Genomic DNA, 72,089 nt, shown 5'->3' on the forward strand with positions numbered 1-72,089 from the left:
TAAACCATTTTTTCATATACATATGTACATGTATTTCTGTACCTACAAAACCCAAATCCAAAACCATTAACCACCACATAACTGTATGGAACAGTCATTTCATCAATTTATTTACCAAATATTCCCTTTGTCGGCAGAAAATCTATTCTAAACACTCGTTCATAATATCGCCACAATCTTAAAAAACAGAAAAAAAAAATAAAAATAAACGAAAACCACAAATATATAATCGAAAGAAACTTTTATATTTGGCACCGGCATTTTATTTATAGCCCACTACTGAACTACTAAAGAAGAATTGTTCGGAAATAAAAACGACAACAACTATGCCAACAATTGGATTTGTTGGCGGTAGTGCTTTTGTACAGCTGCTGAACTGCTTTCACGACAGCAAATACACAGCATACGTATGCATGTGCGTGTGCATTCGTTCTCGATGGTAGCTATGTTGATCGCTATTCGTGTGCCATTCGTTCGTATACGCTCGTTTGTGTACTACATAGAATGTTGAAGTGTTGCTGTAGCTTCTGCTATGTTAGGCCTTTTCATATTCTCATGGCAGCGATTGAGTTGTGTAATTTGACGGCAAATTGTGCAAGCGGCGCCGTGGCTTAGTTGGTTAAAGCGCCTGTCTAGTAAACAGGAGATCGTGAGTTCGAATCTCGCCGGGGCCTATGTGTCTGTAAAAGGATGCAGTTAATTTTTTATATTTTCTGTTTCTGGAATATTTTCCTTAAATAAATATTTAAATGCATTTTAATTTGGGAGAGTAATTTAGTGATAGATATTTGAATTTAGGGTGCATTATAGATATTATTGAGTCTAACTACTGATGTCAGCATTTCTATAAAAAAAACATTGGTATGTCTTAATAAATATTTTGAAGCAAAAATTTGTTTTTGTTACTTCTAAATTTTTGTTTGAAAAATGGCTAAATTAATTTTATTTTAATTTCGTTGATGCATATATATGTATACATATCTTTTTTTTTTTGGTTTTTATTTTTTGTAATAAAAATTTGATTTTTTAATACCGAGACAGCACTTCGTTGATTATTCATTCCTAGTATTGAGATTGACTACTGACTGATTAACGGCAAATTCAAAGTCCAGAAATCATATTTTTAAGCACAATAAAAAACTAATTTAACCCTTAAATTTCCTTCGACTTTACTCTCAATGGATGCTGGAATAGAAGTTTATTCTTTTAAAAAGTATTGAGTGTGAGATATATGCGCATGCACATATGTATACATACATATGCATACATTTATAACATACTTTTGCTAAAATGAAAAATGCTTGTAAATTGTAAATGCAAATAGACGAAAAGTAGCATAAGGACAAATCCACAATTTATGTATAAAAATAAACGAAAATCGTGCTTGATTTTGCGGCATATTAAAATATTTTACGAGCGCACTTGTCAGCATGACAATACAATAATAAAATTTCGTGTATCAATATTTACATTTTTTTAGTCGACGCCATATGTGCAAATATGAGTTATAAAATAAATGTACACTTATCCATACATACCTACATACACATGAACAGCTCATGTTTCGAGCGAGTCCCTGCAGGCTGCCGATAGAACTAGTCACATTTAGAGGGGTCGTATAGGGTCGTGATACACTTTTGCCTATTCATACATACATATTTATGAGTGTATGCACTTATCTACATACATATTTAGATAAAAAAATACTTAATATTATGCGTAAAGGCATACTTTTTTCAACTATAGCACCAACAACCTGCATATTCAAGTTCATAAAATGCCGCTTTTGTTTAACAAATTCCAAATGCTATAAATAAAATTATTCATGTTTATGAGCGGATAAAAGTATGCTCTATAAACTTCTATAAACTTCATAAAAGCCAAGTGTATACAATGTTTTTCCAGTCATAGTACTCCAAATTAAAAATAAAGACATGCCCACTGATGCGTTTCATGTACAATACATTAACTTGCATAGCATAGCATAGCATAGCATGTAAGTGCCGATGTTCCACATACCTCTTCTGCGCATAATTCTGTGATAAACATTTTGTTTTATTTCTTATAAACAATAAAGGTGCATACTTGCCTAGGTTATTCCCCCATCCCGGTCGCTGTCGGGAGCTGCGTATGAGCTGTCGTGCGTGTACTCTTCACATACTTTTGCATGTATGCGTTCGGGCACATGAAACATTCGAGTTTATGTTTTTAGTGCTGAATTCATGCGTAGGAGAAACAAATTGTGGTTTTTTATTTAAACAAAAAACTTGTTGTAAAGTTATACAAATCCAAAACTACTAGCGCATTTATAGTAGCTGCGATTATGCACTTCTAAAAGGCACTTGGACATAAATGACTATATTTACTTATACATATTTATATATGTATGTATGTATATTCTCATGAAAAGATACTAAGAAATATCTGAATCTTATAAGCATAATAATAAAAAAAACTATTTTTAGCTAATGAAATTTTCTAGAGGAATAATGTGCAATACAGGGTCCGGCACTCGAAGTGTAAGCAATTAGAAAGGCCATAAACTTAGTTTGGAAAATTACTTTTATTCAATTCAAAGTAAAAATTTGTGAAAATAATACAAAATTAAGAATAAATTTACTTTTGCTCGATATGATCACCTTTTGCCTTGACTATGGCCTTGAGACGGTCCAGAAATGAATCGCAAGCTGCCCGAATGTGACTTGCAGGTATTTTGGCCCACTCGCAGACAATGGCTTTTTTCAGCGCCTCGAGACTGGCTAGTCTTTTTGTTCGGATCTTGCTGCCAAAACGGCCCAAAGAGAATAATCCATCGCATTCGTGTCTGGTGAGTTTCAAAGCCATTGTGTGGATCGCATGAAGTTCGAAACGTTGTTGTTTAGCCATTCTTGGTTCATTCGAGCTTTGTGAGACGGGTCTGCCACCGAAATGTTTGTCTGCCCACAGCTTCAAAGCAACCTCCAGAATATTTTCCCGATAATATTTCGCATTTATCTTGAAAAGGCTCTATGAAAAGGATTGGAGAGCGCCCATCCGTGGTTACAGCGGACCAAACCATTACCTGTGGCGGGTGCTGCTTCTTGGTGGCCAATCGATGACTATAATTCTCGTATGAACGGTCGGTCAAATAACCCCTAATCCCTTTTGTGAGTTTACGAATTGGTCAATTTGAAAAATTTTTTCGTCAGAAAACACAATTTTCGGCAGTTGACTGCTGTCGGCCAAGCGAAGCAATTCGTTCTCTCAAGTCTGACTTGTTGCTGCTTTGGTGTGAAATCATGCGCCTTTTGGATTTTGTACGGCTTGACTCTGAGATCATTTTTCAGTATGAGGCGAATTCTACAGTCAGATATTTTCAGTTCTTTCGCCATTTGATTCGTCGCGGATTTGGCTCAAGTCACTTCTTCACTTTTTTTACCATTTCACGTGGCGTTGCAGTCTTTTGATGACCACCTCGATGCCTGTGCACCAGCTGCGCGAGCGGTTAGAAGTTGGTAACACTTTATTAAATAATTTAATTTTACAGCAAAAACCTTATAAATCAATGTTTCCAACTTTGTATAGAATTCATACAAATTTTAAAAATTTCAAAAAATTGTTAGTAAAATTTTCTACACTTTAATAATAATCTTTAGAAAAATTTCAGGTACGTAGTTATACAGCTCTTTAAATTTGAGTACAACAAAATGTCAGTTTCAAGTCGCTCAAAAATCACGTTGATTTTTGAATTGATAAATTTATTTGCTTATGTTTTTGACCAACTTCTTTCATAAAAAGCTCCTGCTCGGAAGTCGAAGCCTGATATGCCATTTATAACTCGTATGATTTTGTTCTTTACCTCTAAGGGCATCTTGAGCTCATTGGTGTAGAACAGGGGTCGGCAACCTGCATGGCGTGCGTCTTAATGTTGTACCACAAAATGGAGAGACCTAAAGTCTTAAGCCGACTGCTAACGGGAAATAGTTTTTATGAAGAGCTCTTTCATGGCAGAAACTTTGGATGAATACTCTAGACATATTGTACTATTCAATAGATTGATAATAAAAAATGTTTTTTTTTTGAAAATTTCCTATCCATGTAAAACATTAAGCCCATATCAAAATTTCCTCTCAATCTCAGAAATTTCACTCTTTGGGTTTCCATTTTGGGTCAAAGTCAGAACACATTTTTTATATAAAAATAAATATGTATACCAAAAATAAGTACGTTTAATGCTGCTCACACTCACCAACGTAAACTTACGCCCGTATCAGCTGACGCGATGAAACTAAAGAGAGCCCCATGTAAATGATGAATGAATTCTCACCACCGTTCCGTTCCGTAGTATCGTAGATCGTTGTTTCATCATGTCAGCTGATACGGGCGGACGTTTACGTTGGTGAGTGTGAGCACCATAATGTTGTCTACGCTAAGGTATGATACTTAGAAAAATATTTCCTTAGGTAACAATAACAAACATTCCTTTGGACAAATTCACTGCCATTTTCGAGCAGACGCATATATTTTCATTTTTTCATTGATTTGCCGTAGTAAAAGTAATACCAATGCGATCAGTGAATTGTAAGTTATACATTCACATTTTTGAAATAGTTGGACCTAGCAGGGATGCGCATACATACCCACAAACTGTCACTCGAACAAAAATTCACTTCGCCGAAGTAACGACCATTCTCAATGGTTCATCGAAAGGTGGGAATACTTTGATTCGGGGAATTGCAACAATATGAAATTTGAGTTCAAGCGCTTGCAGTTTTCTTGTTTACATTCTTCTATCTTTTCAATCATAATACGAAAACTTAAGTCGAATCGCCACAAATCTGTATAGTAAAGTCCGCGTTTTTCTTAAGTATTTCTTACCACAAATTGACACAAGAACAGCATAGCATAGCATACTCAAAGGCGTTAGATCCAAATATCTTACTTGCTTACTGCCTGCTGTCCTGATTTCCTCATGGAGCATAGGGGATGAACCAAATATCTACAAGTTTTAGCTCGTAATATAAAAAAAAATTGCTTAAGCAGCATAGCCACGTCTGCTGAGTTTTTATTGATAAATAAATATAAAATAAAATAAAAAATTGCTATCGTTTTTCAAGCTTATTTTCTTATGAAAATATGTGCTTGTTTGGGGTTTCACCAACGTCAGAATATGAGAATAATAGCCTTAAATGTATGACTTCAATTTTGTACAACTGCAGCCCACTTTTATTTTCTTCACTGGTCTCATTTGCATTTCATAATAAATTTCGTATTGCCTTTTATTGCACTTAAAGTTTAACTACATCAAAAAACGGTAGTATCATTTTGATTAAGTGATCATAAAAATCGCATGCGCTTATTTTATGTCAGCGGTTCATTGGCGCATGGAGTTTACAGCTTTGGTCTCCAGCTGAGCCAAAATGACATTTATTGGCTGCAAATCTTCAATAAACTATTCGCAACAGCTACTGTTTGCGCTACAAATTCTCTTAAATGGATGCAAATACATGCAAATCGTGTATATATGCATGGATATGTGTTTGCAAAAAGAGGCGGACAATAATAATATGAATATAAAGTAATGTATAGTACACTTGCGTACACAATAATAGCAGCGCGAAGTATTAGAAACTACTTGACGACTACTTATTTACAATACTTTTATTTTTGTTTTTTAATATAGCTTAAACCACAATAAAAAGCAAGTGACTGAATATTTAAAAATGTGTACAAAATTTAAAACAATTAAAAAATTGCTCATCAAAATTTTATGACAATATTAAAATTTTTTATCAAAGTTTTATAAAAGTTTTTTTATCAAAATTACATAAAAATATTCGATGTTTTTTTCAAAATTGTATATACATAAATATACAAAACAATTTTTATTATCAAAATTTTATAAAGTTTTTTTATCCAAATTACATAAAAATATTCGATTTTTTTTTTCAAAATTTTATATACATAAATATACAAAACAATTTCTTTTATCAAAGTGTTATAAAAATATAAACAAACTTTTATGCGAATTTCCAAATTTTTCTAAAATTTCTGGGTATGCAGTTTCATTGCTCATTCAATTTGGGTAAATATAAAATATATACAGAGAACTCTATGGTTTAAACATTTTTTTAATTATATTTGATTTATTTTTGGCTTGTTTTTTTATTTTGCATTCAACAACAGAAACATATAACTCAAAGCTCGCAACTTCGTCAAAAGTTCAGAAAAATTTAACAGTTTTAAAAAATTGTCATACAAATTTTTCGACCTTTTGATTAAAATCTTTAAAAAACTTGCAGGCATGCAGTTTTGGAGCCCATTAAATTTTAATATAGTAAACTCAAGGCGAATTCATTAGAGGTGGTGGCGCTAGACCAACAACAATGCTTTGTACGTTTGATTGTCAGGGCAAAGTATTGGCCAATCAGAAAACAAAGAATGAATTCGTCTTGTTTCATTCTGTGCTGACAGTCACATGGACATAGCGAAATAAAAACAAAAACAAATCAGCTGATTTACCGATACCGCCTTTAATGTATTCGCCTTGAGTAAACTGTAAATTTGACTATTTATTTTGCATGCGATATTGAGAATTTTCTTCCATGAAAGCAAGTACATATTTGTTGTGGAACAAAATGCTGAACAGCTCAACGAAAAATAAATTTTCAAAAATCAACGAGGAGACACTTGAAGCTTACACTTTGTGAGACTAATATTGAATGAGCTATAAAACTGCACATGCAGAATTTTGCTGAAAGTAGAATTTTTATTACTTTTACTTTGTTTTTATTATTTTTAAATTGTTAAATTTTTGTGAATTTGGAACAAAGTGTGTAGCTTTGAGTTATATGCTTTTTGTTGTAGAGTGCATTACTCCATTAGAAAAAAAAATTTAAGAAATATATACATAAAATAAATTCATACCTCATCGCACTGCCAATATTATGAACACAACTGTGCACGCATCTGCATATTTGAGTGTAAATTGAAAGTCCTAAGCCAATATTTTTTTAACAAAAAACCAAAAAAAAACAGCAAATTCATGTAACAGTAATTCACTCGCTTAATTAAAATATGAGTTTTCACAGCTGCAGAGTAAGAAATGATCACCACCCGAATATGTAAATATTTTGCTGTTTTCCCCCCATTATCCACAAATTCATTAAAAGTTGACTTCATGTGCATACTCGACTCCTTAGCGCGTTAACGCCTACACAAAAACACGTATTTTTTTAATTTTTATTTTTTTATTTATTTTCTATTTTTTTCCATTCCTTTTTTCACACTGCGCTATGGAAAGTGTGCTGTTGTGTGGCATTTGTTTCGCTGCAATCAGCTTGGCGAGCCAACGGCAGCAACAACAAAAGCAATCACTTTCCGACAGATCAACCCACCGACCACCTCCTGCCTTTGGTAAAAAAGAAATTTATGACACTCAAAATCGCAAAGTGATGCTATAAAAATTCCTAGACGTGCAATTGCTGTCATAGCTCAAATTAGCTAAAAAGTCTAAAAAGATAAATGCATGCGATAGGAAAAACGAGAAAATAAATAGATTCTTTAGCTGTCAGCTGCTGAAAGTTGCATTTTCGTTTCGAACGGTTTTTGGTTTTACAATATTTTAAGGTCAGCAAGCGCGGAAGAGTTGTCTTGTTGTGAGCAAATTAAGTTATGCCTGCTGAGCATACGGAAATATTTCTTAATTGCGCTAATTTTTCTTTCTATTTTAATGCTGATAAATTTGAAATTTTCAGGTGATTATTGGGGATAAATATATATTATACTTATATAATACCTATACTTAGCAGGGCTTTAAAAATGTGAAATCATTTACAGTTTGAGTTCACTAATTATGCACTACTAAGATTTCACACTATTCCCTCGTTTGAGAATGGGGTTTATATACATATTAATATTTTTTGTTTTTGTACTGCGCCCACTTAGGGGAAATTTTAAAATCAATAAATAGCATTAAATGAGAGCTTTTAAATCAACTGTAGCTTATTTCAAATGGAATGAAACAAAGAACTCTGGAGTTCATAGTAAGATGAATTCACAAAATGTGACTTCGCGAGAGTAACAGCAATAATTTAAATGCATTTAGTCTCTGCAATTTGTTAGTTCGATTGTCAAAATTTCAATGAGCGTGTAGAGAAAAAAGTGGCGCAAAATTAATTATCCAATTTTGGTTTTGAACCACTTTTTTACTAAATAAAGACAAAAGATGATTTTGAGTGATGTAAATCTTTACTTTGGCCAATTAAAAATACAATTTTTTGTAATTTGAGGGTTCGTTTGTCAAAATTTCACTGAGCGTGTTGACAAACTTGCTAGAAGGCCCAAAATTAATCATCCTATTTTGGTTTTGAATAACTTTTTTACTAAAAAAAATGAGCGTGTGGATAAACTTTCAAGGTGGGCAAAATTAATGGTCCAATTTGGTTTTCAATAATTTTTTAATAACTCTTTTCATAAGTAAAAAAAAGGTGAGTTTTAGTGATGGACACTAGTCTTTACTTACACTAATTACAATTACAATTTTTTAATTGGAAAAGAAAATATCCATCAAGTGGCTGCCGCCAGAGTTGATACACATTTGTGCCCGTTTTATCACATTTTCCATTACTTTCAGCAATATTTTCGTTGACAACTATTCGCATTCCTGTCGAATATTCTTTTTCAAATGAAATTTGAAAAAGGCGAGCCAAGAAGCCGCGAGAGATTAGTAACTCCTAAAACACTCAGGCTAAAAATAAAAAGCTCATTGTATTCAAAGCTCTGGAAAGTAACAGCGTAGTTGGTCAAGGAGGGAGAAGTGAAGAAGAGAAAGAGATAGAATATAATGGAGGCAGAGACAGAGATAGCTGGTCCTGTGAGATTTTTCCAAATTCTTTGCCAAATTCGAAAACATCCTCCAGTTTGGAAGAACGAATATTACTCATTCTCATGACATCGGAACCCAAACAAAATATCTAGCTTTGCTATGGCAAATGCAGGACATTCATAGAGAAAAGTACTTAGTGCTATCCGCCTCCTTTAAGCAGGACAGTCAAATCGAGTCCTCCATGATTACAATGGCGTTCATATGCTGACCCCATGGGTTGCGTCCTGTAATAATATCGAACGTCTTTTCTTCCAAGTTTTAGAAGAAAGTTCGAGAGTTTTCTATTCGGGCATGTTACAAAACACTTTGCAGTTCTGATGGGTTCTAGACTGGACCATCGGTCTTGATGTGAATTTCATACATAATGCTGAACTAATGCATGATTCTTGCAGAACTGATTTCGATTATTGGCTCTGGTCCCTGTGTGGTAATCGCTAATCCGCAGTTGGCCTATTCATCGGCAATTTCATTTCCTTGAACATCGCGGTGTCTTGAAACCCATGCAAATATGTACAAGTTTACTCCGTCTTGCAACAGAATTAAGCTCCTTCTTACATTCTTGAACTATCTTCGAGGCTTGCTTTGCATTCTCCAAGGCCTTCAGTGCAGCTTGACTGACACTAAACACTTCAGTCTGTTTTCCGCCCCATGTGCTCTCAATTATCCATTCTGCTCCGTTTAAAAAACAGTTGCCATTCCTCCCGTAGTGTAATGATACTTATTATTATCGTTCAAGTACCATCCGGGTCCAGAACTTATTTCATTCTTCTACTCATCGGTAGAGAAAATATCCATCAAATTTCTTTGAATGCACTCTGGATTACTCCATTTGACATCAAACTTCCTTGCAAATGAAACTATGTATGGGCATAAGACGGGTTTGTTTGCAGTTTTGCGCGGCAAAGTAGAGCCGTTACGCTGCAGGTTTATCTGCGTGAATATAAATTCAGTCATCAGTCTGACTTATCCTGAGGTCAAAAGTTAATTCACACCAGATGAAAGTGAGGACGTACTTCGACTTAAGTGACCCAAGATCGATGCCCAGCAGCAAGTGGTAGCGGATTATTGCCTATTGCATGAGTATACTCTCGAGAGAGTCGTGTCGAGATCCTTGTTCTGAGCACGGATGCGTATGAGATGTTCTGCTTAATTGCGGGAAAGACCTGGAATCCAGACACTCACGGGTACTGGCCTTTCGTTGCTACTCTCAACTGAAATGGAATTGGTGTTTTCGCAGGCTGGAGCAGTGAACTTATTTTTATTTTCTATCGCACGTCCCAACGTATGGCACAGAAGCTTGGACGATCACAATATCCGATAAAGCGACACTTGGAGTGTTTGAGGGAAAGATTCTGTGGAAGATATTTTGGACCTTTGCACATTGGTGACGGCGAGTATCGCAAGCGATTGAACAATGAGCAGTATGAGCTTTACGACAACTTAGACATAGCGCAGCGAATAAAGATCCAGCAGATTAGGTTGGCGGGGTCATATCGTCTGAATGAAAAAAAAAAACGTTCTGAGAAGTATTTAGTTTCATTTGGTATGCCCAACTGGCGTCGGTTAACACGAGAAATAAATGACTGGCGCACTTTGTTAAACTCGACCGAAATCGCATACGAAGTCAAGAAGAGAAGAAGAATCATTCCTGAATTCAGACTCTTGAAAACACCCGACAATTCATATTTTTTATGAGGAAGTATTCAAATTCTGCTTGCCTTTGTTGTTCTCCTTGTCTCCTTGATTTTGTGCGCACACTTTGCAAACGGATTATCAAGAACTTCCTTCTCAATCAACATTCTATTCAATGCAGCTTTGCGGGGTTCTCTGTTTAACTCGAAAAATCATCTTTCGAAACTGGTTATTCAAAACTGTGAAAAGTATGCTGAGAAATTCACTTATGACACCTCACAAAAACATCAAAAATAATAACCAAAAACTAACAAATCCCATTTGACTTAATTGGGTCATATAAAATAACCAACGTCATAACGCATGCGGATTGAGTGTCAAAGTTGGCACCGCCTTATAATTAATTCTCGCTGCGCAAAATAAATCTTTTGCCAATTAAAGCGCATGGAAACCCTACCAACGGACTATACGTAAGCGTATGTATGTATGCATGAATATGTATGTGTGAAAAAAAAAATTGCGAAGAAAAAAATTGTATGAAATGAAATGACAGCCGGTGCGGCAAAGCAACGAAACGAAAAGGCCAAAGATCATTTTCGCACATTTTGATATTTTTGCGCGTAGCCAAAAGGCACGCTTGCCTTGCATTTTTTGTTGACGCCGCTTAACGGTGTAAATATTTAGGCATGCGTGATGAAAAAATATTGAAAAGAAGTTATTAAGATGTTAATTATTTTGATGCGGAAAGTCAAGCTGTGAAGACGCCGCGTAGAATGAGCAAAGTGAGCGACTGAGTGATTGAAGAGAAGCAAGAAACGATTGTTTTTTTTTTCTTCGCAAGGCAGCAAGAGTAATAATAACGGTTTTGGTAAAACTACTAACAACGGCTGTGGCGGCAGCTGCGTCAAAAAGTCAAGGAGTCAAGGCGTTCGTGCGCAAATGAAGTCATCAGCTGTCCATCAGCGTCAACTAAGCAGCAACATCAGCCACAGCAAAGAGCAGCGAAATTAACCGCATACAAACTTTTTCTTGCTAATGATATTTAATGCTTTGGAATTTTCATTTTTTTTCGCTTGAAATCGTCTATCAAATTAATTGCTGACTTTTCACAAATTTCGCTTTTCAACAGATGTGACAGCTAACCTATTAAAACGCCTGGAAATGACAGGCCACAAGTGTAGGCAGGGAAAAGAAAAGAAAAAAATGTAATTTAACAACAGCAACAATCAAATGAATGACAAGAAATCTCAGCGCGCAAAAAAATTGCCACCTGTCTGCCCACCACATTTAACTCGTTCATTTTCGCCAATGCAGCGGGGCGGGCCAAGAGCGAGTGGCCAACTCAAATGTTATCATTTTTATTGCTTTTTCCTACACTCGCATGTTTTTTTTTTTTATTTTTTATTATTAATTTTCAACGCAATTTATTTTCACGTGCTGCACCCGCCGCACTTAGCTGACAAGTCACAACCGGCCCCAAATCGCAAAACACCAACACCGTGCCAAACAGGAACAACAATCACAAAATACGCAAGTTGCATACATATATACGTGAGTGTGCGTGTGTGTGAGTGTTTGTGAATTTAGCTATTAATTTGTGTGGCGTGCACAGCTGGTTGCTGAGCCACGCTTCGGCTTGGGCTTCCGTTGCTGTTGCAGTTGCAGCGAGCCGCCAAGTTGACGTAGTTGCTAATGGCGATATCTGCCGTTTGCGCCTTTACGGTAAATTGGCACCGGCTACAGCGCGCAACAACTCGGCGAGGTACGAATATTTATTTGTTATGCAGCCAGAAGCAGTCAAAATATTGCCAATTACCGCTGGTAGCCACGTTAATCTCGCATTTTGCTTGCTGCCAAAGTTTGTGTAATATTTTTATTTAATTTTTTTTTTTTTTATTTTTTTAGTTTTTTTAAGCTCTGTTCACAGCATATCGGCTTATGCTTACTAGTTTGTGAGTGGGAAATTTGGGTAGTCACATTTCAATTTTCTTATTTATTTTATCATTTACATGAATTTTTGTGTGCACCATTTGGTAATACTCGTAGTTTGGTTACATTTTTTCCAAATTTGCTGTTCAATGAAATCCAGTTTGGTTACTAAGCACGACTTGACTGCGCTAGCGCCATATTTTGCGCGTCACAAGTTTTTTATTTGTTAACAAAATCAATTTAAACTTTTTTTTATGGTCGCACGATTTTCCTTTTTTAAGTATAATTTTATAGAGACGTAGGAGCTTCTATCCATGTATGTATGTGTGTGTGTGTAGCACAGCTTAACATCAAGTTCAATGTGTAAACTTGCCGTTGGTTAAGGTTAAGGTGCTAATTGCTAGTGGGAGTTAATCAATTTGTTGTTATGCAAGTCAAAGCAAGTCGATATGACGCTGATGGCAATGAATTGAGCGCAGAACAGGTGGAATTTTGGAAGAAAAAACGAATACATTTTTTTAAACAGTTTAATCAATATTCACCGGCGCGTATTTACTTAGGGGGCGTCCATAAATTACGTGATGTGTTTTTTTCAATTTTCTGACTCTCCCTCCCCCCTGGTGAGATGTCGTGAGATTTTATTCAACCCCCTCCCCCATCCCCCAATCTCACGTGAGATTTTTCAAAATGTGGGTTTCTTATGTAAACGCGTTGGATTGTTATTGTAAAAAGAAAAAAAAGTTGCTTCGTGCTTTTATTTACGACTAGTTAAGACTAGTAATCAATATTCCTGAGAGTTATAAGTGTAATAAAAATTTAACAATAAAAGACTTAAATCGTAACTACTGCGATTAAAAAAAGAATATCTACTCTAATTCAGTCCATGGAGAATCATGCGCGGTTTCAAGAGAGACTATTGGGACCAACATGTCCATATGATTTTCAGTAAAATCATGTGCTCCTTCAACTTCGTTCTAATCTAGCCACTCTAAGCCGTTGACGCTTGCGCACAGTAACTCGACCCGTGAGGGTCGCACTTTGCGGAGCATACGCGCTTGCTTAGCTGGTGCAATGTGAGCTGCTCGCCTGTGCTCTGCAGCTCTTGTGATAGATGCGAAGTAAATACCGCATGTACTGTAGCATATTTTCTCTAAATCATCACGTATACTTGGGCAATAGAGATCAATAGGCGTGCTGATGAAGGCATTCAGCGGTTCAATCGGTACGCGTATTAGAAATGGAGCAAATGATTTTCCGTCATGTTCTTTAAAGTCCGGAATTGTCAAACGTCAACCTGAGTGATAGGGCTTTCGGCTCATAGTGGCGCGAAAACAACCGACGGGCTACACTGTACCGCAAATTCAGATTAAATTGAGCTATTTGGTATAAAACAAATATGGTGGTTTGACAGCTGAAATGTATAACGTCGAAGTATGAATGAAATTATTTTCTTTTGAACGAATTAGTGAATGATCTTAATCATACTACGATTACGCTTGAGATTAAATCTTAAGCATGTACAATTTTTTTGTTTCAATCAGAAAAAAATTGCGTGATATTTGCCGAGACCCCCCCTCTCTCCAACGTAAGATTAGATGAGATTTGACTCGACCGAAAAAAATTCACTGATTCAAAACGGATTTTTTTCTTTTCAATATTTTATTACTAAAGTCTATATTTTCCGAAAGGGTGATTAATTTTGCGGCACCTTTATAAAGAAAAAAAGTTCACTGATTCAAAACTGATTGTTATCTTTTCAATATTTTATTACTATAATTTTTTTCCGATAGGGTGATTAATTTTGCGCCACCTTTATAAAGAAAAAAAAACCATTCACTGATTCAGAACTAATTTTCTTTTTCCATATTTTATTACTATATTTTTTTCCGATAGGGTGATTAATTTTGCGCCATCTTTATAAAAAAAAATTCACTGATTCAAAAGAATTTTTTTCTTTTCAATATTTAATACTAGAATCTTTATTTTCCGATAGGGTGACTAATTTTGCGCCACGTTGTATAAAATGGCAACCCAGAAGTTATCGTCACAAGTTTTACGAAGTACGCTCCCCGGTTAAGATATTTAGTATACATACGAAAAATTAGCTTCTTTCTTTTTACATTAACTTTGCGTCAAAGTGAAAATAATTTGCTTAAAAAGTGTAAATTTTCTTTTTCTGGTGAGTGAGGTAGTGTCCAAAATGCCTTCGCATTTACAGTGACCGTCTTCAACTGCCTAGTGGTGAGCCAACTAAAGCAATCTCTCCACTCCTTCTGGGGAGACACCCTTCCCGGGACTACTTTCTACATTACTACGTGAGGGCCCAGAACGGCATCCATAAAGGATCACTTCCATTCACCCAAGTCTGGGTCCACGGTCTTTGTAGCCAGCCTTGTGCGGCTTCGCTCTGTTCAGGTCTACCTGTTTTTTGCGTAGTACGTCCTCGATGTACCTCTTTACCGCGTTCCAGCTGTCCTCGCGTTCGAGCATTTTGTTGATTATGTTGCTCGGTGCGATGTCGCCAATCTGCTTCCTCAGAGCATTTCTTTTCTCGAGCTATCTGTTACAACTAAATATCGTGTGTTCAGCGTCATCGCTCGCCGCTTCGCAGTATATGAACTTGGGATCGCTTACCTTGCTCATGCGGTATAGGTATCTCGGGTAGTATCCGTGCCCCGAGAGGAATTGAGCTAAGAAGTAATTCATTTCCCCGCAGTTCCTTTACACCCATTTGCCTATTGTTGGAATGGGTTTTGCTGTCCATCTGCTACTCGGTTCCACCGCATCAAGGTTTGGCATCTCCGTTTCGCGATGCTAGTGACGACGTGTTTCTTCTTGGAGTCCCATGCATCCATTCATTCACGGGCCATGAGGCAGTCGGGTATCTCCCTTCTATCACTAAGCCTGCAGCACCAGAGACCGTGCGATAGGCTGAGGCAACTCTGAGTGCCGCTGTGCGTTGTATAGCCCCAGTGCTTAGCGATGGCTTTGCAGCTTAGCGCATCTTTCCATACTAAGCTACCGTGTAGGTGAATTGACTTCGGGACCGCCATTATTGGCCTTCTTTTGCTCTGTGTTGGTCCACCGATGTTTGCCACTAGCATTCCCTTGACTTTGGTAGCCGCTTGCCGTATCTGGGCCCTTTTAACTTCAGTTTGTATTTTCCTGGCATTTAATTTCGTTTAGAGTAAATTACGATACAATTTGTATAATATACAATATAATAAAATTATTAAAATTTTTTAATTGCACGAAATCATCTTCTAACAAAGCAGCTCCAATTCATTTTTTATACATAAATTTAAAGACAAATTCATTTAAATTTAATTACATATTCACTTAAAGAGCTTTAAATTCGATTTCTAGAACAATAATTTTATTTTAAAATCCCCCAAAATGCTCCTAAGCCTTATAAAAGCTTAATGGAACCTCACAAAACCCTCTTATTCCCACACCCTTTCTCGCTCACTACGTTGCGTGTTAGCTTTCGACTGGAATCACGCGATTATAATCTCTATAATTAACAGCTTAACCAAATTGGCAGTTACCAATATATTTACTTTTGTACAAATGTACATCCACACTTAACACCTATATACACATACATCCACACACACACACACTCATAAGTGCATGACAGTGAAGCAACATTCCATGAAATGGCCGGTCTTTATTAATTTAGCTAAAGTTGGAGTCATTAATGAGCAAATCCATTAGGCCTAAGCGATTAACAGGCAATCAACCTGACTTGTGTGCTATGTATATTAGTATAACTGTAAACTAATTTAACACAACATACTATAGGCCTAACGAAATTAGACTACACGCGAATGTTGACTACTAAAAGCACGAATAGGCAAATGTCTTTAATGAACGGAAATTAAAAAATGATGAATGAAAACTTGTAAAAAATTGCTAGTAAAGAAAATATTAAAGAAACCAAAAAATGATTTTTTTTTTAATTTCGTGATGAAAAGAGCTCAAGTATAGGTGATTTGGTTAGTTGGAGTTTTCGTGTCAAATATGTAGGCAGTTTCTTGGTTTTAAGCGTTAATTAACTCAAAATAAACGAATTTTTGAAACTGGCCTTGACAAAACGGATATGCCCAGTATTGATTGAAATATTAGGGCAACGCATGATTAAGGGCAAATGAAATGGCTTCATGGACTTTGGAAATTATTAATTAATTCTCAAAATTCATATTGCGAGGGTGTTAGCATTTAGTTTTGAGCTACGCTATTATACAAAAAAAGTTAGCCTTGAAAGCAAAATTTTGTCTTGCATTTTTTGCAATTAAGTTTCTGACACTTAAAATAAATAGCCGATATAAATAAATAAATAATTGGGATTGTATTAAGTGCCTGGGCAAATAGTTCTCCCACAGCCTGAAATTGAAGAAGGGATAAAGGATAAGTTACATAAAGGATGCCCAGTGGCAGAGTTAGGAATTGAAAACTAAATTAAATTAAAAAAAAATTCTTAATCACAAAAGTTTATCTCAACAACTATTACAAAGGAGACAAGTGCGGACTTAATTTTTCCAAAATTATTTACTCTAAAAGTTAACCGTTTCATCGGAAAACTGTTGGAATCTGCCTTCCGTACTCTCTGCCACTCGCTGTAGAAGTGATGTCGGAATGCCATTAACCTTGAAAACGACATTTTCTTATCGCGCTGAGCTGGTCATTGTGCTTGTTTCATAGACTTTCCTTTTAAGATATCACCACAGGAAAAAGTCCATAGGAGTGAGATCGGGCAACCTTGATGGCCAGGATATGTCACGGAAACAGCGTATCATCTCTGGGCTGAGCGCCGGCTATGTGGTATTTGCCATTGAACTTTTTGCCCGGAAGCTTTGAACTTATGAACGACTCAAATCTTCACTTGGGTCATTACGTAAACGTAAAATTTTTTGTAACGTGAACAAAATGTACGACGACCAGTCGCACACGAATCATTGGCCTTGAACGCACCTTTTCACCCGTCCACTGCGACATCGTGACTTAATAAGCCGGACGAATAACGAGGCTAACTCTAGAAACTTCGAATTTATATCTAATAGAACGATACCATATGCATCTATGCGACCTTTCTTCATAAGTCTCTTCACAGTGCGAGTATGCGAGTTGTGTGCTCTGCAATCAAGGATCGGGGAATCTATTCACGAACAGCTTGAAATGCGATACACGGGTTGGAGAAGTTGTTTTCTGCCAAAAACTGTGCGTCAAACATAATTTTAAACTTTAGGTTTCTTCTTCTTCTTAATTGGCGCGATAATCGCTTACGTGATTTTGGCCGAGTTTAACAAAGCGCGCCAGTCGTTTCTTTCTCGTGCTAACCGGCGCCAATTGGACACACCAAGTGAAGCCAAGTCCTTCTCCACCTGATCTTTCTAACGCAGAGGAGGTCTTCCTCTTTCTCTACTACCACCAGCTGGTACCGCATCGAATACTTTCAGAACCGAAGCGTTTGTATCCATTCGGACGATATGACCCAGCCAGAGTTGCCGGCACTATGTCTATGTCGTCGTAAAGTTCATACAGCTCATCGTTCCTTTGCCTGCGATATTCGCCTTTGCCAACGTGCAAAGGTCCAAAAATCTTGCGCAGAATCTTTCTCTCAAACACTCCAAGCGTCGCTTCATCGGATGTTGTCATCGGCCACGCCTCTGCGCCATACGTTAGGGCGGGCATGATGAGAGTCTTGTAGAGTGTTAGTTTTGTTCGTCGAGAGAGGACTTTACTACTCAATTGCCTACTTAGTAAAAAGTAACACTTGTTGGTAAGAGAGATTCTACGTTGGATTTCAAGGCTGACATTGTTATCGGGAGGACGATTCTTCTGCATATGGTTCAAGAAGCTCACAACGTCCGGGATGAGCCCACGGATCCTCTGGGTAGTTTCCGAACACCCGTTCGGGAGTGAGCTAACGTGAGAAGGCGAAACATTCCAGGATAGCTGGTTGGGCGCTGGGCTTGAAACCCGCCACTTAAACTGAAGGAGCTTGTTAGGCTAACAAAGTCCGAGAGTTGCGGCTGCCTGCTCTTGATCGGACTCTGTGCCATGCGCCGAATCTCAAACTTACTTTATATCCATTCTGTTGTAGTTTGTTACTTGGAACACAATTAAGTGGAATCATATAATCATCTCCAAGGCACTATGCGGGCACCAGACGGTGCTATAGTAACTAATTATTATTATTATATTATCATCCCCGCCTCATCTGTCCTATTTTCGCAAGCAGAGATTCCCCACTCAGGACTTATATTGAAGTGGATATTATCAGCCCGCAACCTGTCTCTTATTGAGGTTAGTTATCATTTCAAATATTTTGTGCATGATAACTTTTTTTGAGCAAACATTTTTATCGGTTTAAAAAATGATAAAAATTAAAAAAATGTGTGATTAAAATTGTTATGTTGACAGTCAAACAGCGATTTGAATCCTGAGGTCGTTTCCGATTGTGTAAAATTAAAGGTCCATACAACTTTTTCAGCAATGTTCCGCCACAGGATTAAAAGATCACCTCGCTCGGTGCCACCCAAAATTGCTTCTGAAAATGCTATTTTACATAATGGGCAGGTAAATCACTTTATAAGAGAGGTGCCCTAATAGTTTTAAGTATTGTCTCATTGGAGCAGTTGTACGATTGCTTAGAAATTTGTATGGAAACATTATTCTTCCCTAACATTTTCAGCATTTGTCATCCCAGTGAACTCTTTTCTAGCCTAACCTAACTGAGTCTAACCTAGTCTGGAATGGTTATTGCATTCACAAGTTCGATAATTGGACTGATTTGGAGATAATAAAAAACAAAATTTGTAAAGTTCTTGCGATTGGGATCACCCAATCAGTCCTTGCGACTTTCGATTGTTGTCGGATTGACGCTTAACGGAACCTGTTAAAGTAACCACGTCCTTGCCTGAGTTGGAATTTATTTTTTACAACATTATGAAGCCAACAGCGCTCAGTTTCGTCAATTTGTATATAAAAATGAAATATCATTTCATTGCTGCTTAAAAATATATTTAATTTCATTAGAACTTTCGTATGAGTAAATAATTGATGCTATAAAAACGCTGATACTTTATTTTAATGTGTGTATTTTTCTTTTTTTCTTTTCAATTTACAGCTATATTTCAACGTTCGACTGTCGATGTGGGGCGCATAAAAATTCAAGGTGTTGCCACCTGCCTGTTTTTGTGCATGGATGCGTGCGGCGCTGTGTATGGCTCGGTAAGTTGACAGAACATCTATTTATATAATTTATCGTTGTATAGGTAAATGTAGGTGTGAATGTGTGAAAGTATCTATTTTCATGCAATAACGATTCCACAAGGTGGCACCACATTAAGCGGCCAATTTTGTTTTACTTTTGGAAATTATCTATCAAATCTTATCGCAATGTGGCAACCTCATTCTAACACATTATTTTTCGTTTTTCTTTAATAAAAGTTAATAGCTGTGAAATCATAATCCCGCACCTATTTTTTTAAATATTTGAAAAATAACTTATTTATCAAATGAAAAAATATATATTTTGAGCGATGCAAATCTTTGTTTTTTACTTTTATACGCTCCATTGCTTGCCTGTTTGAATACTGCAGCTGTCGAATTCACGAGTGCCCAATATGACGCCATTTGGAAAAATTAGAAATTTTTCGATAGAATGATTAATTTTGCGCCACCTTGTATCTTACTTAAAATGCGTGCTTTCATGCATCTCCACGTCTGTGGGACACTCAAATCCGCAAAACGGAAGTCGCATAATTTGGTATTAATGAAGCAGAAGAATAGAACTTCCATGTCTCATCTGCTCTGTCGCAACCATTTCATTGAGTAATTCAATAATTCAAGAGGCACTCTTTAATCCATCGAACATTGACATTCTTCGTATATCATTTCCTTTTACTCCACAACAAATATTTACTCCTCACACTTTGTCATCACATTCCAATGGCAATAAGTCGCAAACAAGGACTTTCCCTCGATTCCTCTTTTTGTTCTTCCCCCAAACATTTTCCTCACCTTCATAATTTATTGCATTCCTTGTTATCCTTAAACCGTTAAAAGATTGAGGTAATACCGCCGCAATAAATTAAAATAATATACATTCACATCCTTTGGAGGGGATCACATTGCATTTTTTTTTTTTTCATTGTATTTGAGAAGTGCTCTTAATTTTTTCACACAATAAACGAGATGACAAATTCGAATGCAATAATGAATTGAACAATGAAATATCCTTTCTTTGTAATTTTGGCCGACCTTTTTTCGTTTGTTTTTTTTTTGTTTGTTTTCCACTGCATTTGACTGGTTGCCCTCTATTGCGCCTTTTGTGGTTGGTTGCTCTCTGACTTATATTTGGCTGGCTGGCATTGTCTGGTAAACAAATGCTACACATACTTACATACCTACATACATTTATACATACAAATATGTACATATGTATACGTTAAACCAAAGTGATAATAAATTTTCTCAGTAGAACTAGAGCTAAGATCTTCCAAAGTGACAAAGTAAAGGGTAATCCTTCTGAAAGGATTTTGGATCAATAATCGATATTTATCGAATTTTGTACACCGTAATTATTCGTTTTGGAACAGAAAAGGAGATAATAGGTGGAATAGGCTCGTTAGAAAATAACAGCTTATTTTTTATTTGTTCTGATTCGTTTGCGTTAGGCAGTTCAATTCGTCTTTGCGAAGCGAATATCTTCGAATGGATACTAGCAAAACACAGCCTTAAACAGATTTGCCAATAGAGTAACATTATTTTTGGCAATAAATAATCCGCAACTGGGATCGTTGAGTTTCTACCAAAAAAAAAACTTTTTTAAATAAAATTTAAAAATATTAAATTAAATAAAACAATTAATTGAATTAATTTTTAAACTGAACTTTAAATTAATTGAAAGAAAATTGTTTAATATAAAAGATTTTGAAACAACTTTTCATTAAGTCTTTTTAAGTTTTTATACTCGACTTTTAGATTATAATTTTTTGGTAGGAAAAAACTGAAGTTCCAATAATTTTTATTATAAATAAAAAATAAATAACTAATTGGCGCGTACACTTCTGTTAGGTGTTTAGCCGAGCTCCTCCTCCTATTTGTGGTGTGCGTCTTGATGTTGTTCCACAAATGGAGGGACCTACAGTTTCAAGCCGACTCCGAACGGCAGATATTTTTATGAGGAGCTTTTCCATGGCAGAAATACACTCAGAGGTTTGCCATTGCCTGCCGTGGGGCGACCGCTATTAGAAAAATGTTATATTTTTATTATACAAATATTTATTTATTTATTATTTGCTTTCTATATTTAAACAATTTGCAATCGTTATAAGTTTTTACCAAAAACAATTTTTTAAACTTTAATTATAGGTACTTTAAATTAATTGTAAACATTAAATTAAAAACAAAATTTTTTAAATTGGATTTTTATAATTAAAAAAAATTATAAATTTTTTTTAGTTTTTATACCAAAGTTAATTTTTTTAATATAAATAAAAATAAAAACTTTTTAAATTAAAGTTTCTTAATTTTAAAACTCTTTTTTTAAGATAAAAGTTTTTTAAGCAATTTTTTTAATGAGTTTTTTTTTAATTTTTATACTCAACTTTTAGATTATAATTTTTTGGTAGAAAAAAAATTGAAGTTGCTATAATTTTTATTATTTATTTATTATCTCTTTTCTATATTAAGAAATGTCTAATCGTTATGAATTTTTAACAAAAAATATTTAAATACAAATTTTTTTAAATTAAACTTTCTTAATTAAAAAAAATTTTTTTAACATAAAGTGTTTTAAACAATTTTTTAATGAGCTTTTTTTTACTTTTCATACTCGACTTTTAGATTATAATTTTTTGGTAGGAAAAAATTGAATTTGCAATAACTTTCAATACATATTTATTTATTTATTATTTATTTTCTATATTAAATTTTTTGTTTTATAAGTAATTTAAAATTTGAGTTTAAATTTATTTTTACAAAAGAAATTGTTTTTTACAAGGTGACACAATTTTATTTTTAATAACTTGTTTATTTTACAAAAAATCTAGTCAACATTTTTTTTTATTATAAAAGTTTTTTAAACAATTCTTTTATTGTTTTTTTTTACTTTTAATATTCGACTTTTAGATTATAATTTTCTGGTAGAAAAAAATTCAAGTTGCAATAATTTTTATTATATATGTATCTATTTATTATTTATTTTCTGTATTTAAATTTTTTTTTTTTTTAAATTTAAAATTTGAACTTACATTTATTATCAAAAAAAATTGTATTGTTGTTTATTTTACAAAAAATCTTGTGCAAAAATTTTAAAATGATGTAAAGGTTCATTTCACTGAATATGAGAAATGGTAAAAAAGCATTTACAACCATTTCTAGTTTCGCTTTTATCTGTAAAATTTTTATAAAAGAAAAAATATGAATAAATTTGCGTATAAAAACTAAAACGAAAACAAAGAATTAGTAGGGCTTTAATTTTCTTAATCATCTAAAACAATTATAAGGTAAAGTTGTAATAATTTTACAGAAATTGAGTAAAAAACTGGAGCGCATTTAAATGTGCATAAGATTGAATAAAAATATTAAAAAAAATTTAATTTTTATAAAAACCATTATTTTCATTCAAAAGTTAATTGTTGTTTTCGGTTATGAGAACTGATTTCAGGTTCACGGTATGGATATATTCACATTTGAAATTTTTTATATTTTACTTCCAAAACCAAGTGTGAAATTGAACCGTTTGTCATTTTCCTTGAGTACCAAAGACTCTGAACACTTAAGCCAATCAAATAAATTACCATCCACAACAAGGAAAATTAACTAAAAAATGTTGTAACTGAGAAATAAATAAATATTTGAAAGAGTATCCTTTTCACATCCTGCGGAATATAAATTAAGAAAATACCAAAATACAAGCACCACCGCAGACGATCTACATTCACACGAACATATTTTTCTACGCATGTTGCAAGTGGATCAGCCATATGCATAAAGTAGGACCAACGATAGAAGAACATAAGCCAAAGGGCAAAACAAAACAAACAAAAAAAACAATATAAAGCAACAAAGTCTAGCAACACAAAAAACAACAAAGTCTAGCGAAAAACATACACATTGAAAAGGCAAACAATTGTCTCACTTGTCATTTTCAACTGGGTCGTGGCGCCCTGCAAATGTGTCAGACGATTATTCTTTTGCGGCACATTTAACAAAAATAATTAAGAACCCCTACCCGCAAACGCATACATGCACACATGCATACATATATATATAAACATATGCATATATAAACACATACATATATATAAATATAATACATATAAAAGGATGCGCCCATGCTGAGTCAATCAACCGGTCATTCAGCCGAGAAGACACTCAGCAAAAGTGAAATGAGCTTCAGCCAAAAAAAAAGGGAAAACGAAAAACAAAAAAAAAAATAACAAGTGCAGTACAACAATAACGAATTGCTCTACTTGCATCCTGGCCAGTGAGCAGGTCCTTAGTACACACACGCAGAGCAATCGAAAGAGCTGAAAATCATGTCACATTAATTTGACGCACACAGCAGGACGTCTGTCGCTTGTTATGTATGGCTTAAGGCGCAAACCAATAACAAAATAAATAGATTTTAAGAGGATTCCAAATACATTCGCCAGCTCGAAGTTATGCGTATTTGGTGATTTTAGTTTATTATTGCATTTTTTTGTTATATAAAATCAGAAATAAAACTGCGTTAAAATTGTTTTTTATCATTTCCAGATTCAGGCGTATGGATTTTTGAATTATTCTCATTTGTATGTTCGATTTTATTTTTAAATAAATAATTGAATAGTTTTTCAAAAAATTTTATTAAAATTTTTTTTTTCAGTTTTTTCATAAATTTTCTTTATATAAAAACAGGACTAAAAATAGCACTAAAAGTCTTTTTTGTTATTTTCCGTATTTACGCATTTTTGTATTATTTTCAGTTTTATGCTCGATTTTTTTAAATAAATAATTTAATAATTTTTTTCAGTTTTATGCTCGATTTTTTTTTAATAATTAATTTCATAATATTTCATAATTTTTTTTTTAAATTTTTTTCAGTTTCATACTTGACTTTTATGAAAAAAATAATAATTTAATAATTTTTTATACATTTTTTTTATATAAAAACAGAAATAAAATAGCACTAAAAGTTTTTTTTATTATTTCTTGTATTTATGCATTTCTGAATTATTTTCAGTTTTCTGCCCGATTTTTTTAAATAAATAATTTAATAATTTTTTTTTTCAGTTTTATGTTCGGTTTTTTTTTAATAAATAATTTACTAATTTTTCATACATTTTTTTTCATTTAAAAACAGAAATAAAAATAGCACTAAAAATATTTTTGGTTATTTCTCGTATTTATGCATTTTCGTTTTATTTTTTTTTTAATTTTTTCCAGTTTTATGCTCCATTTTTTTAAATAAATACTTGATAATTGTTAATCAAATTAGTTTCATATTAAAACAGAACAAAAAATGGCGTTTAAATGTTTTTTGTTAATATTTCTCGTACTTTGGCATATTCATATTTGAATTATTTTCAGTTTTAAACTCAATTTTCAAATTAAAAATTTTTATGTAAAAAAGAAATTTGAATGACCCCAAAATTTACGTTTTGCTCTAATTTTGTATTCGTTATTTCTCAAACTCAGCCATAGACATCTTTAAATAAATCACTTTTTAAATTATCAGTAGTGAATTACTTTTATATTTTCTTGTCTATCCATGAAACGTCGTCAGCTCTACCTTTTGAGTGTTCAATTATTAATTCAATTTAAATATCCAAATTCAAAGTATTTTCCAGCAATTTGCATAATTTTTAAATCAAAATGCTCATATCGCTTTCCTCAAATGTGGTCAGATGGCAATGTGGCCATTTGTGGCTGTGCGGCTTTCAACACACCGCGGGTGTTCCCCCAGCCTCAAGCTCGCGCTGTTACGCTCAGCTGCTTCGTTCCCCACCATTCTTTCGTCTTCTGTCTTTAAATTAATCGCTTTCCAATAAGCGCCAAAGCCTGATTATCAAAGTTATTATCCTGTCGCCATAGGTTTTTTCTTACTTTCTTTCCTTGCAACTACACCACCAATGGCGGCAAAATTGTCTCATCACCGCTGTGCGCCGCCACTCAAATCATAAACAAAAAATGTTCTACTCATTCAATTAGAAAGGCTGATGCCCACTAAATTATGTGCTGTGAACAGTTTCATTGGAAAATTCTCTACATTTCGTGCACAATCGACACAGACTTCGGCCTTTTCTTTTGCCTTTTCCACTCTAATTACTTCAATGATAAACCTTTTATTGTCGCTGGTGGCTTACGATATTGTCCAGCCGAATCACATTTAATCCATTTATATATTGGCGGCTTATTTCACGCGTGGTGTCTGCGCCAGAGATTTTCCAACTTAGACACGATAATTATAATTTAAGTTACGTGACTTAACCACCATCAATTTCGACGTATCCTTACATTATCAGATGCGATTCAAAGTATTCCACTTAATTTTAGTATTTGATGCGTTTTATTTGGTTAATTTGCTTGCCGGCTCGTTTTGGCGTAGTGTCAGTTTAAATTCGTCGTTCAATACTTTAATTCTCTGTGACGGCGCCATGTGTGTGGCGCACTTGCTTGTTTGTTTTGTTGTTATTCACAGCCATATAAGGCAACACAAGGCGATAAGATAGCTGGGCATAAATATGCGCATGAACTCCGCTGTTGGCTGGATAAAGTGGTCTTAATTGGACGGAATTGAGTTGTACTTGGATGAGTGTAAATCAGTGTTTAGTTGCAGTAAATTAGTGAATATCTGCTTATAAGCTGGTATATTAACAGACGTGTGGAGGAACTTCCATAGATTCGTCTAACCGAAAGAGTTACATTTATTTTAATTTGTAGAAAAATGAATGAATGAGAGTCAATTGGGTTTTATTTGATGAGCTGCCAAATTCCATGACATTTCGCAGCTGTTCGGTTTTTGACTTAGTACTAATCAAAATCGTAGCCTCAGGGGAACTTTTCTCTTGGACACTTTTAGAGTTGGCTTGTAAAATTTTCTCCTCACCACGTAGTCCATCTAAAGATGTACTAGGTTTGATATTTGTTAAGCGGATGGTACACACATCCACATCAGACTGTATGATTAACGTCTTTAGAATACCACTTTGGTAAGACAGCTCATTATTCTATTGTAATCGAGCTCCGGTTGAGAACTTGGCAGCCCACGTTCGGCGCATTGCCAAAGATATAAAGCTGATGACACCAAAAGTGACAGGCCTGATAAGCATTAGGGTACTTAGTTACCCATGTGACTGAAACTATTTATGAATCGCTTGTGCATTTTCTCTATATAATAAACCTCGATTGTTTTTATATGCGAGAAAACACCCAATTTCGGCAGGAAACTAATTTTCAAAAATCAACGTGTTTTTGGTCCACTTGAGACTTGCATTTTAATACTCCAAAATTGAATGGGCTATAAAACTGCGTATCTGAAAGTTTTTTAAAAATTCTGATTAAAAAATTTTTGATTCTGATGAAAGAAAATTGTATACAAATTTTGTTTTTTAATTTGCAATAGGTTTGAGAGTTGAATTTTTATGATTTCTACAAGACAATCAAGTGTATTTGCAAAAAAAAAGTTATATATTTATTTAGCAAATTTCTATATTTTTATTTTATTTTATATTTTTATTTTAATTAAATATTTTTATTGTAATTTTCTTTTTCTTTTTTCTAACTTAATATTTTATTTTTTTTTATTATTTTTATAGTTTTATTTTTTGTTTTTAATATTCTTGTTTTACATTTACATTTTTATTTTTGTTTAGTATTTTCATTTAATATTTTAATGTTAATTTTAGTTTTATACTTTTAGTTTTATTTTGACCTCATTTTATATTTTAATTTAAAATTTTTATTTTGCTTAAATATTTTTATTTTGTGTTTTTATTTTAAATTTAAAATTTTAATTTTAATTAGATATTTTTATTTAAATTTTATTTTGTTTTTTTTTATTTTAACTTAATATTTTAGTTTTTTATTGATTTTTTTTTTTAATATTTTTGTTTTAATTTTATATTTTTATTTAATATTTCAAGTTTATTTCTTTTTTTTTAATTTAATTTTATATTTTTTTTATATTTTGATTATAGATTTATATTTTTATTATTATTTTTTATTTTAATCATTTATGTGTATCAATTTTTTTATATTTATTTCAATTTTACATTTTTGTTGTTGTATAATATTTTTATTTCGACTTAATTTAATATTTTTATTTAATATTTTCATTTTTATTACATATTTTTATATTTATTTAATATTTTGTTTCAAAGTAAATATTTTTATGTATTTAATATTTTCGTTTATGTTTAATTAAGTATTTTGCTTTCAATTTTATATTTTTTATAGTAATTTAACATTGTTTTTATTTAAAGTTTGTATTTAATATTTTTATTTCAATTTTACATTTTTCATTTTAATTTTACATTTTTATTTAAAGTTTATATCTTTTATTTTAATTTAATATTTTTTATCACTTTAATTTACAGTTTTTTTAATTTTGTTATTTTATGTTTTCCGGTTTTTTATAGTTTTATTTCAATATTTAATTTAGTATTTCTACTTGTATTTTTTATTTTTATTTTAATTTTATATCTTCTATTAAAAAAAATATTAAATTAGAAAAAGAAAATAACAAATTTTCAATAGGTCCCTGTGCCATGGTTGTTTTACGCTCTTTATATTCCAAAAATATCACAATCAGCGCACACACTTCAATGAAGAACATATCGAAGAAAAGAATTCAGAACTAATTTAATTAAAATTGAAAATGCCGCGACTGATGTCAAAGTCGATTTGCAGCAATGAACTTACAGGCCAAGTGAACGCGCGTCTTGGGATTTCATGCATTTCCAGCCAATTCCGTTGGGGGAGCGTAGGATTTCATTAAACGCATCGTTGCTATAAAAATTAGTTTCTGTTTATGGTAATTATGAATTAAATTTGTTCAGTCGAAAATAGGCGCGAAATAGACGTTAGCGGGCGATAGCAAATACATGCAGAGACGCACACACACACACACACTTACTTCAATGATGGTTGGAGGCGAATGGGGCTTTTACGCGACAGAGAAAAATAATAAATGCTTTGCGGAAAACCCGCATTCGTGGATGGTTCTGAACTTGCATGGGTGGCTACGGAAAAAGGCGTGCGTCGAGTCACAACTGTCAAAAAATCTTTAAACTATCAAAGCTGACAACTTTATAGACGTACATCATTTTTAATACATGCGAAAGAAATATTGTTGTTTGAAAATTTGCGCGCTCACTTTGAGAATCAAGAGGGAATTATATGCAATGTGGCGTGGTGTCGCAACGCGGTGACAGTAACAGCAAAAGGGGCGGCAATTTTGAGTTGGCTGATGAGCTGTCAAATCGAAATGGTGTTGCTGTAGTCGCCAGACGACGTCATTGCCTATTCTACATATGCGTGTGTGTGTGTGTGTGTGGGGCAGAAGAAGTGGGACGCCACATGCCACATTGGCTGGCATTGATAATATGTCTGCGCGTGGCTCCTCCATTGCAGTCTGAAAAATAATTGTGTGTTAATTTCCGCTTTGTCATGCATGTGGCAGCAGCAGCAGACGATGCACTCAACAAAAAGAGCAGCAAAAGTGACACTTGCATCAGCGGCAGGCGTTTCAAGTGCAGAGATATGCTGCAAGTAAATCCACTTGCCGCAAAACCTCTCGTTTGACTGTCTATTTGCCTATTTGTCTGTCTGTCTTGACTAGAAGCGCGCGACGTAAGTATGGGTGGGACGGGGCGCTCTGGCAGAAAGTCATCGGGACCAACGGTGTTGCATGCAACGGTACTTCTGTTGCTCCGGCAATATTACGATATTGTTTTCGTTGTTGTCGGCGTGTCTCTCAATCTCTTTTGCCAAAACTATTTTAATTGCCTGACAGCGAAATTAGTTCAATGTTGTTAATTGCAACTGATTTTGAAATGCAATGAACTTGAAATGTTGAACGAAAAATAAATGCTAGTCCAACAGTGGATGTATGTGTGGATGTGTAGAAATATGTAGTACGAAAACTAAACAGCCATTTGCGCATGTTTGCATGTTCATACATATGTGAGTCTATGTATGTATGTATGTATGTATGTCTGTATATATGTAGCCACACACAAGCGACAACGCTTGCGAATTTTCGCATTCAGCTTCGAGGCTACATAAAATATATTGCTTTGCTCTTGAAAAATGTAAACAAACAGATACAGTAAGAATTTAAGCAAAGGACGGGCGTTACTCTTTGTTGCCATAAACATTTTAAAATTTGTTTTTTAATTTTTATTTTTATTTTTTTATTTTTTTGAGGAACTCGCCAACCAACAGACAAATGAACTAAATTTCTTGAGAAAATATTTATGTATGTAAATATGTATATGTATGTAGTTTAGTACAGTTTGGGTTAATTTTTGCAGATGTTCTTCTTTTTTTCAAATTGGGAATATCTTAACGTAGATACATTTCTCTGACAATACAAATCTGTACGAAAGTAAAAAAAAAAAATTATGTGCACAGTGTGACAAAAACATATACTGACTCAAATACTCAATTACTACTTCTCGTGCGTAGATAATTGAGTTTTGGTCAAAACCTTTGGAAAATGAATATCCAAGAATTTATTTCGAAATTTTTCAAAATCTCTAGCAGGTTAGGTTAAGTTGGTATGGTTGCCCAAGGAATGAGCACACTTGGACGAAGAATAATGGATTCGTCCTTTGTGATACCATTATGAAGGAGGTGAGGTGAAAGAGAATGACCGATGGGATACAGGGAGAGGGCGGGGAGAGGTAGTGCTGGGATGGTGAGGAGCGTGTGGATTTACGAACGATGACTACGGTATCTCTAGAAACGCTTTCGAATATTTCATTGAACTCTTTATGAATTCCCGCAGGGAAATATCTTAGGTCAGCTTTTATGGATACCATTTATTATTGATAATAACAGCTGATTTTCATTTGCCAAAAATTTTGCTTTGTGCTGACCATAAAATCAAAGATATTTGCAGTGCTTAAGACACAAGAAAGTCTTATCTCACCTTCAAACTGGCATTGACAAGTTTTAGTCGTAGTGCCAAAAATCGCATACTACTTTGAATTTATGTCATTTAGATCTCAAATGATATTCGAAGATTTGTATTTAACACTTTGTATACCAAGTAAATTCTACAAATTGGCGCAAAATGTATCACCCTATGAGAATATTTAAAAATGTTGCAAATAACGTCAGACTAGACATCTGTAGTATACAAACAGAGAAGCAATCGAGTACATTAAGGTCATAATAAAGATTTCCATCACCCAAAATCAGTTTTTTATATTTAGTAAAAAATGTTTTCAAAAATTATATTGGATGATTATTTTTGCGCCACCTAATAGCAAACTGTGGTCTTTGGTAAATTAGTGAAATTAAGGCCTTATCATTGAGTGGTAGCAAGTTTCCTTTCAATAAGCATATCAATTTTATTACTTTAAGGCACATTTCTGGTCTAGAGACGTGAAAATTGAAGGCGTTGAAAATTGAAGAAAACAATCGGTATCAATTGAAAATTGTTTTTATTCATTAGATCAATTCTTTGTTTAACAAAAAACAAATATTTTTTCAATGACAATAATAAAAAAATTGCTTCCCCTGACGTAACACATGCCACTGGCTTGGGCGGCTCAGGTACGTCTGAAAAAAAATATCGGTCGATTATTCATCAGGAGATATGTCGCTATGGTGGGTAGCAGATTTACAAAAAAAAAAAACAAATTTAATCTGTTTATTGTAAAATCAAAAAAAGGAATTTTTTCACGTTCTTGCTCTTAAATAAAAAAATTGATTATAAAATTATAATTCTGCTACTACTGTCGTACTACAAACCGGTTTCGTTTTAAAGGACTGTAACGTCTAAACTACAACGAATTTCAATATAAAAATTTCCAAGTATTTTCGAATTTTTCTAAATTCTAGACCAGAAAGGTGCCTTACATCATTTTCCATGCTCGGTTTCTGATCCATATGCCATCTCAAATTTCTCTTTGCATCATTTGTTAGGTCGCATTTAGAATACGTTGATTTTATGTGAAGACTGTGTAATTTTGCTTAGGGAGGCATAGTGAATTGGAAACTTTGGAGCTATGTTTTTTAACATTTTAGTTGTGACACTCTTGGTTTATTTTTTTTTAATAATTAATTAAGTGGGGCCTCTTATCAGTGGCTTCAAAAAAAGGTGTTTTTTCCTAATTTTTTTTCGAGGCGAAGGGAATAATCTTTTGCATTTATTTGAAGGCATGATTGAAGAGTAATAAACAATTTTTTAACATAAATAAAAAAACAAAATGGCGGACATATGAGGGATCTCGCACAGCTTCTCTGCGCTAGTAAAACGGCGTGTAAGATTGCGATCGTAGTTTTCACCTGAAACACAAAAGAAGAATATTGTTTGTAATTGTAATAATATAGTAATTGTGTTGTAATTTTTTTCGCTATTTTTTTCAAAAAACGTCAAAAAGCAAGATGACTTTTTATTTTTCTCGAAAAATATTTTATTTCCCCTGAAATATATTTTTAAATTTATCAATATCCATTTTTCCTCCTTGAAAAAAATTCCACTCAGATATAATATACTTCTTTCAATGCTTTCCTCGAGTAACCGCTAATCAAAAAGCGCTTTGGTATGGCTTCTCTCAGTGATGCGGATTTTATCAAGGCAATATTTGAAAATCTCCTCTCTATTTTAAGTATTTTCTTTTTGGCAACAACAAAAAGTCGCAGTTCATCAAGTCCGATGATTAGTTTGCTTCAAGAAAGATTGTGAGGCTATTTTTGACAAAAAAATCATATTTTTTTATCAATTTTTTTCGATATCAGAAAATTGTGAAACACACCATAGTTGAAATATTAAATAATGTACTTTACGTTGTCCCAAGGCGCATTCATTAAAGGTGGTGGCGTTTGATTGTCAAAGCAAAGTATTGGCAAAGTAGAAAACAAATAATGAATTCGCCTTGTTTCAATTTGGGCTGACAGCCACTTGGACACAGCGAAAGAAAAACAAATCAGCTGATTTACCGGTACCACCTTTAATCGATTCTCCCTGCGTTGCCCACAAAATGTATAAAGTCGCATTTGCCCACAAAATTCGCAAATTCCACGCCGCCACGTTATTTGCACTTAATTGTGAACTGCCCTAGTAAAATGCAGAATTTGCACTCAAAATCAAAATTAAAAATAAAAATAAATTCATTGCACTACATGAATAGTCAGACAAGCAGCATAAGCAGCGTTCAATCTTTTGATTTGCATTTGATGCGGCGCCTATGACGAATTCGCCCATTTTGCCGGCTGAACGCGAATCGACGCTGCGATATAAAAGGGAACGCCACGAATTGACGTCTACGGAATTTTTTTAAGTTTTGTGCCAGCAAAGGGGTTCAAAGTCAAGGCAAAGGCATTCAAATTCAATTCATTTCATTTTCACTGGCAATGCTGTTGATATAATTTTATTAGAGAGAAAAACACAGAGACCTACGATGAAATGGCGCGCCCACTTTACATCAAAATGAAAAAAAAAATCATTAAAAGAAAAATTTTAAAATCACGGTAGAGTATAGTCGCCACCTTTGCTTGTTATAAATTACCCCAATTTCCTTTTTCATTATCGCTCTGACATTTTCTTTGATCATTTATATCACAATCGAATCAGCGATCGAAAATATACAAAACTACTACCTTTTTTAGCGTTTTGTCGCCCGCCACCGTCACTTCGCTTTACACGCAAGCCTGGCGTATCATTCTTGCTGCTCCAATTACTTTCTCTCATTTCACTCGCTTTCAATACATCAATTTTGTTTCAATATGTTTGTGTTGTTTTTTTTTTTTTCAGTTGATTGTTTGGGCTTGCGTTTACCGCTGTCAGGGAGCCCCATAAATTGGTTTAGTTTATGAACTGCTCACACCTATTTTGACATAAAGAGTTACCCTCATCTTGCTGTCAATTGGTGCTCCTCCTTCCTTGTTGTGCCATGGCATACCGCTTGCCATGTAGCCGTGTTTGTTGTTCACTGCTGTCGGCGTGTTGTTTTTGCTGTTGTTGTTATTTTCGATTTCAATGCATCCTGTGATAATGAAGGTGCGCTTATCATTGAAGTTCATCTGATTAACATAAACGGCTTTGTTTGATGATGCTTCTGCTGCTGCTTCTGCTGTTCTGTTGTATCTAAGGGATTGTATGGCAGTGCGAGTGAGGGAGTCGCATTGAAATACGGGTTGAGACAGGATTGTATTAACTATGCTAGTATATGTACGTGTGGATAAAGTGCGCGAATGTGAAAAGTTGGCTCTCGTTAAAGCGTTTGAATTAAAGCGAAGAATTTGAGTTCCTTGAAAAGGGTAGAAAATTCCTATTTATGCAGTTAGAAAAAAGTGTGAAGTATACAAAGTTAAAGTGAATGGAATCTCAGGTTGTGAAATCTCAGCCAATCTTACACAAAAGCATGACTCAATCTGAAGTGCAACAAGTGCTCTCCGTAGAAGAACCAGCAAATGTTCAGAGTAGAATAAAAATATGTTTTTGTCTGTTTATCTGGTCTATTCACTTCTTATCAGATAAAAATCTGTGAAACTTTCAAATAAAAAAAAACCATCTTTGAAGTGAGAGTAGTCGGAAAAAAAGTGAGAAAACAAAAGCAAAAGCCCTGAAATAAACATTAAACAGTTTTTAAAACAAATACGGTATGTTTCAAATTTGTTTACTCTTATTAAAAGACAAAATATTCAACGGCACGTAGCACTAAAGAAATAAGAAACGTTGAGAGTCTCACCCAATCTTCATTATTCACAATCAGCGGAATGGCGCTTCTCAGACTGCACCAAGCCCAGAAATTTAATAACGAACTCAATCCAAAATCAAAGTTTTGTTGAAATTTTACTTCAACTGCCTTCTTATAATATAGTCTACGCCTAACTCCTGTCGCTAAATGGAATAGTAAATAATAATATAAGTGCAGTAAAAAATAATTCGCCGAATACATGAAGCTGGTTGGTTTCGTCAATGATCACAAGGATCTTTCACTCTAATGTATCTAAGACTATGTGCGAAAGACTGCAGCCCTCCTTCAATCAGTTGATTAGACCCCGCCAGTGTAGCTGTGGATTTAGAAAATCTACTATTGACCAGAAATGCGTAATACGCAGAGAGAATATCTATTGAAAGGCGTTCCTTGGAGTATTCGACAGAAAGATTTTGTGGAAGATTTTTAGATCTTTGCATGTTGGAAATGGCTAATATCTCATAGGATGGAATAATAAGCAAGAGAGTAGTCTTTGTACGTTGGCTCGGTCATGTCGCCCGAATGCATACAAACGCTCTGGTTCTACAAGTATTCGCTATGAAACCCTTGCGAAGGGAGCAATCGACTAGATACGAGACTCTATCGATGCTGTGGAAATTATGGCGATATTGAAATCAGATAATTCATACTTGAAATATAGAATATAATATTCCGAAATCTTTTTTTGCATAAATGAGTTTTCAAGAAATGCCCTTTCAATGTGTATAAGTAGAGAATTCTTAGTCAATAGCAACTCAGCGCAAAAAAAACATATTATTTTTTTTTGAACTAAAAGACAACATTCTCAATTTGCTATCAGTTTAAGTTTTTATTAAAATTTGGGAAGAATTTGAGGGAATTGTGTTAAAAAATTTCAAAATATTGATATATCGAAAATATTCTTTTTTAACTTTTAGTTGATGTAATTAAAAAAAAAAAAATTTTAAATACCAGACAACCCTCTTATATTGCTCTCAGTTTATATACTTACTAAAATTTGTTGAAAAAATTCTTTCGAAAATTTTTTGATATATTGAAGTAAGAGCCAGTACACAAATAGTGAAAATATTGGTAATATTCAACTTTATTTTTCAATGAAGATATTTTAAGAAGTACTTTTTCATAAATAATTCTCAGTTGACTTCAAATCAGTGTAAAAAATATTTTTAAAATTAGAAAATTGCAGAAACCAATATTTTGACCTTAAGCTCGAAAATGTGGAAATGACAATGAAGAGCGAAATTCTGAGAAGAAACTTATACAACGTGGCGCAAAATTAATCACCCTGTGAGGAATCTAGTGAAATGAAGTTTTAAATTATTCTCATGTGTTTGGATGAGATTTTTTGTAAAATAAATTTTACAAGGTGGCACAAAATTAATCATGCTCATCCATAAATCCAGTGAAATTAAGTTGTAAATTATTTTCACATATTTAGACTAGATTTTTTGTAAATTAAATTTTTACAAGGTAGCGCACAGTTAATTACTCTGTGATAAATCTAGTGAAATGAAGTTTTGAATTATTTTGAGGTTTTCGGACTCGATTTTTTTTTAATAACTTTAACAATGGTAGCGCAAAATTAATCACCTTTTCAAGTGGTTGGACTATATTTTTTGTAAAATAAATTTTACAAGGTGGCGCAAAATGATTCACCCTGTGACGAATTCAGTGAAATGAAAATTTAAATTATTTTCAGGTAATTAGACTCGATTTTGTGTAAAATAAATTTTTACAAGGTGGCACAAAATTAATCACCTTATATTTGACACTTGTAAATCTGACAGTTGCAGTATGCAAACAGACGAAAAATTGAGCGCGTAAAACTTAAACTAAAGATTTCCATCACACAAAAAAATTGTTTTTTTTTTATTTATTTAGTAAAAGTGTTATTCAATAACAAAATTGGTTGATTTGCGCCACCTTGTATATGTGTGTATATACCTGCAAGTATATTGCCAAAATTTCATTTTCATTTCATAATAAATTTTCTACTTTACACCACATCGTTCTGACATTTCCATTTCCTTTTATTGTAAACTTTCGTCCACTTTCTATTTTAATAAAATTTATGACTGCCATTAAAATTTTTCCCAAATGCGGTGCACTCAATCACGTGCCTGTCATATGCAGATTTAAATAATTAAAAACACATAACCAACATTTTAGCTAATATTCGCCCCAAACAGTGTTTGAGAAAAATCACAAGACAGCAAATTTATTAGTTGTTTACTTAAGCGGCTCTAAATAATGCCTCTTTGAATAAACTTCACAGGCAAGCCATGTGAGCAGGAATCTACCTATCTAAAAATGCATATGCCCGTACATACATATGAGTCTTTACAAAAATATGCACATAAAAATGTTGCAATTAGTACGACACTAAAATCACCAAAGCGCGCGAGTGAGTGAGTGTCGCTGGGCAGTGGGCCAAATTCAATTTCAGTCTTCTGCTTCCTATAAAAAGAGTGCACTTAGCCAGACAAACTGCATACACAGGCACATCCGCACATACCTACGTTCACACCGAAATGAAACAAACAGAATAATACGAATGAAATTAGATATTTTTAGTTAGACCCACTGTGGTTTGTCGCATGCAGCAGTGTCATGTCAATAGTAAAGCATCGACGAGTAATATTAGATGACTGCACGGTGCGGTAATTTTCGATTATTTGACACACTTTTCAGTGCGACGAGTGATGGCGAGCTTTTGGCGTCGCGCATACAGGCATTACCCATCCATAGGAAGCGAACACAAAGGTGGCAAAATTGGTATGGGAAAATTCGAAAAAAAAACGAGCGTAATTACTTAATCGCCGGCTATTGATGTACGGTGCAAGGCGAAATACTTCTGTATTTTTATGTGAGCGGAACGGTTGGCTTAAAGCGCCCTAAAATGACAAAATCTGTAAAAAAAGCGTGCAAGCATTCGTCGTATTCGGCGCGCCGGTTCGGACGCCCACTCGTTTCGGTGCTACAAAGCAATTAAAACTTAAAATTTATACTCTTGAAAGCTGCCGCTAGTTTTAGTTTCAGCAATGTAGTTTAGTCTTTATACAGGGTGTTAGAGAGACAATCAGTACAAATTTTCAAGTAATATCATATTTTGGTTTTAAAATTTAGGGGTAGAATTTTTGTTCCCTGCTTACACCCATTCAATTTAATAAATTCTAGGTAAAAGTAATAATAAGTTCTCCGAAAGTGTTTCGAGCGAGATTTTCTTGCAATTTGATGTCTTATTCTTACAAGACAATTTTTAAGCGGTTTTTCAGATATTTCGGATACTTTTCAAGGCAAAACTGCACGGTCAGCTTTGCAATTGCCTGCCGAGGGGGATTGGGCTTCAAACTCTATAGAGATCGCTAGATGCCGCACATTCAGCTAAGATGGCCGCAAGAGTGCTAAATTACTAGGCTCAATAAGCTTTGCGCTTCGATAAGAAAAACACAATTTTATGGTTTGAAATACACTTTATTATTCAGTAGAGTCTCCCTGAACATTAATACACTTCTACCAACGAGACCCCAATTTCTGAATTCAATCCCTGAAATGCGGATCTGAAAGGGCTGCAAAATACGCTTCCACAGCCGTTATGATCTCATCATTTGATGAAAAACGCTTTCCACGCATGTATTTGTTTAGATCTGGAAGCAGATGGAAGTCGCTAGGGGCGAAATATGGTGAATGCGGTGGATGCAGCAACAATTGGAACTTTCGTTCATGGATTTTTGCCATTGTCAAAAAGCTTTTGTCCTAATGGAAAATAATTTTTTTTCTTTTACAAACTGGGTCGTTTTCCATGAATTTTTACTTCCAGCTGGTGTAAAAGGTTACAATAATATTTTGAGAATTTATTGTTTTGCCAGTCTGCAAGTAATCCACAAACAAATTTCCTTTCGCATCCTCAACTTCTGATGCTAACATCTTTCCGGCCGATTTCTGGACACGACCCTGTTTCGGAGCCGAAGTAACAAGTTCCCACTACTCTTTTACCTATTGTTTTGATTTGGACTCATGGTGATAGACCCAAGTTTCGTCCGTAGTGACGAATCGACGCACAAAATCCACTTTATCCTTTCGAAAACGCTCTAAATGTTGCTGAGAAAGTCGCATTCGAATGTGTTTTTGTTCCATTGTTAGCGAATGTGGACCCAATTTACACACAGCTTGCTGGAACCATATACTTCAATCAAAATATTTCTTACACTGCTCAATGAGATGTCTAGAGCTTCGACCAAACCTCTTCCAATCCAATTTCCAATATTTTGTTGTACTTTTTATCGACTTTTTTGCTGTTTCTGGACGTCTTCAGGGCTTGTACGACAACATTTAAATTCAGCACCCATTTTTCTATCGTACTAATTGATGGGGAAAAGTCCTTATACACTTTCACAAATTTTTGGAAGAGGCCTTCCTCTACCTCTGCTACCACCAGATGGTACCGCATCGAATACTTTCAAAGCCGGAGCGTTTGTATCCATTCGGACGACATGACCCAGCCAACGTAGCCACTGGATCTTTATTCGCTGCGCTATGTCTATGTCGTCGTAAAGCTCATACAGCTCATCGTTGCATCGCCTTCGATATTCACCGTTGCCAACGTGCAAAAGTCCAAAAATCTTAGGCAGAATCTTTCTCTCAAACACTCCAAGCGTCGCTTTATCTGATGTTGTCATCGTCCAAGCTTCTGCGCCATACGTTAGGACGGGCATGATGAGAGTCTTTTAGAGTGTTAGTTTTGTTCGGCGAGAGAGGACTTTGCTGCTCAGTTGCCTACTTAGTCCAAAGTAGCACTTGTTGGCAAGAGAGATTCTGCGTTGGATTTCAAGGCTGACATTGTTATCGGTGTTAATGCTGGTTCCTAAATAAACGAAGTCCTTTACAACCTCGAAATTATAACTGTGAACAGTGACGTGGGTGCCGATACGCGAGTGCGCCGACTGTTTGTTTGAAGACAGGGGGTACTTCTTTTTTCCTCGTTCACCACCAGACCTATTCGCTTTGCCTCTTTATCCAGTTTGGAGAAGGCATAACTAACAGCGCGGTTGTTAAGGCCGATGATATCGATATCATCGGCATACGCCAACTATTGTACGCTCTTATAAAGTATTGTGCCTAAGCGATTAAGTTTTTCGGCTCGTACGATGCTCTCCAACATCAGGTTAAAGAAGTCACACGACAGCGAGTCACCCCGTCTGAAACCTCGTTTGATATCAAACGTCTCGGAGAGGTCCTTCCCAATTCTGACGGCGCTGCTGATATTGAGCGACGTCATCTTGCAAAGCCGTATTAGTTTTGTGGGGATACCAAATTCAGACATCGCGGCATACAGATAACTCATTTTCGTACTGTCGAATGCAGCTTTGAAATCGACGAATAGTTGGTGTGTGTCGATTCTCCTTTCATGGGTCTTTTCCAAGATTTGGCGTATTGTAAGTATTTGGTCGATGGTAGACTTTCCAGGTCTAACTCAACACTGATAAGGTCTAATCAGTTGGAAATTAGATAACGCAGCGTTTATTTGGAGACCTTATCAGGAAGTCCATATAAATCGAGTAGTGAGGGTTCGAAAAAATTTATTTGCGGTTCGCATTCCATTCACTCAATTTCTCAGATCCGAATCCATCATACAAATCACGCTGTCGATTGATTAGTATTTTCCCAACAAGTGACAGGGGTACTCTCAGCCAGTATCATTTATCTTCGATCTCGTTAATGACGAAATTGATTGCCTAGCTCTTCTAGAAGGAATACAGTTTAATGTTCCTTGAAGAAATTTTCGTCGTTTCAAGATTTTTCGTGTTTGCTTCAGTAAGACAGTATGAAGTGCTAATGCGTCACTCGATAGAACGTTGGTTGACTTTAATTATCTCTCAAACGATTAGAACTTGTATCTGGGGCCAAATAGTTGTTTCAAATGCAATTAAAAAAATACTTTGAATATATTTATTCATTGATGTCTATTAGTTGGAAGTGTACTAATAGACATTAAGGAAAAAATAAAATTAGTTCACACAAAGTGCAGTCACACCCTGTAGACACAGCAAATGTCTCATGCGAGCTGTTACTGTGCGATCATAAAGCAACACCCACTTGTGAAATCCGCCGAAATTATTCGACCGTGTGTTCACCTCATTATCACCGTCATAAAATAATAGCAAAAAAACCAAAAAGAAATCGGAAACGAAAACTGAAGCGATGGACGTCACCTGACGTCAAAGCCAAAAGGCTAACGAAATGAGGGATTATGGCTTAGCGTACAAAATATCAATAAAATTCATAGACACTTTACTAACCGAGTGAGTAGAAATATTATTAAAACTATAAGAATGAAATGATGCGAAAACATATCTCGGTGCCACAGAGGAGCCACACGCTAGGTCATAATAGCTAAACTGGACTGACTAGACTGACTCACTGGCCGCGTCAATAGAGGGAACGCTGGAACTGCCGCGGCAAGCAAACAATACCGTAAAGGTGCTAAAATTTTGCAAACACGTTAGAAAGCAAAACACACACACGCACGCATATGTGTGTATATATGAAAATAAGGAAGCTGTGTAAAAAATCAAATCAGATTCTAGGTGCAAAAGCGAAATGAGGCGCCATTATCGACACCACCACCCCAATTACCTTAAAAATGTGCGCGTTGTGTGTGTGGAAAACAAATTTTATTTGTTATTTGCACTTAGCTTTTATAGTGTGGCCACATAAATATTTGTATTTATCTGACACACTTAGGCACAAAGTCATGATAGATAGATGGCTGCTTTGCGTATGTGAAAAGAATTCGACAATTCGACTTAATTATAGCTCTTCAATACACTTCCTTCACACATACACACGCACATGCATACTAGGCACCTGTCTGTCCTACCCCACACGAACACATGAACGTCTGTCACCACTATTGATTTTAGCGCCAAATGTATGGGTGGATGTATGTAACACCTTCAATATTTATGCATTGCGATTTGTTGGGCAACGACCAACAATCAACAACTAACAATACCAACACCCAACAATTTGGTGGCTTAATTTTCAACATCTCTTTGCCTTTCGAGTGCCAACAGAAAATTTAAAATTGTGCAAGCAAAAAGTACTTGCGCGGCAAGCGAAATATTGGAGGGCTTTTAGTTTTATGAGGTCATTGGAATTTAGGTACTACTTTACGGAACTTTTTCTGAACCTATCAGATTGCCGAAAATAACCTAAAATAAGAAAGTGATCCACTCACCACCTAAGCAGCACAAAATGCTCTACAAAATTGTAAAAAATTACGAAATTGACAACTTTTGACTACGCTTTCTGTTATTAAAAACTCCATAGCCAATCAATGAATATTAAATATGTACGAGGGTCCCTTGAAAAGTACGTGTAAAAATAAAAACTAGTTAACTGTTTGGGCTAAACTCTTTTTATTTTTCGACATGGTCTCCTTTAGGCTTACCCAGTTCGTCAAACACTATTCTATTTCTAGTTTGATGATCGCTTCCGAATTATAGGACTTGTCCAAGTCTGAAAAATAGCCTTTTGTTACTGCAATCCGCTCCTCGTTTAAATAAAATCTCGTTTCCGCCAGACATTGATTGCTACAAATTGCGGAACAAATAGAAGTGCGAAGGAACTAAGTCTGGAGAATAGAGGGATAGAGTGGATGTGCAACGAGTTAAAGCCCTATTTCCATTCCTATTGCTAAGACAACTGCTGAGCCGTGAGCTGGTGTGTTGCCGTAAAGGAAAAGGCAACTTCCTCGATTTAAGCGAATGCCAAAATTGGTTTATTTGTAGACGTAAATAAAATAAGAAATAAATAGAATAAATTAAAAAAAAAAATTAAATTTTCGTTTTTTTTAATATTTTGAATCACTTATTTTAATAAAATTTCATTGCCCACTTAGCACTTGATTGTGATTCACAAATCGCCAACGCTTGGGCAGATAAAAATTAGGTGAAATGTTAGCTTTTTTTATATATTTTTTTCTTCTAAAGTGTAAAAGTCTAAAATTTTCTTTCACTTCAAAGGCACTTGTGAAGATTTTCTCTAATGGTTTGCTGCAGTGCCACCTTTGTGGTACGTGCATGTGTGTGTGCATCTATTCTAGAAAATTACTTTCAATTTATTTTACTTCTGATGCCTCATTGTCGCATGACTCGATGACAGATGTGGGACAATCGGTGGCTATTTGAAGCCCACTGCTGCTATTTTGTTTTAATTTCTTTTTTTAAAGGTTAGCGGAGAAGTTTTCGACCGCTAAGTGCTAATGCAACCATCGATTACTTCTCGAAAACCTAGTGGAAAACAGAAGAGGAAACTTTGGTCTCCACTTATTTTGTGCCCTAAAATGATTGTATAGAGTTATTTATTGTCAAGTGTACCAAGTATTCTGGACACTGTCGCAGGTTTTTCTGAAAATTGGTTCTTACAAATGACTCTCGATTGTAATAAAAAATAAACTGAAAAAATTGTGAAAAAAATTTAATAATTTTTGAGAATTGAATTCAATGTTGAAAATTTTGGTACACGTTTTTCGAAATGAAATGCCTTGGGTTATTTTGAAATTTTTTATAAACTTGTTTCTAAATTTGTTAGGGTAAGGAATACTTTGTACTTATCAATAACACAGTGCGACATCAAAAATCAAACCGCACCGGACCTTTTTTTTGTGAAAACATACCTATTCAATAGCAAAACCCTCGCTGGGTTTTTAAAAGTTAGCTCGATTTTTTTTTTTATTGCGTTTTGAAGTTTTCTATTTTCATGAGATTTTGGAGTTTTACCTGTACGCTAAATTTGACTTATAAATCGACCTTTGTTTGATTTAATCGATTTATTTTGTCATAGCTTGATGCAGAAATTTCGTACATGTACAAATAAACTTATTTTGAGAAGAACCTATATCTCAATACGCAATTTTGAATACCAAAATTTCGAAAAATTGTATGTTTTTACCATTTTTTACTGTAATTAGATTTTTCTATTTTTGCTAGTATTTTTTCCAGATACGGTTTTCCAATGAATGGATGTAACAAAATGTGATCGTGAGTAGTGAAAAGCATGATTGGTCTCACAAGACTTTTAGCCTGTTAAGTACATAGAAAAGTGGCTAGCACACATTCCAAAATAAAAAGTATAAAGAAGGTTGTAGTCTGTCTTATCAGGAAATGTTTGTTTTAGAAATTCCAAAATTTGTTCCCAACGATTTTACCTGTTCTAAGATCGCAGCAGTCTTGCGAGATCAGGTTCGTGCATAACAACTCCTAAAACACATTTGACGCGCTAAATATTTTGTGAACAATACGGTTTTTGTTAACATATTTGAATTTATTAATTTCATTTACGTGAATTTTTTATGAATTAAGAAAATAAAAAATGTACAATTGTCCTGCAAATATTAACGTTTTCTGCTATTGTTGTGGACGTTTCAAACCAGCGAGTGAAAAGCATGGATCAATCAGTGATGATTTTACTGTGGCATACAGACATTATTTTGATCGTGAAGTTATTTTGAATGTACCTTGGGCGCCAAACATAGTGTGTAGAGCTTGTTATGTTGGTTTAGTTAATTGGTTGCACAAAAAACAAAGCAGAATGCCTTTTGGAATGCCAATGCTATGGCACAATCCAGAAGAACATGATACAAAAAATTGTTATAGTTGTGTATTATAAGAATTCAAGTCTATATTCTTTTTACTTAATCTATTTAATATTTTTACCTACAGAGTTTTTAGATATTTAAAAAAAAAATTTAAAGCAGAGTATAAAAAAATTATTTTTATGAAGAAAAATCTTGTTAAAAATTTATTTTTTTAGAAAATAACAAACTTAAAGTTCAGTTTTATGTTTTTATCTTATAAATGACTTTTTTAGTACATTTTGCAACATTTTTGCTAGAAGAAATAGTGAGAAATTTTAATTATTTTCATAATTACAGTAAAAAATGGTAAAAACATACAATTTTTCGAAATTTTGGTATTCAAAATTGCGTATTGAGATATAGGTTCTTCTCAAAATAAGTTTATTTGTACATGTACGAAATTTCTGCATCAAGCTATGACAAAATAAATCGATTAAATCAAACAAAGGTCGATTTATAAGTCAAATTTAGCGTACAGGTAAAACTCCAAAATCTCATGAAAATAGAAAACTTCAAAACGCAATAAAAAAAAAAATCGAGCTAACTTTTAAAAACACAGCGAGGGTTTTGCTATTGAATAGGTACATTTTCAGAAAAAAAAGGTCCGGTGTGGTTTGATTTTGATGACCCCAAAATTGTCGCACAGTGTAATTTGAAAAATTTTTAATTTTAACCAAATTTTTTTTCTAAAAATTTTTAATTAAAAAACATTTAATTCCCAAAACAAATTGTTTTAAATATATTTTATCTTAATATTAAAAAAATAAATTGAACAAATTTTAAAAACAAAATTGTTTTTCTGAAAAATTTCGAAAAAAATAAACATTTTTTGTTGGAAAAAAAATTATAAAAATTTTAAAAACAAAAAAAAAACTAATTTTTTTCTGAAAAATAAACATTTTTTTTTTTCGAAAAATAAATATTATCCATTATTATTGCATTAAAAAAGTTTTAAAAATAAAAAAGTGTTTTGGAATTTTCTTTTATCTTAAAGTGAAAAAGAAATTATAAAAATTTTAAAAAGTATCGAAGATATTTCGTTTCAGAAAACTAAACCACAATTTTCAACCTAGAGTAAATCTGAAAACTATTGTATTAATTTTTTTTTCAAAATGTTTTCAGTCTGGACCTTCTTTTCTGTCTTCTTATACTCAAACCTACAAATAAATCATTTTTCTTAAAAATTTCAAAAAAAAGTAAACATTTTTTTAGAAAAAACTTTTTCTCAAAAATTTCAAAAATAAGTTATCATTTTTTTAGAAAAAACTTTGTTAATATATTTTATCATTAAATTAAAAAAAATTAAAGAATTTTAAAAACGCAAAAACAAAACTTGTTTTTCAAAATTTCGAGAAACAATTTTTTTTTTCAGAATTTTTTTGGAAAAAAACACTTTTTGTAAAATTTTTAGGAACATGTTTTCTTAATATATTTTATTTTAAATAAAAACAATTATAAAATTTTCAAAAAGTATCGAAAATATTTCGTTTTGGAAAAATATACCAAAAATTTTCACCCTTGAGCAAATTTCACAATTATATTATATATATTTTTTTCAAAATACTTTCAGTATAGGTGTTCCTTTTAGTCTTTTTACACTCAAACCTACAAATAAATCTTTTTTCAAAAAAATGGCCAAAATACTTGGATCACTTAATATTGAATACCTCTGTATATGAGTTTTATATGGATTTTTAGATTTAAAATACTTTGTAATATACATTTACGAATTTGTATTATTTCCACAACCTGTTTTTTTTAAATAAAATATTCGAGCAAAAACTAAAAACGCCTATGCACAGTGAGACGACATTTTTATAAATATTTTTTAACTCCATAAAATAAATAATTTCTTTGATATATTTTTGTATTTTTTAATGCCTGACATTCATTGCTCTTCGCATATTTACGACTTTTTTAAATTTGCAGAAAGAATTTACCGACGACTGCGTCTTCAATGAGAACATGGAGCTGCACAACTACAATACCTACACATCCACATTCAATTCGAATGCGCGGCGCGTCTATTATTTAGCGCTGAATCGACATGGTGAACCGCGCAAATTGCAAATACCGCCAACCCGCTCGCTCGGCAAGCTGGCCACCTACACGAATGCCATCACCGAAACGGTGGAGGAAGAACGCGTCGAACAGCTGATAGCAAAGAATTTCGGCGAGAACCGCATTAAGCACGGCTTACGCCAACTCTGTGATACGGGCAAACCATTGGTCGACCTGATCGATAGCAAACACTTCAAAGTGCACCCCAAGTGCAATCCAAGCTCTAGCAATAGCAATAGCATTAGTAGCAGTAGTAGTAGTAGTAGCAGTAGTAGTAGTAGTAGTAGCAGTAGTAGTAGTAGTAGCGTTAGTAGTGGTAGCAGAAAGAGTAGTAGTAGTCCATTAGGCAATAGTGATAGTGATAGTCCCAGCGGTAGTGGTAATAGTAGTAGTATTAGTGGCCAACCAATGAGCAACGTTCCTGCTGCCGATGAGAGAGGCGAGTCACAGAGCAGCGTAGTCACAAATAGCCATAGCCATCACAGTAAAGGTGGCCAGCGGGGCGCGAACGCGTCCAATAGCCTGAGTAGTAGTATTAGCGATAGTTCGTCAACAAATAATGGCGATCGTACTAGCAGTAACAGCACTCAGAGCGGTCAGGGCCATCAGCATAGCAAAGGTGGCGGTGGAGGCGGCAAGAAAAAGAAGAAACGGCGAAAATGCCGTCCGCATGAGAATGAAGAGGAGCATAATTGCCAAAGGAGCCCTTTAGCGCTGCGCAAGCGCGGCAATAATCTCAACAATAAAAAGTGTCGAGAGCAGCTAGCGCTACAGCAACAACAGAGGCGACAGCTGAAAGCGAAGGGAGAAGAAGTGCCCAATATGCCGCTGCCCGCGCCATGCAAGAAGAAAAAGAACGGCGGCGGGGGCGGAGGCGGTGGTGGAAAGAAGAACCGCAACAACCAAAACGCAAATAACAACAATCACAATAGCGTTGGCGGCGACGCAGCGGGAGCGAACAATCGCCGTGGCAAGAAGCTAAATGCGAATGGTCGTCAAACAGGTGGCGGTAACGGCGGTGGCGGAGCGGGTAACCGCAACTCCGGCGCGAACCGCAAGCGAGCAAGAAACGGCGGACCACAACCGCAAAAGAAGCTGAAAAAGCAGTTCATGTCAAAAGCTGGCAGCAGCGTGACCAGTACTACGCAAGCCACCAGCAGTACAATCACCAGCAGCACAGCGGCGTCCTCAATAACAACAGCGCGCACCGATCGCAGCGATAGCACTACAGTGACGGCAGCGCTGGCGATGCCGCCCACTACCACTGAACTCAGCAGCGCCGAACAAGAGGACCGCTTAGATCCGCGCGCAGAGGCGACAAGCGTACGTGGCGACCGTGAGCGCGAACAACGCAACGTGCGCTATACCAATTCAATGGAAGAAGATGCGCCGCAAGGCAATGCGGCAGCAGATACGGCTGGTTCGCTGGAAGATTCCACGGAGGCGGATGCCAGTGAAGAGGAAGAGCACGATGGTGGCGCACCAGACGAAGAAGTCGCAGACGCCGGCGGCAGCGACGATGTCTACGACGAAAGCGAAGAGAGCGCGGCGGTAGTGCCGTCAACGTCATCAGCGGCAATGGCAGCGAGCGATAGCAAAGCGGCGGCGTTGGCGCAAGCGGAGCTACTCGGGGATGCAGACGATTTTTTCTACTACGACCAATTCGATTTGTGAGTTTCCAAATTTATCTTATCACTAAATTAAAGTCTCTAAACTCTAAACTGTTTGTACGCTAATCAACACTTCCACAAATCCTACACACCTACACACACACACACGCACATAATCAACACCTTAAAACCTACCAACCTGCAAAAATCACCCACACAAACATATCCCTTGTCCATGGCTTCCTTTTTGCTCCTGAGAAATGTTTTTGAAAAAATTCGTTTATTTAACCATAATTTTTATGGAAAATGTGTTTCGCTAATTTTTTTCTATAATCTTTTTAACGGTTTGCTAAACGTTGGGTTTAGCGCGGCAAGAATGAGTAACAAAAATCTATTATAAAACTATTTTCAAAATTTTTTGTGGTTTTTATTTTTGCTAATTTGGTCTTAATTAACACTGGAAAATTATTTTTCAAAATTCTTATATTTTTTCTAATCACTTTTACTAAGTATCTACATGGAAATGTGTATGACAATTGGCAATGAATGATTTGTTGTATAGTAAATATTTATCAAAATTTACATTTTTTTCTTCATAATTTCGATTAGAAGTAGTTGGTATTTTTGGAAGTATGAAAATTTGGTTAAAAAAAGAGAAAATCGGAATTTGTAGACATTTTTGTTTTTTAGTCTTGCTTGCATTCTGGTAAACTCCGAGCAAAGCTCATAAGTGTGTGTAAAATGTAAAAAGCAACAAAGAAGAGAAGAAGAGGAAGAAGATTATATTGCTAAAGAAATACAGATGTACAAAATAAGCAAATAATCTATCACTTACTACTTGTTATTTAAGGCATTTATTTATATACCTACACACATACATATGTAAATTGAACCATTGAAAACAACCGCATACTTAATTATACATAAATTAAAACTTGTAAAGGACAAACACAAATAAGTGCATATTTTTGTAAAAAACAAATGCAAAGGAAGTAAGACCGGCAGGTAAAATTGTTAAAAACCAATACTAATTTATACAAGCGAACAATAATTTTTATAGAAATGCGAAATATAAAATATAACAAACGAAATGCACCATGCAACAGAGATCGCAGAAGTATCTGCATGTGCACACACAACCACAAACGCACCCGCACCAGCACCAACATCACTCATTATCACCCATTCGCACTCAATCCATCTGCAATCATCACTCAATCACATCCACATGACTCACTCATACATACTCACATACACATACAGTTACACATATGGGTTTATGCAAGGATTGCTGTGTGTAGATCACGCATACATGCAACGGAAGTACAGCTATAGTTCGTGCACCAGGTGAATAAGGCTTTGATATGAAGAGCGCTCGTTGAAAATTGGCTGCAATTTGGATTAACTTTAAAAATAAAAAATTGTTTTCAAAATTGTAAAAAAAGTGAAAAGGGATCAACGTTTATAATGAAATTTTTACAAAATTAAAACTCAAACGCCGCAACACGCCTTTAAGCATTTAAGCTAGAACTCCATACCAAGCAGTCCAGGCGTTATGACTTTCAACGCTTTTTTCAGCCATAAGATTGGCCATCGCCTGGGACGACCTCTTGATTTGGAGTTCTAGCTTTAGACTTTTAAGCAGTTTCTATGTAGTATTCAGCTTCATGCTGCCATCACAAAGAGCTTAAATCAGTAATAATAGTAAATTCAAACATTTAAAGGAAATAAATAAATAATTCGCGCATACACTTCTGTTAAGCATTTGGCTGAGCTCCTCCTACTATTTGTGGTGTGCGTCTTGATGTTGTTCAACACGTCCACAGCAAAATAATAGAAAACAGCATTTTGACAAAACAAACATTTTGACAAACAAAGCATTTTGACAAACTACCGAGTGCATTTTTGCCATGGAAAAGCCCTCATAAAATTTGCCGTTCGGAGTCTGCTTAAAACTGTAGGTCCCTCAACTTGTGGAAATATTTAGTTTGTGTCATTAAGACTTTAGCTGACCTTTGACCCTACAACTCACTTTCGCACTCTTAAAAGTTTGTTAAATTTCTGGTCGCTGACAATCAAAAACTGGAGTTAGGCTCTTTAATATTAGTTCATGTACCGAGAGAATAATGGATTTCTTTTCCTTTTCGTCAAACTAATATTTAAAAATGTGTGCTGTGCTCTTTAAAATTTGTAGCTAAATTTAGGTGAAGTAAAGTGAAGTGAAATTGAGGCAATATTCATATTCCCTCACCGGCATTACTAGTCTTGAAAATAATACATTCTCACTCCAGTCCTCAGACTTTCTCATAGCTTCAGAACTTGCAAATTTACGTTTTTCGGGTAATTGAAAAGACGAAAACATTTAAAGAGCATTTTGAAAGGCAGGAGTAGTATATCGGTTATATTTTTATTTAATTTTTTTAATTATTTTATTATTTTAAAGAATAAAATAACGTTTTGGTATTACAACCAGTCCAACATAAAGATTCTAACGAGCAATTTTCACCGAACAAAAAAATTTATAAATGTATAAGGCACAACTGCTCTTGGATATCTGTCTGATCTAAAAGTGTTTTACGTTGGAGCCGCCGACGATGAATACTTGGCTGGAGCAAATCCAATTCATCTGTGCACTGCCTCTGTGCACTTAGATGTTGTGTAGCCATGGCAGAAAATAAACAAAAAACAGCCACGGATTGGTTACATGAGGAAACAATTTCTAGAATTTGAATGCCTGAGAATAAGCGACATGGAAAATGTGCTATGTACTTCTGAGGGTTTATGAACTAAAAATTTTTTATTATGAGAATAAAATTAAGAAAGAGATGACTGAGAAACTATGCCCAAAAGGCTATACAGTAATTTTTTTGAATTTTTTTTGGTACTTAAAAGTCTAGTAAATTTTGTAATTTTTGAACCCTTCTTTAAATTCATAATTTCTATTGTAAAAAAACGAGAGAAAGGAGTTTGAAAACAACACAAATTTCAAGCTTTCGACAGCTGTTTTACGTTTGTGGTTACCATTCATGTGGATGGCGCTGTTGCAGCGAGGAATTTACAAATAATATAGCGAGATGTTATGCCCAATGGATAGCAGGCATTCGCGGAAAAGCAAATGTGTTTAAAAACCTCCATATAACTTAGAGATTAGTTTACTCATCGTTCTACTTAGTTATTTTTTTTTTTTTTGTATTTCAAAGGCCGATAACTTTGTGAAACTTTCTATAAAGTCAAAATTTGTTATGACAAAAAAAAACTAGAGAAAAGAGTTTTGAACACAACTTAAAGCTTCAACTTAGTAGGTGTTTTATGTTAATGTCGATTGCAGCAAAAAATTTAAAAACGATACATGACAGGCAGTCGCGAAAAAGAAAATGCTGTTTAAAGGGGTCTGCAAAGCTTACAAATTAGAGATAATTTTTACTCACCTTACTACTTAATTTTTATTTTTTTTTTATTTCTTTTGAATCATTTTTTTCTACACATCGCTGTACTTCAACATGAATACACTAAGAAAAATCACTGAATCATCATCACATATTATAATCTACTCCTAGTCCACTCATCCCAAAAGCGAAACAATGTATATTAGGGTGTGTCAATTTTTATTTCTATTTTTCTTTTTTGACATCCTTCCTAGCAGATTCAGATTCTATATGAAATTCGAAGAAAAAGCTATGCTGGAGCATAGCTCTAAAGTCAATTTTGAGTGTCGAAAATTTTAAAGGAAACTCTCTTCAAATAATACGAAGTTAACATGAAATTTAATACTAAGTCTCTACTTTTCGTCAAGCGCTAGGAAGGACGTTCGTTAATTTTTTTGTTGGTTTCAAAGGCAAATTTTTTGTCAAGTGAGCCGAGCAGAGAGATAGCGAGCAGAGAAGAGACGAATAGAAGAGGCCTATTAACTAAAGTACTCTGAATGTTAATTTTTGTAATAAAAACTTCTACTTGGAGATTTTTTGGCGCGAAATATTTATTTTTATTACAAACCTCCGTTGGGCACTTGGGTCTGACCAGACTTTTTCGACTTTGGACGTGAACTTAACATATTTCTATTATAGCTAACGACTTGATGTTGTTGTTGTTGCTGTAGCAGCATAAACATTCCCCATACATATACGGGAATGCTGCTAAAGTGACAGTCCTTAGCCGAATATAAATCCGAGTCGTTCCGGTTACGTAGAACCGACTGTCGCGGGAACTTGATCTTCGCAGTAGCTTCCTAAAATTTAATTTTATATCGATTCATAAATATAATTTTTTAGAAAGGATCCTCGAACAGGACGAAAAACGGTCAGATCCGGGTGCCCAACCGGAGGTTTTAAACAAAGTGTTTAAAGCAGGTTTAAAGAACTCTGTAATGGCGCTACAAAGCAAAGCAGCTAAGAAATATGTCGAAAAAAATTGCTCCATACAAATTGGCGCACCCTAATGCGTATACAATGCACTTGGCCAACATTTCAAATTGAAGAAAATTTTAGTTAGCGAATACAACAACGCACAATAGCAGTACTGTATAAAATGAAGAATGTATACATGAGATTAGCAAATATTGTCAGCACCCTGTATATACGGCAGAATGCACGAATACGAATACACATACAAATATACTCTTACTAAATAGATTAACGCAAACCAGAATGAGAAGCTTAAAAATAGAAAAAGAAACTGAAAAAACAAAAGCAAAAATTAACAGGAAAATATGAAATATGCGTAAGCAAACGTCTAAGAAACCTCGCTGCCTCTCAGTAAGTAATTTAAATATGTAAAAAATATAGAAAAATAAGAACTAACGAATGCGAAACAAATCGAAATGCGAAATGTATAGAATAACTAAAAAGTAAGCAATTAAAATGCTCAAAATGCGCCTTCAATGAAACTAGTTTTAAGAAGCTGAAGAAAATTTCAAAGAAGAAAAGTTGAAAAAAAAACATTAATAAAGGAAGTAGTAGTGTAAAAAGCTAATGCACAAGCGCTGAAAACGCGAAAAAGTGAAATGAATGTAAATTTTTTTGAAATGTAAGCAACTTCACTCAGCTATGATTAATTTATTTTTAATCTTGAATATTTATTTAAAAGCATATATACACGCATATTTTAATGTAAATTAAAATTACTGTTATTTTATAATTTATATTAATTTTTCTCACACTGTACAACTAACAATGCAAAGAGTTTGCTGAAAGGAACTAAAAAAATATCAAAAAATATTTATAAAAAAATTAAAACGTTGAAATTAAGCTCACAAACATGTAATATTTCACGCACATACACACACATAAAAAATACTTGCACTCACACATGCGCAAACACACGCGAAACACTTACGAAATACGTACACAAGTAGCTGCCAATTGTATTTGTAATTTGTATCAAACTGTTAAGTGTTAAGTTTAATTAAACGAAAAAAAAAACACAACCAAACAAAAACAAAAAGCAAACTAATAATATATAATTTTATTTAATGCTCAATTGTCTAGTTTGTATTTGTAAAGTATGCGAAATAGAAAATCAAATGAAATTACATTGACATTGACAGTCGAATGGTCAGCTGAGGATGATGAGCGTATGCCAGCAACACCTGATTACCACAAACAACAATTACATATTAATTACGTACACTCATACTCACACAAACACACACACACATAAACTACTTTCTTTTATAAAATGTAAAAAGTGCATTATTTTTAAGTTTTTTTAGTTTTAAGTGAGAAAAAAAAATTATTTAATAAAAAAAAAATTATTTAATAAAACAAAAAAAAGCAAAAATAATATTTAATTAATAATAACAACAACCATGAAGATGATGACTATCAAGCTGAAAACAAAAATAAGCAAAAATAAATAAGATACATTCAACTAAAGAACTTTCGTTAAAGATTTATTTAATTTCAACTGACAAATTTGAGGGAATTGCATGATTATCTCTTACGATCACTTACGATTATTATTTCAATTGTATGCACGAATGTATGTACACAGTTGTGTAGCATACTTATAAGGGTTTGCATTTCCAACTATTTGAAATGGCCGTGCAAAGGAAGTTTTTGGTGTAGCCTCTTGAATACACATTCACACACATACATATATGCAGATGTATATATATATAAATGAAAGTAAAAAAATAGCTGAAAATGTGTGTGGAAATTTAAAAAAGGAAAGCAAAGAGAAAGCAAGAGAGCAATAAACATTTTTTTTGTTGTCAAATGCAGTCCACATTACCTTAAACGCGTAGAAAAACATGAGTACCTAATCAGTACTACCAATACATTTACATTCACATTGATTGTGTGGATAACAGCGGGACTAAGGAGAAGGCGGCGGTGCAAATCGCAAGTGTTTTATTTAAATATTTTATGTTTTTAACTATTTTTGTGATTCACAATTTTAGTATAACAAAGGCCCTAGTGAAGTTTATTGTTTATTATTTGTTTTTATTAACCCTTTTGCATCATTTGACGGAATAATTCACTCTTGTCAACAAGAGCGGAATAGCCCGCGTGAACAGAAACTCTCTCTTATAACGAAGAACGGAATAAGCCACGATAAATTATTTTTTTGTTAAAGTTTGAGGAAAATAAGTAATTTTGGTAATCCTGTAACATTATTTTTCATTAGAACGCAGTCTTTAGTAAAAGTCTTGCCAACGCAGGGTTTTTGGGTACATAGCGCATTCGAAGCGTTGATGGAAAAGTGTTAAAAAAATATGTGCATATATCAAAATAGTAAAAATTTATTTGTAGCAAGCGTTTTTATAATAACAAATACCAAAAGTTCACTTTGCCGTTCCCAGCAAGTGCACAACACGTCAAAACAGGTACTTATGATATTTCCGCAACATGAAATTGTTAGACACATGCTGACAGCCATATATCATGCAATGCATGCTAATAGCAACATTGTCGCTCAACATTTACCTGTACTCCGTTTCGCTGATAGCAACCTTGCATAACAATTGTTTCTGCAAAATTTCCAACAACGCATGTCTGCTTACAAGTTTGCTTTACGATGTGTTTCGATGGTTGCTCGGTATTTTGAGTATTAGTGAGCCTGCATAGAGAGTAAATCTCTCCGCACATACTAAATTGTAACATTACATTAATTAATTAAAAAATAGAGAGCACATCTCAATGAATCAAACAAGAACAATCACGCTGTGATTTTGATTTACATTCTTTGTTAAAGTTTGTATACTGTGATTTTTTTAGTAGATATAAAGTCTTACACTACAAATCTACGAATTTCGGCATTTCGAGAATCCCTAATGAAGAACAACATTGTGAGCTCAACTCAACGGTCACATCGGCAGCAATGCAAAATGGCTTCAAAACAAAAAAAAAACAATAAAAACAATGAAAATATCGCAAATCAAAGCTAGCGAGAAAAATTAAAAGAGAAAACAAAAACAAAAAAGGTTATAAAAAATGAAAATCAAAACAAAGAGATTTGCGTGATCACTGATACACTCGTATGATAGAGCGCTGAGCAGCTATGCAACATGCGGCTTATGTAGCAGATTACCACTTGGTGGGCGGATCACGCATTTACAAAATAAAACAATAACTCAATGACTAGTTTGGCTGAAAAACAATAACTGCTAATTTTTTATGAGATATTTATAAATTTGATGAGAGCTGTGAGAAATGTGTTAAACTGAAAGGGTCTATTACTTCGCATCAAATCGTAGTTATCGGCAGGTGCATATTTCTTGTTTCCAAAAAATCCGGTTTCATGGATATACATATGCCTGCATTCAAATTCAAAATTTCATGGTATTTTAGTTGGGTTATAAGAGTTAATGAGAGAAATATTTCTTTTAAATTAAAAAAAATTAATCAGTTTATTTTCAAATCTTCAGTTTATTGTGTAGAGCTCAGAGTTAGTACTCAGTCTATACAAAGTTTTTTCAGGACCGCTTTAGAATTTTTCTGCCTTCACACTTTGGGCCTTTGTTATAGGTACTCGTACTCGTAAATGCTCATTAAATTGTATGTCTTCATGAATTTATAGTAGTATATGTTTATTATAGCATAAGTATTTTATTTATTTTTTCTTTTGCTATTTCTCGCTTACTACTTATTTACCCATTTGCTCTACTCCATGGCATGCTTTTTATTTGCTTATAGTGGCGCTTCATAAATGAAAAAAAAAAAAATTTAATTAAAATGCATTTAACGGTAAGTTGCTTGGAGAGATAAGTATGGCTGTTGGCCCTCTTATTTCTTCATTTGCCAGCTTTAAGTGATACGAATGATGGCTTGTATATTATTTTAAATTTTTTCTGTATTTTTGTACATGCATGCATTTTTCTCTCATTTCTACTAAATTTCATTTCATCTGGATTGCTTGAATTACTCACGAATTAATTGAAAATTTTGCTTACTCCATATGCATGCAATTTCTCGCTGTGTAACGCTATTCGTAGTGTCAACTTGTTGCGTGAAAAGTGATGTACTATGAACTAACGCTGTATTTTTTTGTTACTTTTATTGTTATTTGTTTTTTTTTTTTCAAAATTTATTTCTAACTACAATAATTTTTTTTTTTTTCAATTTTATTTCTAAAAAGTTAACAGAAAATCTTAAAAATTACTCTACGCTTAGTTGTTGCTTTAAGTATTAAGAAGCGCTTCATTGCAATCCCAAACCACGCTCAATTTCTCTCTTCTCTCACCCATTTTTAGCTTACCAATTGGTCTGTGGAAATTTCTTGCGCTCTCCTGGTTGACGTATTGGGCGCTACAAAGGCGGACATAGTACAAATGCGAGAAATGCAAAAATTATTGAAATAAAATGCGGATCAATTCAGCTTTTATGGCAAACATAAAAAGCAACCAAATTCTAAATTTACATACTTACATACACAACTACGCATAGTAGAGCAATCTTATTAGCTGTAGTGTTGTTGTAATGCTGCTCCGTAGATTTTTGCTACTTCTTACTCTTTAACTAAATATTTGTATATATGTAGTGCAGTGTTTTAATTAGAACATTTTCACTCCATTTAATTTATATTGTGCCCTGCTAGTACTCTTAGAGAGCTTTTTTTTGTATTTGAAAGAAATTACATAAAATTAAAATATTTATATTAATAAAAACAAAAAATAAAGAAAAAAATTCGAAACGAAATCTCAGCAAAGCAAAGCTCGCACACTTTCGACATTTATGGTTTTATAGCTCAAAAACTGTATCTTAAAGCTCACGAAAGTGCAAGCGATGACACGCTCATGCTAACAGAGAAATTCAAGCTGATAAAATTTTTAACTCGGAAGTATATATGTATGTATGTATATTTAAGGCCCACCTTGAAGGCCATGTAAAAAGTAACTATTTAGCAAATAGATGCGAGTAGAATTAATGATTATTAAAAATTTAATTTAAATCCTTAAAATTAAGTTAGCATTAATTCCAGTGGAAACCAGTTACATTGACTTAGTACTAGTTAACAAAAAATAATATTTAGTCTTGTATTATTCTTTTGTTCCTGCATAAGCATTAAAATACAAATATACTGTTATTATATTTGCATTTCTCGTTTAGTTTTAGTTTAATAATTTTAAAGCATTTTGTAAATATTTCACATTTTTAATACCCACAGATATTGCTTAAGTAGTCACTAATTTCTATAATTCATGCAACATTCAAAGATACATGCATTAATAAATACACACATACATGCATTATAGCGAAGAAGAAATTTTCAATATCTAAAATGTAATAATAATTCAAATTCAAAATCTAAAAAAAATTTCGATATGCAACAACTGCCTCATTTTGCGCAATATTACTGCCAGCGCCTAAAATCATACACAATAGTTGCGTAAACATGTTGCTAGATGAGTTGAGCGCACAACTGCTGTATTTCAGTGAGTCTTAGGTCAAGTGACGTTACTGGTAAAATAGTGAAAAGTCTACGAACGGCCGCACTCGTTTGAATATACTTACATATTTTCAATATACCTTCCTCAAATTCTGAAAAAACAAAAGTATAGGCCACACATGAATAAAATGTATCAATATTTCTCGCAGTTCTGGTAGTAACTTTTTCAATGAACAGCTTCACTGACATTCATAAAGATTGTCAATAATATGTTGCGGATGCTAATTTAATATCATTATAATATTTGAAAAAGCAAAAAATGTAGCAGATCCTAATTTCAACGACAAGCGTTTAAAAAGGGCACAGCAACATTTACTGAAGGACAAAACATTGATGCAAACACTTCATAACTACAAATTCTGCACACAAAAGTTGCTGGTAACATGTTGCACAGAGTGCAGAGTCTCATATAAATGTTGCTACTAAAGGCTACACATCAGTGAAATTTCGCCCGCAACATGCATTTGGCTCGCCCGTGAAATGTTGCTAGCAACATTGATGCTCAAATTAGAAGAAACGTCAAATTTATGAGCAGAGCGCCAGAAGCAAAGGTAAAATTTTGGTAAGAAAAGTATTTTTAAAAAAATTAATACACATTTTCATATGCTTTAAGCGTTGTACTGTGTTCTCCACCGCTGGCAACATCATTTTATTTCTCGTGAACATTTCACGGCAGCTATTGTTAATTATAAACAAATCCAAATAATCAAATAAATAAGCGAATCAAAAATGGAAATGTAATATAATATGCAAAAAAATATAGTTTTTTGGCAGCTGCCCAGTATGCAAGGGTGCAGAAATGGTGGCATTGTTGTTTTAAGGTGCATAAAGAGCGCTGCGAGCTATGTAGACTGAATTTCTTTTCCAAAAATGCATCAGCTAAACGTCGACGACAAACCTCATTCCAACAATATTTCTGTTTTTTATTATCAATTTAAATTCTCAAGCTGTTAAATAAACCTTTACTTCTCAATTTTCCTTCCGTGGCGTTACTATTTTTATGTGTCCCAGTACTTAGTTCCAGGAGTTTACTCTATTTTTATGCAGTCCAAAGTGTGCAAAAAGCTCTATTCTACAGTCGATGAATGTGTTTTGCTTGGGTGTTGCCTGATGGTATTTATCATTTACCCAATTTTGCAGCCACTGCTCCTATCGCATAGCGCTGATCGGTTAGCAACTTTCAACTCCTCAGCAGAAAAGTTCACAACCACTTTTCTATAGTTCACTAGACCTTTCTTTCAATTACTATTAGACCTTCATTCATTCATTAATATTCGATTTCAAGAGTTGAAATCTGATCTGGTCGGATGAAAGAAATTAAAGCGAATTTAATTTAGTATAAAATCTTGATCCACTTAAACTATCGGATCACCTGCTTCCTCTACCTGGCGCATGTAATTGAGCTGGTGAAGGATTTATAAGCTAGCAGCTCGCTCATCAAATGTTTCATAAACTCAATGAAAATTGTAGTATAGTGGGGTGGCCTGTGCACTGAAGCAAAATCACCAAAAAGAAAATTTTTAAAAATTATTGTAGAATTTATGAAAAAACTGAAAAACTGAGAAAACTGAATTGCTTTCTGCACATCAAAGAACCTCCAATTCATTGTTTGCTTTTAAGAAAATTTATATTTCCTCTTCGCATTTATAATTAATTTGCATAATTTAGTAGCGCACAATATTTATTGTAATAAAGTAAGCGATATAATCAAATTCATGTACGAAAATTTATGCCGCCATATTCTTAAGTAGAAAAAAAGCAAAATTAGAAAGAAGTCCATCACAAAAAGGGAAAAAATCGTATAAATTATTATAGGGAAAAATCAATTTCTTACTTTTAAGTAGCCGCGAAATGTATGATTGAATTGATTGTTTGATTAAGAATATATTAAGACTGAAGACACAATCACTGCAACGAATATATGCAAATGATTTCGAAAAATATACACAGTGAAAAAAATGAAAATAAAAATAAAAAACAATAAAAACAAATAAACAAGAATTTCTTCTCATTTACTTTGGACCACCGTCACAGCTGACGTAACCTTTCCACATTTCCGCATTTCTGCGATTACAAAGTTTTCTTCACCAATTGTTCAGCATTGATTTCACTGCGGTTGCGTTTATTTACTCAAAATTGAAGTGAAGTGTCTAAATTGTATTGAATTGGCAAAATATTTCACACACACCTAATCAATGTCAGCAGAGCGTTGCACGCCGCGCCAGCGAAATGTCAAAATTGTGTGGCCTATATTCGCGTCAGAGGTAAGTTTGGTATCGCTAGTAGGTGCTGATTGAGGGATAATTCTTTTGAGTGCCCTTATAACTCACATACTCACACGCACTAGCACTGCTCAGACGCGTCGGTAGGTAGCGAAGTGAACATCACCAGCTGCACCTGGCAAATTTTATTTTTCCTACTTTTCGCTTTCTCTGTGCCTTAATTTCAGTCCGATGGTAAGTATGAAAAAGTATAAACTTTGGGAATGGCCAGAAGCAAGAGCATAGTTTCAGTTCTAAGAGGATGTTGCTTTATTTAAGTTGGAAAATAGGTACTACCTGTAGGTAACAGGCATATAAAGTCTTCATAGTAATCAGGTTAGTGGTATTACCAGTTAGTTAAATGGTCCGGAAAACAATCGTATCTCCTTAAATCTTGTCCACGAATATAAGTTGAGACTGAGTTCCTTCGACCAACTATATTAAATAAACTTGAACTTACGTGAAGATCAGCACATTAGCGAGAGTGCCTCCCTCTTGGTATGGAGATTGGACGATTATTACTGTCAACCTACAAACTGCATCGTACAGGTAGTAAATCCATCACTTCAGCCAGCACGCGATGGGTTGATAATCCGATATGTAACGCTAGAAAAAAAACTTAGCTAAAATGAAACGTCAGGTTCTTAAAGGCTACTCAATCGGTCAAGGAAAAGCATCTCTATGTTGGTTGATTTGATTACAGGCCACAGTCTCCTAGGTCGAGATACTCTAAGATTGAACGTACCTCATTTTGTCTATTGCAGAAGCAGCAAAAATTAGGAGAAGGATGAGTCTTTCATACATCTTCTCTGTCACAGCCCGGTGTGGCATACCAGTAAGTTTAGTTCTTGAATGATACTGATGACCTTAGGGATATAAATGTCAGTTAGATCAATGGGTTTGCACTTAAAACAAAGTGACTTGACGAGGAGCAGGAGGTAAGTTGCTCCTGTAGTATCACAATGGGTCGGCAATGATCTAAGTGAGTTGGTTTACAGACTGACTGCCACTTCTAACTAGCCACCTATCTGCCGACCTGAGTATCAGCACACCATAGCACAGAGGGAAACGAACTAGCTGAAGAATTGGCGAGGTGTTAATTTACGCGCGCCCCTATGGCGCCAGAGGTAATTATATAATAGCATCAAGTTTCAAAAAGACGGATATGGTAAGCCAGTAAACTTATGAACATATGGTACGCCATGTGTGCTCTTCGTAATTTCGTAATTTCTTCTCAAGTTCATTAGAGAATCAGCAAGAAGAAGAGTATTAAGCAAAAATTGCCTATTACTCATTTTTTATCCTTTCTGAGCGGTAGGTCAATCAAGAATACATCTTCCTCAAAATACCTCCGAATCGCAGATTGTAGATGGAAAGACCAGACGACATGCAAAATTAGCAGAACATTATGGTCCATCAACAATCTCAAACAAACGTCAACATTGATAAACATGAAACGACGGGACGCCTGGAGACTCATGACCGTCATAACTGGCTTTTAGTTTGTCGGGGAACAAGCAGCCAAATGAACATACCTCACAATAGACACTGTCACAGTTATAAACAACCCGGGGGAAAAGGAAACGATTTTCCATGCCGTCCTTGGGTAGCCAAGGATGCCAACCCTGGGCAAATTGCTGTGCGAGAGTCTTAAATTACTGTCTGGCTTAGATGCGAACAATCTAATAAGGTTCTTAAACTGCACAGACTGGTTATAGTCATACGGTAAGTAACTGTTAAACAAGTTAGTAACGAGGATGTGGCAGCAAAATTGTGCGGAAGTGCGCTAGTGGATGAATCAGTACTTCAAACAACCAACCAATTGAATCCTGAGTAAAATGTTTGAGTGCTAAGAAAATTATTCTTGCTATTCCAGACTACTCATCACCCTCAACCATAACTTTTCAGACTCTTATGAGACTCTTGAGAAAACATTATTTGATTCAATTACAAATCTGATTCTTTGATGCTGACAGATCTTTCCAGTTCGATAAACTTACTCTCACCTCCACTTAAAGAAAATAACCAACCACTTTGCTCTTTAATTTTTTTCCAAAGAGAGTACTAAGTGGGCCAAGCTGTGCGTTTATCAAAAAAAAAAATACTGAAAGCAAAATAAAGGTCTTATTAGCTCATTTTCACATCAGCCGGTTCCGCGTTACCGGAAAGGCATGAGTTTGTCTCCGTCCAAATAGATTTATTCCGGCCTGTTGAGCAACATTTTAGGCTATTACAATAACAACAACAACTAAATTATTAGTGAACAACACGTCGCTGATAATGCGCAGCTCAATCCAGAAAAATCGAGCTTAACTAAAAAGTTCAAGCCCTAGCGTGTTAACAAAATTTTTCTATGAAGTTGGGCTAATCGCCTCCAAGGTATCATTGACTCATTACCTAATTGAAGGCAGACTTCTTTCTGTTCGCTCGTTATGGCTTCCACGACCGCTCCGTTAAACAGTCATATTTTTTGATGAGAGACCTAAATGCCGAAAAGCTAATGAAATCACAAAGATTGATAGTTTCAAGTTGGCTTCATGCACCAATTTTTTTTTTAAGATTCATGAAGCGCAGTATCGGCCAACCGATCCATATATAATATACCGACTTTATGCGATCTGAAGTTAAAGACTCTGACTGTGACTATTTTTGATTTGATTTTTGGTTTGACACACTGCCCATCAAATAATTGGATGAATAAAGTGATCGGAAATCAAATATTTGATTACTCTTAAAATCATTTTTGTATAGTCAACCATTTCTATGGAAAAAAATCATCTATAAAATTATGTATACAAATTATCAGAACTTTCAAAGTAAGATGAATTCCAGTTAGATCTTTTGAATTCCCCATTATGCATCTCTTCAAAACGCTCTCCATTTCTGTAGTGGATTTCTAAAATTTCTATCCACTTTGACTTCCTATTGTTCACGACTGAACCTCAATGTTCAAGCCAATCTGCTGTAAAATGACAGAGCTCTACGGCCGATCCACGGATGGTTTTACGTTACCGGAACGACCCAGATTTATATCCAGCCAAGGACTGTCACTCCAGCAGCATTTCCGATACATGTATGAAGAATGTTTATGCTGATACAACAACAACAACAAAAACAACAACAACTGACCCAAAACATCGGAGTTCTTAAGGCGCACCAGCTTTATGTAATCAAAATGGCAACGACAAATTTTTATCTAAAAAATATATATAAAAATTGGTTTATCGAACTACAAAACCGGGTTTTTTTGTCACTACTAAAAAATATTTATTTCTAACGCTTTGTTTGCGATATTTTGTTTCACACCTGCCATTCAACCCTAAAAGTTTCAAATTACCGCAATACGTCCACATCCCCTACTGAGTTGCAAGCGCGTTTGCCGCACTGACCTAGTCAGCTAATTATTTCTTGTACAAAATATCGCATTAGCATACATATGCAGGTAATATACCTGTATATGTGTGTGAAAAAAAAAGAAAAAAATAAGTTAATGGCGCAAAATGCGGCAAATGCGTCATTAGGTAAGCAACAAAGGGTGGCTATAAAGAAAAAAGGAAAGTGATCATCGGCGTTCAACAAATACACCGAGCGGCATACCTACAACAAAGTAGAATATTTTTATTGTGACTTATTTCTAAAACAGAAAAGAATTATCAAATTTAGTTCATATTAGACCCTCATTTCTGAAACACATTCCTTTCGGAATTATTGGAATAATAAAAGTTATGACTAAATATATAAAATTGCCTACCGGCAATCCGCAGCTTTGGTGCTATCTTCGGACTAGGAATAATTTATAATAATAAGTTTTGTATTTTCAATTGAATGTCATCTAAAGCGGCTGTGAGAGGAGACTTACACGATGCGCTAAATGGCATCTATACATATTTAAGTCCCTGACAAACCACAACACTTCAAGGGAACTTTTTTTCTTCTTCTTTTTTTGCTGCAACTAAGAATGGCATATATATTCGGTGACATTCTTATTCGCACATTTGGTAATATAAATCAATAAATTATGCTAATGACGCTAATAACACAGTGGTGCATATTGTCTTGTGCTCAGTGAAACTTGACAACCCAGTCAGCAGGATGTTTAGGTTAGTTTAAAGTCGTAGTCTGGCCAAATACTCATTTTTTATGGATATTTTTTAGGAATTTTTTTTTTAAGAAAATAAAATGCGATCGTTTTGATTTCATAGTATGTTATTAGTAACATCAAATAGTATATAAAAACAAGTTTTTTTTTTTGACATATTTTTTTGTAGTAGTGTGGCACCAAAGTAAGCGTCTTAAAAAAAAGGTAGGTGGCTTGTCAATAGGATTTTGTCTCTTCAGGACATCCGAAACGAAAGAGTTAAACTGATTATTATTCTGTAGGCTTGTCATTCTGGCAGGTGCTACAATGGGAATTTTTTTTGAAAAATAACAAAATGGCGGACTTTTGAAAAAAAAGGTATGTTTTTCGGGTGGGAATCAGACTACTCTACTTGTACTATACTTTATTCGGTGGCCACAAAGGCTCATTGTGGTGCTTAGGAAAGACTAGCCTGAGTCCTTAAATCAAACGCGTTCCCTGCTGAATCCAACCAGCCGTCCATCGAAACTCTGCTCAGAAATATAAAATATTACCAGTAACCATCCTCGGTTATACTAAAGAGAGTGGATCGAAATTGGACCGAAATTTAGTTCTTCATGCAAAATGAAAAAGAAATCGAGATTAATAAATACATAGTTCGGGCGAAAGAAAGTGATTAGTAGGCTCGATTGGCACAACTATATTTTTAAAGTCAGATCTAAAATTACCGAAGGCTTAGAAACAGCTTCATGGAAACAACTACATTTTCTAACATGGCATCTACGTTGTGAGGGCATCTGAATTAAACTGTACTAATTCATATACCATATATTCAAAGGCAGCCATGGGTACTTGACAGTGATGAACTTTGAATTAATAGGCATCTCACTGTCTACTGAATAGAAGCACGCAGCTCGAGCCACAGACCTCAATCGTCTCAGGCTGATCAGACCTATAAGATCTATTAGCTGAATTAGGCACAGAAGGTCATAGGGTTTCTTGAAGTGAAGTTCTAAAGGGTGATTTTTTAAGAGCTATAGGAAAGTTAAAAAAAAAAACACACGTAAAATTCAGAAAAATGCATGACATTTTTTTTTAAATCGATAGTACAATCCATATAATTTAATGTTTGAAGATTATTTCATGCAAATGTTGACCGCGACTGCGCTTCGGCCGGTATCTCACATATAAATGCTTTAATGTTGTCTTCCAATGCGTTAATTGAAGCAGGTTTGTCTGAATAGACATGAGCTTTAACGTAGCCCCACAAAAAATAATCTAAAGGCGTTATATCGCACGATCTGGGTGGCCAATTGACAGGTCCCGAACGTGAAATAAAATGTTCACCGAACTCGCTTCTCAACAAGTCCATTGTTACGCGTGCTGTGTGTCATGCAAGTCAAGCTCTTGCATTTTGGGCAAAAAAAAGTTGGATATCATTTCACGGTAGCGCTCACCATTCACAGTTACGTTACGATTCGCAGGATCTTCAAAGAAGTACTGTCCAATGATACCTCCAGCCCATAAACCGCACCAAACTGTGCCCTTTTCTGGATACATTGGGAACTCTTGCAATTCTTCTGGCTGATCTTCACCTCAAAATCGACGATTCTGCTTATTTATGTACCCATTGATCCAAAAATTAGCTTCGTCGCTGAACACAATTTTTCGATAAAAAAGTGGATCTTCGGCCAACTTTTCAAGAGCCCAGTCACCAAAAATTCTGCGTTGCGGTAGGTCGTTCGGCTTCAATTCTTGCACCAGCTGTATTTTGAAAGGCTTCACACCTAAATCCTTTCGCAAAATTTTCCACGTTGTTGAGTAACAGAGACCCCACAGCTGCGATATTTTCTTCAGTTCGCCCTCTACGTAAGCGTGTTGGTGGTTTGATGTCCAATAATGTAAATTTGGTTCTAAATTTAGTCACATAGCTCGAATAGCCGCTTCAGTGGGTCGATTAAACTGACCATAAAATGGAAGAAGCGCGCGATAATCTTTCTTAAGAGAACACGCATTTTTATAATAAAATTCAATGATTTGCAATCGTTGTTCGTTTGTAAGACGATTCATTGTTAACTTATAGACCAAATTGAAGATGTTTGACAGTGAAACAAAACACGAAACGTGCGTCAGCTGTTTAAACCAACTGTTTAAAAAGATAATAGCTAAAAAATCACCCGTTAGATTAAAAGCTAAATTGAATTCAACTTTTAAAGAGTCCACAAAAATTTGTATTTAAAGTTTACGACTCAACAAAAATACTTCAAAGTGTGGCTAGTAAATATTCTGCATATAGGGTTTTCTAACAGGTATTGGTCCATTCTTATACTGATAGTTCGATGTCGAACCTTGGCGTACATATTGTTTGGCGTGTCCCATCAACTCTGCTGTTTATTGTTCAATCACTAGTGCGAAATCATCCTTCAAGTTATACAACTGAGCAAGACGCGAAAACGATGCAACTTTACCATATGCGGTCATGGTTGTATCTCACGGAGGTGGCGTGAATTGGGCCGCTAAATTGTTTAATCTATCTATGCCAATAAGTCGCAACCAATAGATTAACCTCAAAATTAGCATAGCCCAGGCCATTGTCCTAATCCAATCTGATTTATAAAGTAGAATCATTCAAAATTGGATATGCCAGCAATGACATATCAGATGAAAGAATTTCATTAATTCCTCACATCAACGCATTTTATTCCATTTCAGCGATCAAGTCCATATTAGAGAACTCTTCAATCTATTCCACATCTTCCATTTGCTATCAACCTCTTCAGTATGCCGAGCTCGTTTATCACTGCCCGGCACTTTGTGAATCCTCCTTTGCTCGAAACAGTGATGGACGTCTTATTTTCTTAGCTCTTTCAAGATGTGTTTCGCTTTCTCTTTCACAGCTTCAGCGAATTCAAATATTAATTTTCCTAATACTGATTCACCTTCAGAAAACAAAAGGAAGTCGGACGGTTAGGTATCTGGTGAATACGGCGAATAATGGTCTGAGACCTAGGATCCTAGAACAGGCAATGAGGAATATGTTGGCGCATTGCCTTGCTCAATCGTTCCAATTAAGAGTTTTCCTTTCGAAAAGAACTCGAACGCGGACGAAGGCTATATTGTTTTCTTTTTAGACACGAGAGGTACTGCATTCGAAAGAGAAGTACGCAAGGTAAACAGCTGGCGGTCGCTGACGATCATCTGATACTGAAACTATAATTTGGTGGAAGCTGTTCTGAGTACTACACATCGCGACAAAAGTTAACACATAACAAATGCGCGATTTTTTTTTGTTTATCGAGAAAACGTGCAACACCGCCACAGAAAAAAATTATAAAAAGTCAGCGGAATTTTTTATCAACTTTAAGTTTGCACTTTTTTGTACTAAAATTTAATCAGCTGCAAAACTGCATACCAAAATTTCTTTAAGAAATTCTAATGAAAAATCTCGGATTTGGGATGAAAAGTTTGATGAATTTTTCTAATTTTAGTATAAAATTTTAAAACTGGTTTTATAAGCTTTTATTAGGCAATAAGCTGAACTTTTATACAAAAAATAATGAATATTAAGAAACATAATGAAAAATAGTCGAAATTAGTCAAAATGTGGATGGGCTATCGTTTTATCGCGGGCTGTATATGGAAGTTATGAAATATAATTCCAAAATGTTTCGAAGCTTGCAAAAGATGTCTCCAGATGGAAATAAGTATATGTGCACAAATTTTTTTTTTCTGTATCTCTACTAAAATTAACGGTACATTTATTTTTTATTTATTTTTGGTATACACAATTGAGCCTACTGCAAGAATATTACTGTAAAATTCTTCTTCGTCACCATTCGCGGTACCGTTATCATAGTTTTGTGTGTCATCATAGCACACTTCATAGGAAATAAGTATATGTGCAATATGACATTAGTGGGTATTTGGCAGCGATCGCGATCACATTAAAATTTTTTGGCAATTCTTTTTAATTTTTTTTTAATTATTAATCACGTAAGTAATTAATTAAAAGCGTGAGCAATTAGAAATTGTCATATTGTTGTTGAATTGAACTGTAGAATGCCACGTGGGACCCATTTGACCGCTGAAGAGCGTGGTTTGATCCTGGGAATGAGAGAAAGTGGCAAAACAATTGCAGAAATTTCTTCCCGCGTAGATCGTCATATCAACACCATAGCAAACTTTTGCAAAAATGCATCCAGTTATGGTAAAAGCAAGCGCAGCGGCCGACCAACGTCTCTTAAAGAACGCTCCAAAAGGGAGATTTGGCGTCTTGCTGCCCAAAAAGAGATGTCCTGCAGCGAAATTTGCAGCCATCTGAACCTCAACGTTTCCAGGAGACGAGTCAACCAAATAATTTGCGAAAATAAGAATCTGTCATATGCTTTGCGAGAGCCTGTACCAAAGCTACTACCACGTCACCTTAAGGCCCGCTTGGCATTCGCGGAAAAATACAAATTTTGGACTCACGAGTTCCGAAATGTGGTTTTTTCCGACGAGAAAAAATTTTATTTAGACGGTCCAGATGGCTGCCACAAGTATTGGCAAGATAAAAGACTGCTCCGACAAACCCGTCACAAACGCAACTTCGGTGGAGGGTCGTTAATGGTATGGGCTGCCTTTGGATATGCCGGAAAGTCCCGAATATGCTTTATTCCGACAAGAACCAACGCGGAAATGTACATACAGCTTCTTGACCAAGAGCTCATTGATTATTCGGAAACATTTTATCCTGACAAGTGGACTTTTCAGCAGGACAATGCTCCAATACATACTGCAAACTTGTCCAAAATGTTTTTTTCATCACGAAATATTGATGTTTTAGAGTGGCCAGCATTAAGTCCTGACCTTAATCCAATAGAGGACCTTTGGGGCATACTTTCTGCCAAGGTTTACAAAAATGGACGTCAGTTTGAGTCCATTGTGAACCTCAAGGATGCTGTGGTCGCTGAGTGGGCAAAAATTAGCAAATCCACGCTAGAAAAATTGGCCGACTCAATGCCCACTCGCTTAAACAAAGTTATTTCAGCCAAAGGCAACCATATTAATTATTAAATTAAAAAAAATAAGTTGAAATCATTGAACTTCGGCAAGAAATGCGACAAAATTGTGAAATGCACATATAATTATTTCCTATTAAACTTTTTCATTTTATTTTTTATTTTTGTAAGTTAAAAAAAAAAATGAAGTTTTTGTTATTGTTTTTTAATTGTTTTGATTAGATTTATAAGTAAAAAATAAGTCAATAAATTTTATTTCATTTGAAATATATTTTTTTCACATAAATTGTCATGCACATATACTTATTTCCATGAGGTATAATACATCTGAAGCATCGGAGCGAAATACCGAAGGTGCCAACTTCGAATTCGGTAATGGAAGATTATATTCAAATTAAATTGAAGATTTAAATTAATAAGTTTCGTGCAGAGTTTTGGCCAAAATTAATTAAAAATTTAAGGTTGGGCGCTTTTAATAGATTATAAATAAATATTTAGATTGCATGAGCTCCCGAACGCTACAAAAAATTATGATTGGTAGTTGGGATTCATAGGAAAAAAGTCGATTTATTTTATTAATAGATTCGTTTCTTTTCATAGGATATTTTCACGTTTTGCTTTTTGCTCAGTGAAGTTTACAGATCCCATACGCTCGTACCGCTCTCGCTGTCTATTAAACAACCGTATGTCCTTCAGGTTGGCACTAACTTCACAGTCGTGAAATTTCGCTAGCAACATGCATTTGCCTTGCTCGCGAAATGTTGCTGGCAACATAGATTGTGAAATGGGAAGAAACGTCAAGTTTATGAGCATCGCCCCAGAAGCATTGACAAATTTTAGTAAGAAAAGTGTTTTTAAACACGCATACATTCATATATATTGACACAAAAATATTTAAAGAAGATTTACTTACACTTTTTGCGAAGATTTTTCGCTTAAAAATGGCTTACCTTCAGAGTATTCGAACTCAGACTCTTGAATCGCAAGCCGACTCTGAGTTTTGGCTCTGTTTTAAATAGCATGCATTTTACATAGGTGTGGAAAAATGTTGCTGGCATCATGTTGCTGGTATGTTGCGCGCTGTTTTCACGGCGTTAACTGAGTACTATCATACTTTGCCGTGAGATACATACGAAATTTCACGCTTATTTCACGGAAACGTGGTTTGTATGGATTTTGACAGCGATTTCACGTAAAATGCGATCTTAGAACTGTGTACCCCCTCTTAAGCGAGTCGCACTCTTTCATCTAAATGACTGAACAATTTTTCCGCTTATGAGAAAAGTGTAAAAAAGTTAATGATATGTTGTTGGAGGGTTGTCCGCAACATTAAAAAACCTCTTAGGGTTTCTTAGTATGTACTGAAACAAGTATCCGCTTAAGAAAGGTGCTCGTTAGGAGAGAGTGCACTGTAATATTACATATTCTTTGGTCGATGTGTTTTTCCTTTGGGGGCTGCACTGATTGTCGATGCCCACTTATGAAGATTGGTTTAAATATTCCCGCAAGTAGCCTTCGATGTAATGAATTGTTTTATGTAAGTATAGCCATGCCTTTCTATGGCATGAATGTTCCCTTAAGGCGGGTGGTCGCAGGATAACCCAAATTCTTCTTTCTTTGAATTTGATTTCTCCTCTTCTAAGCTAACTTTTCAGAATCAATTAGTAAGGCGCCTTTTACTCTGTTATCTTTATTTAAATTTCTTAGTCTGTAAGCCTATATTGTTTGCTGATTATTAAATTAAAATGAAATATAATAAAATAAAATTACAAAAATTTTGAAAACAAAAAAAATTTTATAATTTGTTAACTGGGCTGTAACTGTCACGCATAACCTCTAAATATTAATCAAACACACACTCATATAGGAAGACAAACTCTATTCTATTTGCATACAAGTAATCGTACCCCGGTGTTAACGGCCAAATATCGATACACCTACCAGGGTAACCATGACAACAGTCAAAACAAAAACAAACGTTAAACCCATTTCGGTTGCTGGATTCGGTGGTGGAAAGCAAGTAAAAATAATAAATATTGTCCTGCTAGCTGTAAGTAGGTACGCAGAAATGCCTGGCGTTGGAATATCACAAGAATAGGGGCGAATGAGCTCAGAAAATGCTCTGTGCTTGTCATTGCGTTTGTAACAGTTGGCCAAAACAATTGTCAAATTTTCAGTTGCGCAGTGGGACTTGCACAGTTAAGCGGATTTTCATCTGTATAAAATTAACTACTTTGCCGTATCGAGCGCTGGACTTTGATGCAGTTGCTGTGGAGCAACATGTACCCCCAATCGGAGTTGGATAACTACAAATTACAAGTGGATTTACTACAGGAAAAACTCAAACAAAGGTAAAGCGAATTTGCTGAATCGAAGTGGTACGAATTTCAATCGGTTTTGCATTGAAAAAAATGAGATTTGGATTATATAATATAATAAACATGGCGGCCATGACCCAGTTAAATTGTGGGCTACTGTGAAAATTAGTTAATGAAATTATTATTTTTCGGAATGTTGAAGTTATCGATGAAAATATGTTGTGGGAATTTGAGTAGTGAAAATTTGTGTAGTGAATATTAAAACTGAACTGCAAATTTAGTGAAACTAAAAGCAAAATCATAACACAAGAGAGAAGTTAGTTTCATTGACACACTTTTCTCGGGCGCCATATTAACTGCCTGACAATTAAGCGCATTCTGGCATTTTGTGCTACGCTATTCAATCCACAAAATTTCTTGTTTCTATTCGTTGTGAGCAGCAAGAATTTAAATAAAGGGTCTTTCAAAAGATGCGCCTAGATGTAAAAAATTAAATTTTTTGCAAATGTAAATTTAGATTCTTTCAAGTTTCGCTATTTCTATGAACATTTTGTGTGAAATATTATATCATTTAAATGTAATTCATGAATACCTAATGGTTGAGAACGTCGAGATGTCGATGTTGAAGGTTGTTCAGCAACATTTTGCGTAACAGCAGCAATATTCCCAACAGAATGTCTAGCTTTTGGTCTGCCAGTTATTTTTCCAGCCTTGCCTGAACCAGGTTCTTAAAATTTGTTCATCAATCTTTGAATATTCGACTCATTCGAACGATCAAGCGGCCAATTAAGCTCCCTGATCACTGCAGTGTCTTTCAAGCAGAAGTCTTTGCCGTAGGTAAGGCTGCAGAAATAGCATTCACAAAGACATGAAGCAACAC

The 72,089-nt window shown here is 34.6% G+C and overlaps 2 protein-coding genes and 1 non-coding gene across 3 annotated transcripts in view; all 3 read left to right on the forward strand.

Annotated features, from left to right (window-relative positions):
* The first annotated feature begins 600 nt into the window (after window positions 1-600).
* Trnat-agu (transfer RNA threonine (anticodon AGU)) lies at window positions 601-674 on the forward strand. The gene has a single exon. It is a non-coding gene; the product is annotated as a tRNA-Thr (tRNA).
* A 6,600-nt stretch (window positions 675-7,274) lies between these two features.
* On the forward strand, window positions 7,275-55,659 carry LOC128855859 (putative uncharacterized protein DDB_G0277255). Its single transcript, XM_054091105.1, has 3 exons — window positions 7,275-7,395; window positions 19,560-19,663; window positions 45,926-55,659. Exons 1-3 carry the CDS (start codon window positions 7,275-7,277, stop codon window positions 47,729-47,731), a joined length of 2,031 nt encoding a protein of 676 aa, XP_053947080.1. The 3' UTR covers window positions 47,732-55,659.
* A 15,392-nt stretch (window positions 55,660-71,051) lies between these two features.
* LOC128857079 (uncharacterized) overlaps window positions 71,052-72,089 on the forward strand; it is an 8,908-nt gene continuing 7,870 nt past the window's right edge. Inside the window, exon 1 of the mRNA XM_054092649.1 lies at window positions 71,052-71,242. Coding sequence (XP_053948624.1) covers window positions 71,151-71,242 — 92 coding nt within the window. The 5' untranslated portion in view covers window positions 71,052-71,150. The remainder of the gene's footprint in view (window positions 71,243-72,089) is intronic.

Source organism: Anastrepha ludens, chromosome 2 (genome assembly GCF_028408465.1).
Source record: "Anastrepha ludens isolate Willacy chromosome 2, idAnaLude1.1, whole genome shotgun sequence".
Lineage (NCBI taxonomy): Eukaryota > Metazoa > Arthropoda > Insecta > Diptera > Tephritidae > Anastrepha > Anastrepha ludens.

Coding starts and splice junctions, on each gene's coding strand:
- LOC128855859 (XM_054091105.1), top strand. CDS start 7,275: ATGGAAAGTGTGCTGTTGTGTGGCATTTGTTTCGCTGCAATCAGCTTG. Junction 7,396..19,559: donor CCGACCACCTCCTGCCTTTG/GTAAAAAAGAAA, acceptor TTCAATTTACAG/CTATATTTCAACGTTCGACT. Junction 19,664..45,925: donor GCGGCGCTGTGTATGGCTCG/GTAAGTTGACAG, acceptor TTAAATTTGCAG/AAAGAATTTACCGACGACTG.